We start from the raw sequence: 60948 nt of genomic DNA on the forward strand, positions 1-60948 counted from the left end.
TTGATGTTTTGTAGAGGAGTGAAATTCATTTTAAAGGAGCGAAATACTTAAAAACGGTAAAGATTGTAGTTGTGATCCACGTCATGAAAAAACTAACCATAAAAAAAAAGAGTGGCGCGAAAACATGCCTAAATCGAAAGTTCTGGAATGATTTGAACAGAAAGTGTTAAACTGGACAGAGCTGCTGTAGACGCAGTTCTGTTGTTTGTTTGTTAGGGTAAGAATTTCAAGCAGGGCCAAAGATACAGGATGTTTTTATTTTTATTTTTTCTTTAGGGTGTGCAAATACTCCTTGATATTTTTAAAGGAGTGAAATTAATTTTAGGAGAGTGAAATACAGTAGACCTTCGTTTTACGCGGGGGTTACGTTCCACGGAAATGGCGAAACCGCGTAAATTGAGACCTAATACTAGTGTTAAAATAGGGGTTTGGTTCCGTAGATAACAAAATACTTCATCCTAGTGATGACTACTTGTATAATAAGTTTAATGTGTACTTATATCGACTTTTATGCACAACATGCATAAAGAAAACATAAATTAATTTCGTGTCCTGTTTATAAAGAGGAGCTGGCTATGATAGTCTTTTGGCAGTCATTAAGAATTTTTCTCTATAATTCTTTGCAGAGCATTAACGCATCCATGATCACTTGCGTCATTTCCATGATAGATCTTCCTTCACTAACAAATCAGAAAGATCATGTCTGTTGTCTTGGAAATGCTCAAAATTTTCAGTGTGAACGTTTTTAGTTGTGCGTCACCGATGTCGGTATCCTCGTTGGTTTTGACCTCCTTTGTCACTTCTAAAAGCTCTTCTTTCAGTGAGTTCTGAAATGTGTGAGTTTAATAACTTTACTTCTGGAAAGAGCTCTGGAACCAATCGCATAAAATGTCTCCAGTGGCCCGAGCTCGATTATTAGCAAGCAAAATGCAGTTGATTACTGAGTCTTTAGGAGTTTGGATTTTGAAAGAGGGGAAAATTTTATCTGTTTGTATTGCCACATCCGTGTAAAACTGAAACTCATCCGCGTAAAATAAAATAAAGGTGTCAAATCTTAAACGCGTATAATCGAAACCGCGTAAAATAAACTCGCGTAAAACGAAGGTCTACTGTATACGAAAACGAGAACTGTATACGAAAAGATTATAGCAGTGATCAATTCCATAAAAAAAAATAAAGCAGGGAAAGAAGAGATATGTACTTTTTTGATTGCTAGCATTTAGAATGTTCAATATTTTGTATTTAAAAAAAAACTAGTATGTTGTGGCCATTACGAAACTTTCTTCTATATCTTTCTTATAATTCTGATCCCTCCCCATGCTTAACGAGGAAGCAATATTCCCAACAAAAACAAAAGCAAAGCAAAGAGCGAAAATTGAAAGTTATTTTAAAAGCCTTGCTTGAATTAATTACAAATATTTTATTTGTTAACAAACATAAGATGGCAACAGTTAAAAATTTTAAATCATTAAGATAATATTTCCGATCATTTCCATACAATTAAAATCACGAGAAATACGCAGACGACAATCTATTACGATTTATCTTTCTTATTGTTGCATTAATAAAAATATTTTTATTCGCAAAAAAAAAAAAAAAAAAAAAAAAATCAACACCTCTTGGAGCGATCGGCGTCAAAATTGAACCAAAGCCTGTTTACATGTGGATTCACATATATTCCAAATTTCAACCAGAACGTAGCATTACTTCTTGAGATAGGGCACACACAATGGAAAAAAAGAACGGGCGATTGCGCTACCCCCTTTTTAGCTGTTGACACCAAAATAAAATCAGCTCTTATACCCACTAACGGCTACTTGCCGATAAATTTTTCTTTCATTCCGTTCATTATTTCTTGAGATACAGCAATCACAATTGACGACAAAAAAACGTTCTATAGCTCAACCCCCCTTTAAGTTATTGACACCAAAATTGAATCAGCACCTGTTCCTGTTAATGGCAACATATGGACCAAATTTTGTTTGATTCCGCCAGTTACTTCCTGAGGAATAGCAAGCACGCGTAACTCAAAAAACGTCCCATTGCTCCACCCCCCTTGGAGGAATTCGCGCCAAAAACCAATGGGCACAAGTTCACATAGGAGCACATATGTGTACCAAATTTCGTTCGATTTCATGCGGTAGTTTTTGCTGTAGAGCGGCCACAAAAAACTGGTCACACACAGACGTGACACACACACATACACACACACACACATACACACATACACACACACATACACACACACACATACACACATACACACACACATACACACACACAGACAGACAGACATTTTCCAAAAATAGTCGAAATGGACTCAGCACACATCAAAACGTTCGAATCCGTCGAAATTCGAAATTCGAAAATTTGCACGAATCCAATACTTTCTTCTATATATTAGATATAGAAGAAAGTAAAAAGAGCAAAACATTTAAAGATAATATACATTTAGAATTCCGTTTCCCCCCTCCTTCCCCATTTTTCTGGATGCTAAATTTTCATTCAAAATACAATGCGTGAAAATACACTTTTTATGGCGCATTTCCGATTTTAAATGTGTGAAATACTTTTAGAGACGCAGAAAATATCTCTGTATGGAGCTGTGAAATTGATTTTCGCAGTTCTATACAAAGTAAAATAGTTAATTTCATTTATTTATTCACTCATTTATTAAATCACTTACGTAATAATTCATTAATTCATTTACATTCCTTCATTCATCAATTCATTTACATTCCTTCATTCATCAATTCACTTATTCATTCATTCATTCCCTTATTTTCTTATCCATTCGCTATTTTATGTACTTATTTATTTTTCTCCTTTATTTATTTATTCGTTTACTGGTTCATTATTTATTCATTCATTCGACGAAAATGATCGTTTGTAATCAAACAAAAACTATTTCATTTGAAAAATATTTTTTTCCCTTTATCATCATCACATATGCAAGAAAAAACTGAAAATCTCCCTCCCCCTTCTTTTTTTTTTTTTTTTTTTGGAGGTACAACTTCACTGCCGAATATGAAAAATAATATCTCACCGTAAGTTACACTTTAAAATACATTGTTATTTCCTAATGTACTGCAATTTTCAAAACAAATTTCCACTTTGTTCATTTTGAAAAAAGTAAGTTATTTTAACTTTTTCCCATATTCCCCTACATTCCTAATGTATCATGAAACATTAATCTCATGAAATGTTCAAAATTTCGCTGAGCTAAGACATGAAAATTAGACGGAGACAGAAAAATTAAAAAAAAAAATTATATTAATTTGAATTTTTGGCATCTTGAATTCAAATTATGTTTTTCGCAATCACGAGCGCGTGTATGCGCGTGTGTGTTTGTGTAGGCGCATGTGTGTGGGTGCGTGTGTGTGTAAGTGTATGTATGCATGTGTGTGAATGAGTGTTGTGTACGCGCGTGTGCGTGTAGGCGTTCGTGTGTGTGTATGTAGGCATGTGTGTTTGTGTCTGTGTGCAGGCAGGAGTGTGTGTATGTGTGTGTGTAGAAGTGTGTGAAGTCGTGTGTTTGTATGTGTGTGAGCGTGCGTGTGTGTAGGACATGGACGCCTCCGACCAGGAGAAGCGGATAGCTCAGGACCGGGGGACAGCCGCGCCTGGAGGACGGCGGGCGGTGGTGCTTCAGAGGCCCCAGGTTCAAACTGAAAAAGGAACCGTAACATCAAGGACGGTCAAGTGAGAACAATAAGCAATCGTGATTGCTCAAAAAAAAAAAAAAAAAAATTACGAGCACTTTTCAAAACTGATATTTTCCACTTTGTTCTTTTAAAGAACAGATATATTATTATTAGAGCACAAAACATAGGTTTTTTGCTAAATTACAATATCGAAGTTTTGAAATGCATTCACAATGGGGTGGTTTCCTTCAGTCAAAAGTACTACTTTTAGTCATTGAAATGGATAGAATGAGCAAAAAAAAAAAAAAAAGCATGAACCCAGAAAATACTTTCATTTTCCCAACAGCTTTTTTTTAATTAATTTTTTTAAATGTCCGATTTTTTAAACAAAGCGTGGTCTTTGTGACGCCTCAAATGATGCACTTTGCCGCATCTTTCTACTACGTTTCCACGTTATGATAATCAAGCAGCGAATTAAAATTACGCTCTACGCTTGCTATCAACCATATTGTTGCCAATACACGTGAGTAAAGATGCGAATTAAATATTTTGCACTGGGAATGGCAACACTGAATGGCATTTCATCATTTGTGATGTCATCGGCAAGAAATGTAAACAATGAAAGCGCTCCGATTTAAGTATTTTTTTAAAAATATTAAACTAAATAAGTTATTTAAAAAATGGTCAAATCCTATGTTTTTAAGCATGCTCTTTCAGAAAAAAATACTTTTGAAATTTTGGAAATGACCCCATTCATTCATTAAGTGATGCGAAAACTGTCTACTCGCATTGATTTTCGGGAGAAAATGCAAATGCAACCTACGTTTTGTTTCCTTACAAGGTTACTCTTCCTGCCGTGAAGCGTAGCATTAGAGATGTCTCGCGCAATGGGTTTGATGAAAAATGCATCCTTATCAAACAGGAAACACTGGAACAAAACATTGACAATAATTTTCAGGGATGCCCACAGAGGGGGATTATGACGCAAGCTGCACCATCAACTTTTATTTTGGGAGTGGGGGGGGGATTTTTAAATGCTTTTATTTATTTATTTAAATTTATTTACGGATTTATTTTTTATTTAAACTATTTATTTTATTTATTCTGTTTAGATTTTATTTCATTTATTTATTTAGTGTGCGTGCGTGTGTCATTGGCGTAACACAGGACTTCTTTACTAATAATAAAGCTCAAAGTCTCTCTGTCAGGATGTCTGGATGTCTAGATGTCTAAATGTCTGGATCTCTGTGACGCGCATAGCGCCTAGACCGTTGGGCCAATTTTCATGAGGTTCGGCACAAAATTAGTTTGTAGCATGGGGGTGTGCACCTCGAAGCGATTTTTCGGAAATTCGATTTTGTTCTTTTTTTTATTTCAATTTTGAGAACACTTTCCGGAGTGAAATTATCATAAGATGGACGAATAAATTATGAAATTATCATGACGTGGAATGGGAGAGCGAATGAACATAGCCAATTGGCGAGAAATTCGTCATCCATTATTTGTAAATATACAGGCGAACCAAATGACCTTTTAATTTTCTTCTACTGGCAAAGCCGTGCGGGTACCGTTAGAATGCAATAAATATGGAATGAACGAACTGTGATACAGATGCACTTGCTGTGGCTAATGGGTGCATTCTAATTTCTAATAAAATAATAACGCTAATAATAATTAGAAATGACTAAATAAATTAATTAATAAAAAATATTTTAAAGAAATATACAAAATAAAGTAAGAGAGTTGAAAAATAAAAAAGGGAAAAGGGTTGAGAAATTTTTTTTCAGGGGGGGGGGGTGCCCCTGACAATTTTATTTTTTTTGCTTTTTTTAATGCTACTAAACTTTGATCTCATACATGCAGTACGAAAAGCATATGAGTGCTACGCAGGCCTGAACTGCCTCCTCAACTGGATACTGGAGAACGGAGGGTCTTCTTCGGAATTTTTTTTTTTTTTTTTTTTTGAAAATTACTTGCTCAGAAAATGCGTTTTGCTTTATTGAAGTAAAACTTTTTATGCGAGGGCTTTGAACTTCTGATCTGCAAGCTTTTTGTGTGACGGAAGCGATGTAGTTGTTTTTTAATTGTTGACAGAAACAATGAAAAGTAATAGAAATTATAAAATTAAACCCTTCTGCTTTTTAGCCTACTTTACCAGTAAAAGTCAGAGGAGAAGAAAAAAGCATGAAAGAAGGCTTAATGCATCTTGAAAATATTACAAAAAAAAAAAAAATGAATAAATAAATAAATAAAATAAATAAAAAAAAATAATAATAATTAAATAAATATCGAAAAATTAAAAATTGGAAAGTAGGGTATTGAGATGGGGGAAAATGTCTGTCTGTCTGTCTGTCCCCCCAATAATAACTTTTGAGTGAATAGTCCGATTGGAACAAAAAAAATTTCTTGTTCGTAAGATCTCGGCGAGGACACCTCATTCCTATATTTCATCTTTTGATTTGAACTATTTTTTGTTCAATTTTGAACAGTTCAACAAACTTAACATTAGCGCCTACGGGGAAATTCAAGGCAATTCCGAACTGTGAGACGAATTTGCTTCCAACAAACTTCGCAGGAAAAAAGCTTTTGATGGAAAACTTGTATACAAAATATCTTTTTGATTTGAACAATTTTCCGTTCAATTTTGAACAGTTTACGGGGGAACTGAAAGTTAATGTAGATTCCGTACTTGAAGGCGGATTCACTTTAAACAAATTTTGTTCGAAATAGCTCTTGACGACAAACTCCAGACTCCGACTCCGAGAATTTAGGGGCATCTGATTCCGCCTCCGACTCCTGTTCCCGACTATTAGTCGGACTCCGACTTCCCGACTTCGACTCTGACTTCGTAGCTTTGGCAAAAATTTATACACGGAGGAAAAATGACTGACTCCGATTCTTGGATATTCGACTCCGACTCCTTTACCACAAAATGAGATTGACTACAACTCCGACTCCACAGCCATGGTTTTAACTGTGAAATAATTATTGTTAAAATGACTTGTTTTTATTTTCACTCAAAAGTTTTAATTTAGGTATTCAGTTTTCGGCGGATAAACTCGAAGTCATTTATGTTTCTACATAAAGATATGCGCAGATGATTTTTTTTTTTTTGACAATGAAAATTATTTTTTTAAGTTGACATTTTATTGTTTTTATTTACAATTTTTTTAAGTGCATTAATTCATTTAACCGTACCGTAATTTGATATGAAGTCTGACTTCTATAGTGCACACATGCCATAGAAACCCGTGTATAGGTTAGGCAACCATTCACAGCATAAGAACACATTCACACAAAGGAAGGACATGGACAGAAGAGAGAAAGTACATCCATGCCCGAGCCGGGATTCGAACCCGGAACCTCCCTGTCGCAGTCAGACTTCCCTCTTTTTTAAGACTAAATTGCTAAAAATTACTAGGATAACTGCACCAGTAACAAACAAGGGCCCGATAACAGTCGTAATTTTGGATTTAAATAATTTTAGGCAGATAAAACTGATGTTGCTACGACCCACGGTGCAACCATCTAGTGTTATCAGAGTGAATTTTATGAGCCATTTGGTATTTAAAAAGCAGAGGTGGAAGGTTATGAATAGCTACCACGAGGTTTGCCGGTGTTTCATGTTCATTAGAATTTAATAAGTTTTAAGGTCTAAAAATAAAGAACTTTCGCACATTTTGAAGAGGAAAGGAGAATTTTGTCCATTACTCATCCTTTCCTCATCCTATCTGTTATTGAATATCATCAGAATTCTCTGTGTCTATTAGTGGGGGTCAAGGGTGCCCATATAGGGGGACAAGTAGGGGCTCGACCCCCCCCCCCCCCAGAAATGAGAATTTCCTTGCTTTTAGTATTTTTTCATTGTAAAAATGTAAAAACATTTCTTCTCTAGTTATTAATGAATAAGTTATTAAAAATTTCAAATTTTAATGTCTCTAATCTGTCCTGAAATCGTTTTCCATCGGGAAAAAATTCAACCAAACCATAGGGAAAGTATCTGAGCCCCCCCCCCCCCCCCCCCACGTAACAATTTTGCATAAAGGCGCCCTTGCGGGGTCCTTTTTCGAAATTGAGCAAATAAAAATAGAATTAACTAATTCAGAGGATCCAGAAGCAGCCAAACGTTAGATGAGATGTAGTTGCATGAGAGAAAAATAGTTTTAAAAATCTAAATACATTAAAAGGTTCAAAAAATTGATTTATTCCAACTCTAGTTTTTTGAGTTGTGTCACTGTCGTTGCCGGGGTCAGGTCCTGATTACTGAATAGGCTTACTAGGCCTTTGCCGAGGGCCCGCAAATGGCCATTTTTTTAAAACCAATAGCTAAAACTGTTTTCACCAATATCTAAAATTGTAAGGAATGACGAAACAGGGGCCCCGAAAAAGCAAATGGCCTAGAGCCCCCTGATATCTTAATCGGGACCTGGCCGGGGTGCGGTTTGATAGCCACTAATTTAGAAAACCACTCTTAAAACAACTTTCCGGAACTGCTACTTGTCTCAACACATATTTATTCATTAAGGCCCCGTCAGAAAATACGTTGCGGTTTTCAGGTGGCAACTTAGCAGTCGATCTTTAAAGCGGCACTTGCATTGAGCGCGGGGGTTGTTGCATCTATGTGCACTTGATATGCCCCGTCCTGCTGCAAATGAAATTAACGATTTCATCAGGTCCGCTAATCCAGCGGACCGCTTTAATTGCCGGAAGCAGGTTGCACCCGCGGGGCGTCCACCGCTAAAAACATGGTCTCCTGAAGCCGAGAATCGTCTGTCGTGCCTCCTCAGCTGGTCGAAATTCCACAGACCGTGAAAACAAGTTCATTAAAAACGCAACGGCGCACGCCCAAAGACAACAGGTGAAACACACGAGGCTCCCTCACTTTTTCACTGGAGCCCACGCCATCATAGTAAAAACCTGCAAGCCAATTTTTTTCGCCATTTTTAGAAGAAGCACGTTTTAGGACTGAAAGTAAATTTATTTTACAGAGCTGTTTAACTCCCTCTACCTGTTATCATTTCTCAATGGGAAAACCTGTAACGTATGTTCAAATACACGGAATTTTATAGGCCTTGATAGTCTGATCGCTAGCGCGGGTCCAGAGGGGGATCATGGACGTCATCATGGGGGGGGGGGGCAAACTGCCCCTCCCTAGAAGACAACCTCTGACTCCATGCTCTTTCCAAATGTCATCAAAGACAATTTAAATTTTAGGACTTCAATTTCGAAAAAGATCCAAAGAGAGAGATACATAAGTGCTTTTTCTACTTTCATCTGACCAAAAATGCTACAAAATGTTTTTTAGGGGGAGAGGAGTTCTATAATTTCAAGCGATTTCCGAGGTCCATACGAGTGCGGGAGGGGGGGGGGGACTAAAAACCACTATTTTGTTGTGCCTGTGCTTGCCCTTCCCTAATTGGAATCCCGGCTACGCCCATGGACGTCATGACCCCTCTCTGACATTTGGTTCTGCTATCATAATTTTAAAGTTATTTAATTTGCAAATATAAAACTTTTATAAACTCTCCAAATTTGATCTGGAGATCTCAATAAGCAGGGGCCGGATTAACGAAGTTCTACTATGTGTGGTAAAAAATTTAATAAAATGTTGTATAAAGTGAAGAAAGAAAGAAATTAACGCTATTTTTTTTAGTGTCTCTAAAATTATGGTGCCCAGGTCTCGGACCCCAGTAACCAGGGACAGACTGGCTCGCCGGCAGGTACGCCCTCCCTCCCGTATGGCTTCTAACCTGTGTGCCCTTGGGGTGGGGGGGGGGAAACGGGGCAGTCCTGCAATTCCAACCCGTATCTGTCGTTTGAAACAATTTTTGTGCTACATTCTGTCACTTCAGAAAATGGGTCACTGCAGCGTCTCACAGTTGTTGTGGGTACCAAGGGTGCCCCGTTGGGAGGTCACGAGATCTTCCAAAAATTTTCCTTATTCGGCAAATTTAAGGACATTCCTGCGATGTTTCAATTCTAAAATTCCCGCACGTTCATTTTCATTAGATGTGCTGTTACCCGTATTTTATCACTCAGCAAAACTTGAGGTTCCATTCAGAAAATTAAGGATTTCCACCTTCCCAAAAATTTTAGAGCGGTGCACCCCTGTTGAGGACTTCCGCACAGGCTTCCTAAAAACGGGATTCTCCTGATCAGGTCCTGATTCCCGCACAGGCCTACTAGGCCTTGGTCTGAGACCCCTATTCCTAAGGGGCCCCAAATTACTGAAAGAATTTTGCATAGCATTACAGCTACACAAAAAACACATATACTATTTTTAAAATAATAGTGAAAAAATGATGTCTTTTTAATTGGTAAAAAAAACTTTCCTTAAGGAGAATTTTTATTCATTCTGCCATTAGTGAATTTACATGTCACAAAAAAGAGTGACCCCAAAGGAGAATTATAAATGCACATGATAAATGATTTACATAGTTCCGTGACACACAAAGGGGCTCCCAAAGATTCATTCCGACGGGGGTGATGGGCCCCCAAACCTGTAAATCAACCACTGCATTCTGCTACGGAGCCTCCAGGGGACCTGGAAGTTATTGTGATTCTAGGGTCTCACTTTTAGTTAGTCGGGCCCTGCTCCTGATCGAATCGTGACAGGGCCGGATTTGGGCCCCGGGGCAACGAAGGTGTAGAGGCCCCTAATCAGGGTTCGAAAAGATCATCATATTTTCGAAAATATCGATACTTTGATATGTATCCGAATATTTTGATATATACGTATATATCCGATATTTTCGATCCGTGAAAGTTAGGATATTTTGTAAAAATTTATTGTGGGGGCCCCTTTGTTGTGGAGGCCCCGGGGCAGTAGCCCCGCCTGCCGTCCCCTAAATCCGGCCCTGAATCGGGATCATAGTCACCTTATGCATCCCGTGCATTCATGCCCTGGGTAATGTGATTTTCATTTCAACTCACTGTGCTCGGTTTTAATCAATGTTAATAAAACTTTATTTTTCTGTGAAAAAACGGGAACCAGATTCGCTAAAAGTACAGCTTAAAAAAACAATCGAAGATAGACCGTTCCTATGCGAACCATCTGGCTCCTCCAGCAAACTCGCATACCCGGAAGTACGCAGTTATTCCTTTTTATATTATTCACTTATTTAGCATGCGGGCAGATGTGTAAAAGGGTTCTGTTTCATTTTTTCCCGCCAGAATTATTTAGTCTCGTGGCGACCTTGTTGCTCGTTTGTTTTCTTGTCATCCTGTTTTGCAGCTCATTTACTTTTTTGTTTCTTCTCTTTCCAAATGTTGCAGCCAGGCGCATAATTAAACGCTGTTGCTGTAAATAGTTTGATGAAAATTTTGCGAAAAGCAGGTGCAGACGTTCTCAGTTGGTTTGGGATAAGGGACTGTCTGTTTGGTTTTGCAGACGAGGAAAATTGCACCACCTTGGGTCATCTGGTGGTTTCAAGATCAAGGCTGAGAGTTTTGTGGTTATGCATTATAATGCAGTGTGGTGTGTGGAGCCATTCGTAGGTCTTTTGATTTTGCTTAGTAGGAGCGGTTGAACATCCTTTTTTAAAAATTACCAATGAACAGATAGGTCCCCAAACTTTTTTTTTTTTGGGGGGGGGATTTTGCGATTTGCCGAATGGAACTCCGAATAATGCCGAATGATAACACACGATCATCATACTAAAAGTACGGCTTCAAATTTGTCGAATCGTCAGACGAAAATTACCAAATAAGAAATTTTGTGAGGTACATGGGTGCCCACAGGGGGGGGGGGATTATGGCGCAAGTTGCGCCATCAAAATGGGGGCGAGGGGATTTTTAATTTTTTAAAATTTCATTTTATTTGTTGATTTAATTTTAATGAAAATTGTTAAGTTAATTTTATTCTGTTTATATATTATTTCATTTATTTATTTAATTTGTGTGAGTATGTCGTTAACGCAGGGGCGGATACAGGATTTCATTTTAGGGGGAGGGGTCATGCTCAAGAATGTAGTCTTACGTACGACAATTTTTTTGAACTTTGTTGTCTTTAGGTGTCAACAAAAAGCACAAAATCGGCCATTAGTTGGTTGAAAACTTAACTAATTTTAACTATTACTATTTGAATAGTTATATCATGATTAATTAAACTTAATTAATAATAATTTAATACGTTAAAATGACCTGGTTAAGTTGTATTGCAACCTGTTTTAGATCAGTATTCGCACCAGCTAACACAATAAATAAATACTACGAATATCTGATGAAAATTAAATGTTTTATGAATATGATGAATTTATATGTTGGTCAAAATTAAATATTAGCATAACATTCGACACAGGACACACATCCATGTTTGATTATAAATTTGTATGATACACGACACATCCATCTTGTATGCAGAAAATACTATTAAAACTTCCAATAATATAATAGTAAAAAATTCGCGAAAATCTTCTTTAAATTGAAATATTTTACGAATATAACACTGATGAATCCTCAACAAATGAAGACGTTGCAGTCTCTAAGTCAGATACAAGGGGGGGGGGGAACTCCGGATATGTTTCCATCGGTTTTGGGTTCTTCAGTTTTTTCAACTAATCAAAAAAGACAACAATGTCACCCGAACGCTTCATTGTTTTTGTTACAGGTAGTTCTTTTTCTTAAAAAAACCTGGCTTTTTTCAATTGTTTTCGTCTAAAACGATGGGACGGGAACCCTCGTATAACTAGGTTTTGAGCTAACGCGATACCAAATTTTACATTTTTTGCCCGACCCTAAGTCCAAAACACTGACTTAAACAAACTATTAACAGCTCATTCAAAAATAAACTCAGTACAGACGAAAACGAAACTACCTGAAAATCACAGCAGAAAGTAATCGGACAGCAGACACTTCTTTGTTTTCATTTCACAGGCGCCTAAAGGCAGCACCGTGAAAAAGAGACTCTCTCAAGCAAAGATATTTCACTGTCTACATATACATAGAAAAGTGACACGTAATACCCTCCAAAAAAGGGAGTTCAAAAATTATTTATTACTCTTTCTTGTGGTTTCGACCAGATTTTCTTTTCTTTCTTTTTCAAGCAGTCATTTTCGTTACTCAAATTCAATAACCTTATAACAGATAACAAAGTATTGTCGCAGATTAGGGGGGGGGTCACGTCTCCCATGACCCCCCTCTCTTTGTACCCATCCCTTCATGCAATGCCATAAAGAAATTGAATTCAAAAAAAAAAATTACTTTTTCTTAAGGTTTCGACATTTTTTAAATTTTTCCTAGCAAACGTTCAAATATTTCCACTGGTTTGGGAGGGGGGGGGGTCATGACCCCATGACCCCTTCCCCTTGTATCCGCCACTGCATTGACATAGAACAGAACTTTTCTAATATTACAATAATGACAGTAATTAAAAATTAATTTTATAAATAAAAAAATAGTTTTGGAAAAAGATAAAACAAAAAAAGAGCTAAAAAATAAAAGAGAGAAAGTGGGTTGAGAAACATGGGGGGGGGAGGAGGGATTTGCGCCATTAAACTTGGGGGGGGGATCGGGCACCCCTGATGAGGTTAGGCACCTTTCCAATAAATCTTTCAAGTTTGGAAAAATATGTGAAATCGACAAAGCCGCTATGTCATCTCAAACCAGTGGCGGATCCAGACTATGGATTTGGGAGGGGAACTTTTTTGGCAGTTATGTTTATGTTTTATATAAAACTACTCATTAAAAAAAACACCATAAAAATTTAGTTTTACAACTTATCCTCTGCTTAAATGAAAGATTATCATATAAGCTTTGTGCTACAATATGATTAAGGTGAAAAATCCAACGTAAATAAAGCACAAAATTTGAAGTCTCTCGCAACTTCTGGTTGTGATGGTGAGCTTTTTGCACTGATGAAGATGCTCCATTGTAGCCTTGAAATAGCTATATGCTGTATTTTCTTCAAAATTTGTGCTTTATTTACGTTGGTTTTTTTCACCTTAATTATCCTCTGCTTATGGAGATAACATTTCCGGGCTTATTGGCCGTGGACTAATTGGAGTAGAAATTCCAGACGTTTCTGCTTGCTTTGCTGCAGCCATCATCAGTGATTTGAGTTTGGTGAGACTGATTCCTGGCTTCGGTGGCTCCGGTATTTAAGCAAACTAATGCTAGGCTGCTGGTCCTGATTGGGAGGTGTTCTCAAGCCGCTGGTGGAATAAGGTTCCTGATTGGATGAGATTCAAGCCGCTGGGTGATCCTGATGGTACCTGATCGGATGGGATTCACAAGCCGTGGTGGCTACCGGTTTTTGATTGGATGGGAACACAGTATGTTTTAGACTGTTGTGGCGAGCGGATCTCAGGGACGTAACTAGAGGAGGGCAGACGGGGCTTGTGCCCCGGGCGCCAGATTTTAGGGGCGCTAAACTGACAAAGTAAATGCTCAAATTTTTGTATTAAAAAAAAGAAAAAGAAAAATTATTAGAAGCCCCCCCCAAAAAAAAAACTCAGTGCGGGTGCAGGCAGAAAGCTTGCATGGTTTAATGTGGATAAAGAGTGGTAAAGATAGACCGAAAGAGAGCGAGGAGGGCGCAGTAAACAGCATGAAAGTATTTTCTTAGAGTGACTAGTACTTGTTATATCTTATTTAAAGAACCTGCCTCTCGGAGGAGGAATATAGGAACAAAGCTATGGGAAGTACAAAACAGCGGAAATACTCATACGTCATTTTTCTACACTTAAACGTCATAAAGCTGCTAACATGATGTCTTCCTTTCATTTACAATGACGAGAGCTTGTCTCCCCCACTGGCCTAAGGGAAAATCGTTACACTGTTCTATTGGCCTAGCTTAGTTTACAATTTTTCTCATTCTTGGTGAAAAATCTCGCACTATAATAATGGAGATTCGATTTAAAGTGCGAGAGGCTGCCCAATTTTTCTTTAGAAAATACTGCGGTATTTAGAGATAAATTCAGCTAAAATGAGAAATTTTAGACTTAGTTTCGAAATTTTTTTGCCATCCACACAATATTTTAAATATGCTTAAATCATCTACTTCAATTAATGAGTTAGAAATCAACTATTTTTTTCACCTCTCAAATTTTGCTTTGGTACTTTTGATGCATATTTATATTTACAGTAGAAACTCATTTATCTGACTCCCATTTATCCAGACCTCCGGCTTATCCGGATCAAATTTGTAGAGTTAAAAAATATATTCTCTAAAAGGATAATTCTAAATTATTTGAATTAAGAACGAAACCATAAATGTGCCAAATATTCGCTTATTTTGATTTAATACACAACTGCTATATATAAGTCGTGCAATAAATTATAGTCATCTTATAAACAACGTGACGTATTTGGAGTGTCAGTCTGATACCACTGCAGCTGAACTATTAATGACCAAGTATTTGCGAGTAGAAATCCTATGTAATTTTGCTGCAAAAGATCGTTTTTCGCTGCTAATAAAAGATAAGTCTTCTTATTTGCGAATTAATTACTGCTTATTATCCGTACTATCTGGATTTCTGTTTATTCAAATTTCCTTCGGTCCAAGTTAGTCCAGATAAATAAGGTTGTACTGTAAATGGAAATAACCTGGAAAGAAACTCACTGAAATCATGCAATGTTAATATATTTAAGATTTGTGTTTTTAAAAAAGGGTAGTAGAAAGCGTTTTGATATCAAACACATTAGGTTTTCTAAAAAATGTTTTTCAGATGTATACTAAATACCAGAGGTGGGGAACGTGCGTCCTTTATATAAATTAGTTGTTTTAATAATTAATATTAAACTATACAGATTGCGACAATTTAAAATGTGTTGAATATAAAATTTTCAAGATAATGTTTAAATAAGACAATCTGTTCGAATCGAGCTATTGTAAGTTGTCGGATCAAAGTCTATATACTAAGTATTAGCAATATTCAATTAATTTTACGTGAGAAACAAAAACAAATAGCCCACTAAATTTTTCATCGGAGTTGAAATTATTTCACACGTTATTGCGACATATTGTTGAATACTGTTATTTTTCTTACAAATTTCTTCATAGTAGTATAATATAAATACTTAAAAATAAATAATTGAGAACATTTCTGTTTTATTGTTTTCATATGAAGTGGTAATTTTAAATTCGCATTTCGATACATTAAAAAAAAAAAAAAAGCAACGTCAAAGAAATTGTGAAAAAGATGCCTGTAGCAGGCCTGCATCTAGGAGACCTCAGAGCACCTACAGCCTTAAAATTTTGTACAAAATTACTTCGAGCCCCAAGGATTTTAACCTGGGGTTGTTAACTTGAAATTTCTAATTCGTTTTTTTTTTTTTTTTTTTTGGAATTATTTTTTTAAGCTAAAATTTCACATAAATTGCCTTTAAAGGGATGAAAAATTTCTCACATCCCTTAATATTTCATGTTGTTCCAAAAGGATTTTTTCTGCATCAAATAAAGCTTGTAACACTTTTATCAATAAATTAGAACAGCAGGTATAAGGGTTTCTCTTTAAGCAAAATGTTATGAGACCTAATGCTCAGTCCGGAGCTAAAGAGCAAAAAAATGTATTACTACAGACCACGAACTTAAAAGCAGTTTTTCAAACGTACAAAACTGCCGTTTGGCAATGCTCAGGAGCCCCTTTAGCACCAGCACCTATAGTTGCCAGTTGGTTCAAGCGCAAGTTTGGTTCAAGTTTGTTTGAAACGAGGGAAAATGCTCTTCCAGGCAATTTTTTTTTTCTTCAAATATCATCTCATTTATGCATATTTCCATCAAATTATTTTTATATTTTCGGGTTGGAGTGGGATTGTGTTCAAAAAATTAGCTCTTCACTTAAACTCTATTTTCTATGGGAAGGAAAGGAGAATTTTCACTTTGTTCGAAACGTAACTCGTAACGTGTTTTTCAATCTGATTCTTTCTGACAGACGATTTAAATCTTCGCGAATCAAATAAGGTCGAAGCAATCTTCGGGGGTTGGTATGCGTCAGCCAGCAGGGGGCAGAGCCACCTGATAAAAATATAATGCAACAAGTTGTTAATTACTCCCTTGTGGAAATACAAAATAGTTTTCCTTGAAAAACTTCGTATGTAAAATAATAAATAAAATATTTAATTATTTTTACCCACTATCGAAATTTTAAAAAATGCAATCCAGTGATAAAACTGCATACAAACTTATAACTACGTAAAAGTCTCATTTATAGGCTTATTAACACATGCGGCCTCCTTATCACTGCCTAATTTAAATTTATATTTTTAAAATAACATTTTTTTTATTTTTATTTTTTATGGGGGGTGGGGGCGCCGAAACGAGGTCTTGCCCCTGCTCGAAAATGACCTAGTTATGTCCCTGGCGGATCTAAGGGTAGGGTGCCATGTTTTTGGAAAAAAGTTTGCTTAAATACCGGAGCCACCGAAGCCAGGAATCAGTCTCACCAAACTCAAACCACTGATGATGGCTGCAGCAAAGCAAGCCGAAGCGTCTGGAATTTCTACTCCAATTAGACCACGGCCAATAAGCCCGGAAATGTTATCTCCCCATATTGACGCCGGCCGTGAAAGCCTTAAACAGTATTTATCCTCTGCTTGTTCACGCTTTCTATCAAAAATTTTTATGTATTACAAATTCTGCTACTATAATTCTCAGATAATAATTTAAAAAAGCGTTTTGTTCATTGCTGTATTTTGAAGTGCTTAAAGAAAATAATATTTGCATTGCAGCAGTCGTTCAACAAGAAAATAATTTTAGAAAAGGCACTCTTAAAATTTTCGCCATCTGACAGGGAGGTCCGGGGGTTCTCCCCCGGAAATTTTTTGAAAATGTAGTTCTAAGAACTCAGGTTTTAACGGCCTCTGATGTTACGGAGAGGAAATTTTTAAAAATTGAAGTTTTGAAAACACTATTATAGGCGATATTTGTTGACGGTAGAGAAAGAGATGGAACTTTTGGACTTTTTTGGGCAGCCCCCGATCTAAAAATAGATCTAAATCGATCACCCCTCTGCCCAATTTTTTTGAAATTGAAGTTCCAAAAATGCAGTTACAGACAAACTTTGATGATGTTATGAGCAGTGGGGTTCTAGGGCTCTCCCAAAAAATATTTAAAAACTGAAGTCCTAGAAAACGAAGTTTTAAAGTAATATTCAATAATGGAGGATTTAAACGCACTCCCCCTTAAATTTTAGAAATTGTAATTTTTTCATTTTCAGATTCCCTGTGGGAGCAATCGGGCCCTCGTCCGGAAATTTTTCGTAATTGACGTCTTAAAAACGTGAGTAGACCATATTATTTCGTTAGCGTCAGGTTTTTGGCAATTTTTCGAAATCGAAGTCCTAAATTCGAAATTTGAGACGCTCTTTAAAGATTTTGGTGGGAGAAGTGGACTTCCGAAGCGTAGCATTAAAAGAAATAAGAGGTGTGTTATGTAACTTTCTGATCAATTTTCCGCCACGATTGAAAATTTTTATTTCAAGGTGCTTTTTAAAAGAAATTTAGATTTTTTTGTGACATTCTTATTTTTCCCTTATTAATATATCTTCGATTTCCATGGTACGTTCTACTCTTCCTTTAATTATAAGAAATGTTTTTGAACATGGAAACCCCTCCCATGAAAAACATGGGAGGGGACACGGGCAATGTGCCTCCCCTCCCTGGTTGCGCCACTGAATTACAGAAGTTTAAAACATAATGATCAACTATACACCAAATATATACAAAACCCAGTTTAAACAGGTTTGTGATCAAAAAGAATTATTTTAAAAGATTACTGGAAAACTAATAGTACTACGAAAAGCAAATAAAACAATTAGGGAGATTAGAAATGGCCCTAAAGTGGATAAAGTGAATTAAGACTAGGAAGCTGTATTGTGCCATATCGATGAGCCTTTAAAATTAAGTACGATGAAAAATCTTTACTCAGACCCTGAACTCGAATTTACTTCTTGTAGCCTTATAACTTAGCATAACATAATCATGACAGATCCACTTAGTTTTTGCATTTTTCTATAACTCCTAACCTCCTATCTTAACATTCCTGCAGTACCAGATCTTCAATTTTTCAGAATCGGAGCAAAACCTAAAACCTGTCACCCTTACCCATCTTCCTTTAAGTATTAGACCGAGGTCCAACAAAAAACAACAGAAATATGGTAAAGTTGCCTCACCTTCAGAAGTTGCTACGTGGTAAACTAGGGGGGGGGGGCAAGGGTTAGCTATGTACAAAAGGTAAGCCATCAGCACCGGCTTGCTGCCGCCTGAATATTCCTGAATTCATATAGGTATGATTAATTCCCTCCAAGCTATGTTAACAAACAGAAAAATTAATCCTTAAAGTGTCTACATCTGGTGGTTTTACTCTACTCTGTTTTCTAAGCAGTTTCAGGTTTACTTGGGATTTTGAGTTTTGAAGATGGACATTCCCCCAGCTCCCCTCTTTGAATCCGCTTTCCCTATCTCTCCTCGCTTTTCCCTGCTTCTTTCTTCAAGTTCTATCAAGCAGAAGAATTTTCCTGCACTCTGTTCTAAAAAATTTTAGGGACACATGAAATTTTTGGGAGAGGGGGACATTATCCCAGTTCCCCTCCGTGGATCTATCTGCCTCTGGTATTGTCTGATCGCTTCTCCTGGAGCCTTTCTTCAAGCTGAAGTTCTATAAAACAGAATTTTCCTGCTCTCTGTTCTAAAAATTTTTAGGTACTCATGAGACCATGAGACAATGTTCCCCTCCCTCTAAAATCGGGGAGGGGAACATTCCTCCAGTTCCCCTACGTCCCCTTTTGCTGTTGCCTAATTGCTTTTCCTGGTGCCTTAGTTCGCTTCTTGAAAAACGGAAAAAATTGCCTGTACTCTGTTTTCTGAACAGTTTTAGACACATTTGCAATTTTGTTTTCTGTGAACGGGGGAGGGGGGGACATTCACGTGGTTCTTCTCTTTAGAACCGCTTTTTAATTCTCTCCTCGCTTTTCCTGAAACCTTTCTTCAAGTTCAAGTTTAAAAAAACGGAAGAATTTTCCTGTATTCTATTCTGAAAAATTTTAGATACACTTGGGGTTTTAGAGGGGGAACGTTCCCCCAGTTCCCCTCCCGTGGATCCGCGCCTGTCTCAAACTGTCATGAAACTTTGAGAAATCTTATGTGATGCCTTCTTCACACGGGGCAACTTAACTAAATCAACTTTCGAAGGGTTATTAGGAAGTGTAATCAAGTAGAAAAGTGAAGGAATCTCCAGGCATCATTCACACGACAGCCAACTCATCTGGCACACCAGGCATATATGCCGCTACCGTACTCATCCCGATTAGTTGCCTCAACTTTTTAGTTGATTCAAACTCATCGGACGTTGCCAAGCGTTTACTCTTCATACGAGAAAACTTGTTGAGAGTCAACTCGGTTCAGTTTTAACAGCATTGTGGAGTAACTGCTCGAATTAATTCAACTTATTAGAAGAAATATTGATTCAACTGAGTTGCCTCGTGTGAATGAAGAATGAAAAACGCCAGTCAACTGGTTGACCGGCAACTTTTTCGAAACAGTTGATTCTACAACCGCTTCAGAAGGCCTTATTCTTTGAGATCTTCTCAGTTTCAATGCAGACTCAATATTTAACTGCGGTTTAAACTTAATGAGCTACGCCAACAACAATTAATTATTATAGTATAAAAAACATTTATTGTTTTGCAAAATACGATCAAATTAAATGAGATCGTTTCCAAAATTTTAAATGTATTTTTTTCTGAAAGAGCATGCTTAAAAATATAGGATGTGACCATTTTTAAATAATTCGCTCAAGTTTATTATTTTTAAAAAAAATACTTAAATCGGTGCTCTTTCATCGTTTAACACTTCTGCCGATGACATCACAAATGATGAAATGCCATTCAGTGTTGCCATTCACGGTCCAAAATATATAATTCGCATCTTTACTCACGTATATTGGCAACGATATGGTTGATAGCAAGCATAGAGCGCAATTTTAATTCGCTTCTTAATTATTATAACGTGGAAACGCGGTACAAAGATGCGCCAAATTGCATCATTTGTGACGTCATAAAGACCACGCCTTGTTTTCGAAATCGGACATTTTAAAAAATTAATTAAAAAACAACTGTTGGGAAAATGAAAATATTATCTGCGTCCATGTTTTTTTTTAACTCATCCTATCAATTTCAGTGACTAAAAGTAGTACTTTTGACTAAAAGGAACAACCCCATTACAACTTTTACTACTTGACCGATATTTAGGATTCTTTCAAGTTCTTTGCTTTATTAAGAACTCCATTCCTTTTAGTAGTGCTTATACACTATTTTTTTTCTTTTATTTAAGCTTGATTGTTTAAAATGCGTCACTTGACACAACTCTTATTTTCGAGGTAGACCGTACAACGCCGGGCAACGCAGACAGTAAATACTTAAACTGAAAGGATTTTTTCACAAAACAAAGAATGAAGAAGAATTAGTTTTTATTTGTGTACGAATTAAATAGTAATGTCAATCTTATAAACTATCACGAACTTCTAATACTTACTTATGTGGTTTAAAACTATTTGGAATGTTTTTAAATTTCTCTAATGGTATGAAAAAAGCATAATTCTTATTTATTTATTATTATTATTAATTATTTTTTAATACTCATTGAGTTTTGGTTTTTAGTGTCAGCACACAATATTTTTAGTTGAATATTGTAAAGTACTTTTTTCCGTAAGAATGGTTTTATAATGAAAACCACTCAGGAGCGTTACGTGTGTGACATCTTTCAAAAAGCCTCGTTAAAAATTTTCTGCCGAATGTTTAAAGATGAAAGTCTGGTTACAGGTATTATGTATCAAGTTAATTTATGATATGAGATATTTTTCTTTTAGTCCCTCAATTTGACCTTGGAGGAAAACTTCTGTTCCTTTTGCGTTACGTGTGTGACCTATAAAAAGTGACCTGCATATTTTGGGGGGTTAAAAACTTATCAAAAGTCTTCATTAAAAAAAAAATTGAGACATAATTATAGTACAGCATATGTGTTCATGATATTTTAGTTTTTCCTTAAAAAATGCATGAATAATTTTAAAAAATGGCTCTTACATTCATTTAACTAACAATGCGGGTTTTTTTTTTTTTTTTTTCACTTCGTCAAAATGCTATCAAATAAGGCAAAAATCTGATATAAAAATATTTTAAACTCAAAATTGATGCTAAAATTGAAAAGTGTAGATTTTTTTGTCAAAAAATAAGGTTTTTTTATATATTACGTGGAAAGAAAATTTTGATGAATCAGGACCACTTTTCGTAGAATTGCCCTAATAATTAATCTGCAGCCGGCAGCGGATTCATAGGTAACGATCGATTATCTTTTGCCGATTTAGCAGAAATCCATAAAATCGACCAATTTGCTTATCTGCGCATCCCTGCTCTATATAATTAAAAAAGTAACGTCAAAGAAATAGTGAAAATGTATGAGACACCATCGCACTTATTTTTTAATTTTGGTAAAAAATTAATTCTGCTCCTTATGGTTTACACAACGGAGTCTTTTTTCTTTTTTAATTTTGAATTAGTTTTTTGCTATTGATTTTTCAAGCTAAATTGAAGAAGAAGGATTTAACACAGCCCTTAATATTCCATGTTATCTATGAAAGACCTTTTTTTTCTGCAAAAGGTGATTTTTTTTTAATGCTCTGGATTAATTACAACATGAGATATAAGGGTCTCTAATTTTGATAACATCTTGGCTCTTTATCTCAACAAGCGTAGTAGAGATAAAGAGTAAAATTACTGGAAAACACGTACTATTTAAAAATTTGAAAACACTATTCAAAAGTCTAAACGGCTATTTCGCAATGCTTAAGAGTTCCATTACATGTATAAGGAGTAATATTTGGTTTTGAATAGTTTGAGTCCCTGGGGGAAGGGTACTCTTTGAATCTTTTCTGAAACAGTTTTTTTATGCGTATTTTATTCAAGGTGGTGTTTTTTTTTTGGGGGGGGGGGGGATAGGAGTGATATTTTCAAATTTTTCTAATTGTGATGAGCTCTTTAATAAGATCCCATCTTCTACGGGAGAGGCAGTGGGATTTTCATTTTGTTCTTATCAAGGGGGTGAATATATATCCTCCCCTTCAAGAGCAAGGGCTCTGAATGTCGCAAAGATCACCCAAAAGCAAAGGCGACATTCAAATAAATCTCCGAAACATTTCAATGGTGCAGTCTGCACCATGACCCCCCCCCCTCCCCTCCCAGGTGGCCACCCCCGTTTTAATCGTAACGCGTATTTTAATCTGATTCGTCATTCCTATCCTAGGAAACCATTTAAATCTTCACGGACTAAAATGCGAAGCAAACTTTCGGGGACGCGGGACAGTGAACGTCAGCGCGCAGGGGCAGGGCGCCTCTAGTAACAGAAAAAATTAGAAATTTTAAAACAGAGATTTCAAAAAGAAAAAGAACTTTTGGCTTCAGAAATTTTGTAAAAAAAGGTGAAGCCGTACCGTGACATACCGAATACCTGGAGCGCAAAATAACACTACTACTGCCAAACAGTAGTGCTGACATCTGTTGATCGTCTAAGCAACTAAATTATAACACCCAGAATAAAGAAACATACTACGTCGTAGTATAAAATCCTAACCTAATGCGATGTACTTATTTCTTTCTGAAAAGTTCTCAATTAGATTTTTCAAAAATAAGTAAATAAATAAAATGCTTTTTAGCCTACTTTCCCAGTAAAAGTCAAAGAATGAAGAAAAAAGCATGAAAAAAGGCTAAATGCATCTTAAAAATATCACAAAAAACAAAAAAAAAGTTAAAAAAAAAAAGAATAAATAAATAAATATCGAAAAATTAAGAATTGGAAAGTAGGGTTTTGACGTGGGGGAAAATGTCGGTCTGTCTGTCCCTCCCCCCAATAACTTTTGAGTGAATAGTCCGATTCGAACAAATTTTTTTTTGTTCGGGAGATCTCGGCGAAGACACCTCATTCATATAAATCATTTTTTGATTGATTTGAACTATTTTTTGTTCAAATTTTTTGTTCAAAGACGATTTTTTTTTTGACAATGAAAATTATTTTTTTAAGTTGACATTTTATTGTTTTTATTAATTTTGGTAAGTGCATTAATTCGTTAAAAAATATTTTTGTCAACAGGGGAAAAAGAAACGATTTTTTTTTTGAGCAATCACATTGCTTATTGTTCTCACTTGACTGTTTTGAATGCCTACGATTTTATTTTCCCCACGCCTCCCTCTGCAGCACCACCGTCGACCGGCCTCACGATGCTGCTCCTCTAGTGGAAACCGTCACCAGGTTGCGTCCATATCCTACATACACACGCATACACACATACACACACACTCATGCATGCACACAGATGCAAACACACATGCCTACATACACACACACTCGTGATTGCGAAAAACATAATTAGAATTCCAGATGTCAAAATTCAAATTAATTTTTATTATTATTATTTTGATTTGATGTATTTATTTTAATGAGCTTATTAATTTTAATTTTCATTTTTTTTGTTTTGAAAGCGGTTAAAGAATTTTTTTTAATGCAAAAAGTGTATTAACTGCTTTGTTTAAAAGGTGCTGCTATTTTATTTGTTCGTTTATTTATTTATTTATTTCTTACGCATCTAATTTTTTAGATGAGTGAGGCCTATTTTATTCCTAGAAATCAGCTTAAAATATTAAAAAATTATGTTTGAAACAATTTGCGAGTTTCGCTATGTTTGAGAATATTGAACAGGTACTAGAAAGTAGTATGGGTATACGGGAAAGCAGGCTCGTTTAGTTCTAGACGGAACTTCTTGTATTTTCTTAAATAATAGTTTTTGCAATCAAGTATTGCAGTCAGGTTTTGAAACATTGTTTTTAAAAATGGCTTTGATAAATTTTTATTACAATAAAATACCAACAGCGAATCGTTCATCATAGTGCAAAGAAATCGAATTCAGCGTAATAATTTCACATTAAATACTCAAATAAAATACATACTTGAAAATCGAAATGATCCACTTAACACTTTTTTCGAACTTCTAGTGAAAATTGAAAATTCCCGAGATGAATTCAGGAGGCCATCATTGTGGGCGGTAAAGGGGTTTCAATTGCCCCCCCCCCACCCCCTGGCATTAAAAAATCTTTTGAGCTCATTCGTGTCGTGGTTTTTGCTGTTTCCCTATGAAATTTGCGCTGAGAGTACACTCTTTTCCACTCCCTTCGCCCCCCCCCCTAGGAAAAATTCGAAATAACGGGCCTGTAAATAAACAGTAAGAAGGCACAAAATCAGTGAATTTTTATCTATTTTCTCCCACGCTCCCCTCTAAAACAGGCCAATAAGCACATAACTATCGTAAGACTGGAAAAACGCGAATCTATCGACACCGATTCGATGGTCAGTTCACTGGTATTCGGGAGAAGTAACTCGGTTATAAAGGAATACATAGATACATACATAGATACATACACAGATACATCGGTTCATGCGCTCAGTTTTTAATTATATCAGATTAATTAGTTAACAGGTTTTTCTAGGTGTACGAGCTCGTTCAATCCATGGGTCCGAAAGCCCTGTGTTTAGTTGCTTGCTGTTGCCGTGTGTGAAGAGCTGCTGGAGATTTTCCCTCCTCTTCAGAATTATTAATAAACTGTAGAAGTGATGTTGCCATCTATCAAAGTCAAAGTCGGTCTCCTTCCCATCTGGGGGGCTTCACCTTTTGAGGAACTTCTCCTTTTAGGCTTGAATCCATACGCGCTTTGAGAATAGGATTTGTCTCCTAGTAAGTGTCATCAACAAAGGCTATTCCACGGAAGAGAGGCCATTTTGTCCCGCGCGTGACAGTTAATATATATTTCATTATCAAACATAATAGTTTTTAACCATATTGAACAAATTTCTTTCTTTTTTTTTTTTTTGCTTAAGAGATCACGCATATAATCTACCTTTTTAGGCAGGGAAATTCAGTACATTGCTTATTAAAATTATTTTCCATGAAATTTATTAGCTGTCACGTGGACAACAAAATCTTCATTTTGCTTTGTTTAAGTACAAAAAAAAAAAAAAAAAAAACTTTTATTTTCTGTTCTTATAATTGAGGAATTGAAACCTGATGAAATGCATTGCAGTATTACATTTAATTTAAATGCATTACAGGGTAATATCATAGGTTGCGTTCGACGAACCTCACCGGTCAACCGGTAAGTAACCAGTTACAAACTGCAGCGTTCTATGATTAACCGGTTACCTCACCGGTTACCCTTCTAAGCAGTTGATTGGTTGATTGGAGCACGTGATCATTAGTTTGTCACGTGATTAACTAACCGGTCGATCTCAGTCGTGCTCGTCGAACGCGACCATAGTAAGTTTTATCAGGTTTCAGTTGATTAGTTACGAGAATCAAAAATTTCGCTTCCCACCGGTGCCTTGTGCGTAATTTCCTTCCTTTATCCTGTAAATACTTCCTATGCTGTCTTATCTATTTATAATTAAAAATATGCATAATTTTGTTATCATATTATGCATATTTTAATTCTAAATTACAAGCAAGCTGCTTTTCATAGGTTTAGAGAAACTGGTCACAGTGCAGATAGGCTCCAATATTGTAAGGCAAGGCGTAAATTTAAGTATTTGGTACGGATTCAGAAAAGAGAGTTGGAGCAAAGATTGGCAGATAACATAAACCGGAATCCCAAGAGCTTTTTTGCATACGCTAATTCGGGGAAAGTTCGAAATAGTCATATTGGGCCACTGGTTGATGAGCACGGAATTTTAATTCAGGACGATAGTGATATTGCTAATGTTCTTAATAACTTTTTTTCGAGTGTTTTTAACGATAACTTATCTCAACAGTTGACACCAACAAGACACAAGCTATAGTACAGCTTGAGGACTTTGTATTTTCCAGGGATGACATTTTACTTCATTTGAAAAAAATTAAAGAGACTAAGGCTCCGGGACCTGATAATATTTATCCAAAAATTTTATTTGAATGTGCGGAGGAATTAGCAGATGTAATCGTAAATATTTTCAATGCTTCTTATAACTCGGGGACAGTGCCAGAGGACTGGAAGCTGGCTAACATTACACCGCTCTTCAAGAAAGGGTCTAAAGGGAGTGCGGGAAATTATAGACCTGTGAGTCTAACTTCGGTGGTTTGCAAAATTTTTGAAACACTGATGAAAATTAAGATAGTAAATTTTCTAGAGACTAATAATCTATTGACTAGTTCTCAGTATGGCTTCAGGAAAGGTAAATCTTGTGCAACTAATTTATTACATTTCTATGACAAAGTTACCATGGCTTTGGACAATAAGAAGCCTGTAGATGTTGTTTACATTGATTTTCAAAAAGCTTTCGATAAGGTACCGCATGTTTCTCTACTTAGCAAATTAGCTGATATAGGAATAGGAGGGAAAACTTACATTAGGGTAAAAAACTGGCTGACCGGAGGAAACAAAGGGTAGTTGTAAGGGGAAATTATTCTAATTGGAGTGAGGTTTTAAGCGGGGTTCCTCAAGGATCAGTGTTAGGGCCTGTTTTGCTCATTGTTTTTATGAACGATATTCACAAAAATATTTCTGGAACATGAATTGTTTTGCTGATGATGTCAAAGTTATGGAGACTGTAGAAAATGAAGAACAAGCAAAACAGCTGCAAGAGGATCTAGATCATATTACGGAGTGGGCTGATAAATGGGGTATGGCTGTTAATGTTGGGAAATGTCAAGTGCTACATTTAGGGCATGGAAATAAGTGTACAAGTTATTATTTGCAAGGTTCAGTCATTAGTCAGGCAGACAAAGTTACTGATCTGTAGGTCTTAATAAGTCAGGATTTAAAGTTTAGCCAACAGTGCAGCATTGCTAGTAACAAGGCCAATAAGATGCTTGGGTTTATCAATAAATCTATTTCAAACAAATCTAAAGAAGTTCTTCTGCCCTTATATAGAAGTTTGGTAAGACCTCATTTGGAGTATGCTGTTCAGTTTTGGTCTCCTTATCTTAAGAAAGACATTAATGTATTGGAAAGTGTTCAAAGGTGAGCTACTAGGTTAATAAATGGACTTTCTCACTTAGACTATGATTCCAGGCTTAGAAGGCTAAAAATGTACAGTCTTGAGCAAAGAAGAGACCGTGGGGACATGATTCAGTTGTTTAAATTTATTAAAATGAAAGATGTTACGGGGCTGAAGTTTAGCACTGAAAACAGGACAAGGGGTCTTTGTTTTAAGCTATTTAAATCTCAGGCTAACATGGATGTTAGGAAAAATTATTATTTTAGCAGGATAGTGGAACCTTGGAACAGTTTACCGAAAGAGGTGGTAATGAGCAAGGGAGTAGATAGTTTTAAGAGGGCCATTGATCTTCACTGGGAATTGTAAATTGACTAGGACCAGTCTAGCTGGGCCCAGAGCCTGTTGCTGGTCGTCACTTTTGTATTTGTATTTGTATTTTCATATATAAAAAAGGAGACAAAGCGCTGAACACGAAGTCCTCAGTGAAGGAATACTCCCGCAAGAAAGCGAACGGAGGACGGATTTTTTTTTACCCTCCGGTTTTATCGCAGTAGGGAAACAACTCATCTTATTTTGGGTGCTTGTTGTTGTAATTTTGAAAAAGTGCAATTGTTTACTAAAATGTATTTGAATACATTTAATTTATTGCATTTAATTTTTTGAAATCAAGCATATTGAGCCGAAAGAGTTGTCTATTAAAAGGTAACAATTTATTTTTGATTATTTTGCTTACTTATTTGTGCTAATGATTTTAAAGATTCCCTTATAAAATGCTGTCTCTGTCAAATCGATTGCTTCCTTTCTCCTTTGTATTAAATCTAATTTGTTCTGACTCTGCTTTTTGTGCAAGACGTCACAAAAAGAAAATGTTGCTGCCTGAATTAAAAAATATTTCTTACAAATTCAGTTTTTAGACCTAGTATTATGTTCAAATGTTCTCCAACCTTTTTGTAGCGCTATGTACATAACTCGTAATTAAACTTTTTAGGGGGAAATCATTTTCATATTACGGGAGACCAAAAATAATTTGATCATACATGTTTGCAAGTGTTTTTCACATGAAGTTTTCAAAATCATTTTAACGATTAAGAAACTGGAATTATCTATAATCCAAAGAGGTACGAGGCAGGTTCCTTTTTTCGGTGTAGTGAAGGAGAACAGAAAACATTTTCAAACACACTATTGGGGAACAGAAAATGATTTTATCACACAATTTATATTATTTTAAAATTTGTTAACAATTATTTTTTTGGTTCTATTTCTGAAAGTTCTTGAACTTCATACTTCATTGAGAGGTATCATGTCATTGTCATTCTTTATTCCTTTGAATTTCATGCTGAAAAACTGAAATTGTATTTATAGTCACTAGATGTTAAATTTCTGATGTGGACAACTATTTTCGTGTGTTTTCAGAAAGTGTACTATTTAATATCTTATAAAAACATAATTCTCTTTATTTCCCATTTTTGATGACACAACAAAATAAATTATGCCAAATAGCCTACACATACAGAACATTGTAAGCTATACCCAGAAAATTTTGCCTTTTTAATTTTCTGCCGCCAGGCAGAAATCTTTCTTTTAAATCTCATCCGTAGGTATATGGCTTAGATTTTTTTACTAGACTGTGGCTTACATCAAACCTATAGCCATATAGAGTAAAAATTTACTCATTGTAATCTAGTGCTCATTAAGAGAAAGTTAGTAAAAAGATTCATAAATAGAGTCGACTCTCGATAACTCAAAGTTTAAGTGTTGAATATTCCTTTATCTCAAAGTTTTCATCGGGTCCCAAACTCTTGAGATGGTTGTTTAAACTTCCCGTAGCTTAAACTACCAATAACTCAAACATTTTAGCTGGTCTCCTGGGACTTTGGGTTATTGAGAGTTGACTGTATTTATTTTTTTTGCATAGAATCAAAGAAGTTGGTTAATTTTTTTTAAACTATTGTGTCTTTTTCTTGTGATAGTTGTTTGCAGGGGATAATCATAGCCCGAATTTCCACCCCTGGCTTTGAAAAAAGTTTTAAGTTTTTTCTACATATAAAAAGCCATTGAATATGTCGAAAGTTTGAAATTCTTCATATTTGTCATTATTGTTGTCACTTTCCATATTTTATTGATCTAACCATTTGCTTGAATTTGAACTACAATGTCCTCAGAAGTGATAGCATTGGCATCAACAAATATCTAATTTTCAAATGCTTCTCTATTTCACAATTTAAAAAAATTGATTGTCATCTCACTTGTTTTAAGACTTTGTTACTAAGTTCCATCAGGTATCGGTTCATAATTAATAACATTCAATCACTGCATTGAGAATTAACTACTCTAAAATTACTTAAAAATCAGCCAATAATGTACTCTTTTGAATACTTGCAGCACTGGTGTGTAGGGGGGCATTCTGGTGTTCTGGATGAACATTATAGAAGTCTGACAAGCCTTACTATCTATGTTACAAAACAATTTGAAATGTATTCAGCTGAATCAGATCGAAACTGCTGTAAAGAAACTGTTTTCTTTGAAAAATGTTACTAAGCAATTTGGAATGCATTCATCTTAATCAGGTCAAAATTGCTGTAAGGAAACTTTTTTTTTTGAAAAATGTTGCTAAGCAATTTGGAATGCATCTAGCTGAATCAGATCAAATCTGCTGTAAAGAAACTTTTTTTTGAAAAATGTTACTAAGCAATTTGGAATGCATCCAGCTTAATCAGGTTAAAACTGCTGTAAAGAAACTGCTTTCTTTGCAAAACTGTTCAATCCGGAATGTTTCTTGTCTCTCGTGTAAAATGAAAAAAAGTGGACTGAAATGGTTTGATACTAAATGCCTCGTTATATGTATAAGATAGTTATTAGAAAATTAACAAAAAACTTTTCAGAAGCGATTATAATGGGGTCGTTTCCAAAATTTAAGTATTTTTTCCTGAAAGAGCATGTTTAAAAACATAGGATCTGCCATTTTTAAAATTTATTTAAGTTCAATATTTAAAAAAAATTACTTAAATCGGTGCGCTTTCAATGTTTACACTTCTGTTGTGTGACATCACAAATGATGAAATGGCATTCAATGTTGCCATTCACAGAACAAAATATTTAATTTGCATCTTTACTCACGTGTATAGGCAACAATATGGTTGGTAACAAGCGTAGAGTGCAATTTTAATTCACTGCTTGATTATCATAACAAGGAAACGTAGTAGAAAGATGTGCCAAATTGCATCATTTGTGACGCCATAAAGACCACGCCTTGTCTGAAAAATCGGACATTTAAAAAAATTAATTAAAAAAGAAACTGTTGGGAAAATGAAAGTATTTTCTGGGTCCATGTAATTTTTTTTGTTCATTCTATCCATTTCAATGACTAAAAGTAGTACTTTTGACTGAAGGAAATCACCCCATTATATGAAAGCAGAAATTGGGGTAACTTCTACTTCTTATTCAATGGAACACTGTCAAATAAATCTGTAAAATAAGTTCAAAAAATTTTTTTTTCTTTGTTTTTTGAAATTTATTTGGCTTAATAACTTACTTTTATTTTTGCATTTTGTAGCGTTGCTGATCTCTTTTGAACATGGCTCTGCCTGCAAATTATAGACAAGCTCAAATTATTGCTGCACCATCTCCGAGTGCTCCACGTATGTATACATTTTTTTTTACTGCATGAATGTTTTGATACTTTTAAGAATTTATAACCTCATTCAATTCTTGCTAACTGTTTTTGAGATAGAATTATGTTCAAAAATCTTTTCAGCTCAAGTTAGTTTCCTGGTTTTTGTTAAATTTCAGAATTTTTTTAAAGAAGTGAAAGGTGTCTTCTGCCTAGAGTAATTTTTGTTGAGAATGTTATTCCATAGCATGATATTTTAAAAACTTTCAGAAATTTAAAACCATTCTTTTTATGCTAAGTGTCTCAAGATAGGATTCATTAAAGTTCAAAACTATCTTCTGCTAGAGTTAGTTTCCTGGGTTTTATGAAATTGCAGAAGATTTTTGAAAAAATGAAAAATGTCTTCTAGCTAGAATAATTGCTATTGAGAATGTTCTTTAGAAATAGCTCAGTGTTTGAAAACATTGGTGGTCCACTTGTCCGTGATCAGTGAAAACTGCTTTGAACCACCATGAAATAGAATCCAGTAGTCTGTGGAACTAGTGGTCAATCATTGTTATTTGCATTTTTATTTATTAGTTTTATGTATTTACAGTAATTTTGTCTGATTAAATTAAAATTTTTCTTATATGAATTTTAATTTTAAGCCAATTAGCTACATTATGAAGATTTTGTGAAAAATAAAATCTAATTAAGTGGTTAAGTAGACCAATCAATCTGTTTGTAGTCTAGTATATCTCCTTGCTTACTGGTTCACAGGACCAGCACTAGCATAGCCAGAAATATTTCTAGAGTTTTTTTTTTGATCAAAATTACCTTCTGCGGTTTTTTTTTGATCAAAATTACCTTATAGAGGGGTTTTTTGATCAAAAATATCTTCTGAAAGAGGTTTTTGATCAAAACAGCCCTCTCATATGCATAAATTACTGTATTTGAATTTAAATTTATGTTAAAACAATTATCTCTGGAGAAGGGAGGGTTTCAACCCCCCCCCCTCCGCTTTGCTGCACCACTGAGAGCCAGTGAGTTTTTCTTAAGATCTCAAACGCCGTCGCTTAATGTAACTAAAATTTCATTTTTTAAAAATCCTGCTCATAAGCATATGATGCTAACGTAAATAATATCATCTATCACTATATATTTCATTTATTTTCCTGTTTTTTCTCACAATGTATATCAACTACTTATTCCAATTGCAGAAAGACCACGTTCTCAGGGGTCAAACTCAAACTCTTCATCATCATCAAATCAAACAGTAAGAAATATTCTTTGACATTTTCATTGAAGAACATTATTTTTGTAATGTATATTGTGAAATTTGCTTACTGTGTCAAAACAATACAATCGGCTCTCTGTTTAACGACTTTCAAGGGACCACAAAAAATCGTTCTTAAGTAGAAAACGTCTTTAAATAGAATGCTTTTAACACTACAGTTTACCATCTGGGACCGTGAAAAGCCATTGTTAAATAGAGAAAGTGGTTAAACAGAGAGCCAACTGTACTTTGATTTATAATGAATGTTTGTAGAAACAGTTTTATATGCATTGTCAAAAGTTTAAAATATAGGGATGAAAACTTCTAAAAATCAGAATGAATTTTTCCAAAGTTTTTATTTTCTAATGTAATTATTTTTTATCAACTAGCATATTTTCTATCATTAAAAAAAAAAAAAAAAGTTTAATCTGATGGAGTATTAAATCCGATACATTACAAAAACATTCTAGACAACTTTAAAACTGACAAACATTTAGTTTAATTAAATTGTTCTCCCTGTTGCTTGTGTAATGTATGCATATGTATCCTTTCATTTTTCTTTTTTATTAAATTATATTATTACAAAAACTTTTTTTGCAGTTACTGCGCTCATAGTAGTAGAAAACCAATATCAGCTGTGCCAGATGGTGTCAATTTTCAACATCTGTCATTCATGATACAAAATGGCTAAATTTGTGATTTCTGTACTTTTGAGTGTGATTTCTACTCAAAAATTGCAATTTTAATTTCCAAAAATGTTCTTTAACCAGAATTAAATGACATTTCATTTCACAGTTTGTCATTGAAGGTAGAGCTTAATTTCTACCAAAAGAAGTGCAAGAGCCTTATAGTCCCCTCAACTTATTTTTACCCCCAACAAATAGCCCAAATTTTTTATACAATGTTAAAATGTGCATAAAATTGAACAGAAGTGCGGGAACTTAGCTGCCGTGAGCTCTATGCAAATTAAGCCCTAATTGAAGATTGCAAAAAAAAAAAAAATCACTTTTTGTATTTTACTGCTATCAAATGATGCAGCATTATAGCAATCACCATTCAAATGTCAATTAGTTTTGACTTTCTTCCAATCAGGGCACATGCATAGCACATGTGAATTTACACCAGCGGTTTTAATTTAGGTAATTTTTAAAGAAATATTAAAAGGCATGTGCATAAACATAAAGGAATAAATAATAATTTTCTCAAACTATAGAGTCTTTTAAATAAATTATTTAGAGGCTCTGTATTCAATTTGTTTCTTATGTTTTTGAGTTATAACCATGTAACTGCGATTAAAATTTTCCTTTTATTTCAGCCATCATCTAGTTCCAGCAGTCCATTTGTGCAGTCTTCTCATGGACATCCATCTTTTACTCCTGTAAAGCTTGGATCACGAGGATCAAGTGGTGTATGTATAATACATTTATATATGTATATATTTAGACAAGGTGGTAACACAACCTAAAAAACCTAAAAATCAAGAAATTCTCAGAAAATTTTAATTTCTGGAAAAAAAATCAGGGTATTTTTTTTTTTTTAATTTCTCAAAAAATCGGGGAAAATTATAATTTGCTGCAACTTTCATTGCAGCCACTCTACCACACTCAATAAAAAAGATTGTGTGCCAGACTTCTTCCAACATTTGATCTTAGAAATCATAAATAACATTCCACCAAATGATATCAAAATCTTTTCTAATGGTTGCAAAATTGATAGACAGGTGGGTAAGGGAAGTCTACATTGAAACCAGATATTCTATCAAGCAACAAATCATAGATTTCTGGTCTGTTTTTCATAGCAAAAACTATTAGCAATTGATGTGGGACTAAAAAAAATCAACTATGAAGACCCTCCTGGGTTACTTACAGACAGCCGCAGTTCCAGTCAACATCTCAGGAACTGAGTCTGCATGGCGAACAAAACCAGTTTATCCATCTTACAAAAAATAAAGTTCATTTCCATCCAGCACAATTCTTAATTCTCAAAAAAAAGGGGGGGGGGGTTTGATTTTACCTGTGGCGTGAAATTTCGTTCTGATTAATCGAGTTAGCTAGACTTCTATGTACAATTTGTATATCAGGAAGCAGTGGTGTTCTGTACCGGATGATTCCTTTTTTTCCGGGAAGGCCGGGTGACATTTTGTCGTATATAGTTTGAAGTTTGCTATTTTTCTTGTGCTAAGTATTTATTCTCATTATAATAAATAATATAAGCATAAAAATGTCTTATTAACCCTGCACTTGGATGGGGTTGCTTGCTACCCCCCTCCATTGCTCAACTCAAAGATCCTTAGAGGCTCTTTGTGTTTGATCTGTTCAACCAAGTATAAATGTACAATATGCTTGGTTGTTGGGTTATCACCAAAGCACCTCTGAACTCGATCCAATTAAGTAATATTGTCCTGAAGATAAGTTGCTCAATACTGGCCTGCTCTAACCAAGGCCTTACCTAACATGGGTGCAGTGGAGAGTTATTTGTAATTGATCCTTTTATAAATCTTGGCATACTGTTGAACTTTCACTGTTGTTCCAAAAAGTGCTGATTTTTGTTAATAAATTACAACAAAAAAGTTTCTAGTTAGCTTGAATTAGCTTGAACCACATCAGTTTTAATATTTTTTAAATGGGAAAAAAATGTTTAAAGAATATATTTTCTTGTTTTCATAGTTCAAACTAAAATGTATACTAATTTAATATGTATTTTATTTATAATATTTTCCAATTTGTATTTCTGTTATATTAGCTTCCTTTATATTTTCAGGCCGATAGCCGTGTGCCCAAGCCTCCGAAACCTCCGGATAAGCCTTTAATGCCATACATGAGATACAGCAGAAAGGTATTTTTTTAAAAAATATATTTGGAATTCATTACTTTGAGAACAAAAATGTTTTTTGTGTATGCATAGCTAAATTTTAATAAAAACTGACCTTGAACTCAGTAGCTGAAGCTGAGTTCAAGGGCAGTGATGGTGTAAATGTTGCCAGGAAAAATGGAAACAATGAAAATCTTAAGTTTGAAGAACCAAATAAAGCCTGACCATAAACAGTTGACCCTTCGCTCTGCAATGTTTCAGAAGTGTCCATTTCTTGAAGGGGCAATACGAAGAGGAAAGTTGAAGAACGAAATTGGCAAGTGCGTTATTGGCTTTAGAGCTTGAAAATATCACTTTGAAATTTAAGAAATTAGCCAAAGAGGTAAAACATTTCAATTTTGTGCGGTCAATGCAATGTCTCATAGACAGGTTACATCCTACATAAGTGGGCAGGTCTTGGTTTAACCTCTTTCAGCAGCCATTGGTGAGAGAAAACAATGCTTCCTATAATTAATTTGAATTGAAAACTGGCTAGAGTAGAGTTGCAATAAAAAATGCATATCTTGTCAGTTTCACTTTTTCGCCAACTCAAGGCAGTTATTTCTTTTAAAACTTCAAAACCAAAAAATTCCTGAGGGCGGTCAAGCCCTGACCCTTCCTGCAACGTGATTTGAGATAGTATAAAATGCATAATTAGGACATCAGCTTTGAACGTTTAAAATCCCCATCTCATCCAATTCTCCAAAAATAGCTTAAAGTTGGGTTTTTGAAACTTAAATTAACACTTCAATTTCGGAAAATTTCCTTGATCAGTTCCGACCCCCTAATGTCACCAACGAAAGTGTAAAACTGATTTTGAAAAAAAAAAAAAAAAAATCTGGAGGGAGTTTCAAGTATCTTTTCTATAAGCAATACTAAAATTTGCTTAAATTTCCAAATTTTGACTTAACTTTCGGAATTTTTTCGGTGGGGCTCTGAATTCCTTCTTTTTTTTTGCAAGACAAATAAGGAAAAAAAAGGTTTCTTTTCTTCTTTATTAAAATCTGATTAAAATACTTTTGACTCTTTAATGTATTATGATTAAAGTGAAAAACCAATGTAAATAAAGCACAAATTCTGAAGAAAATACAGCAAACAGCTTATAGCTATTTCAAGGCTGCAATGGAACCTTTTCGTCAAAATAGTCAACGTCGTACAAAAAGCTCCCCAACACAACCAGAAAGTTGTGAGAGAACTGACTTAATGTATTAACCATTTCCCATCAAAAGGGTGGCAAATTGAGGAACCGCCCCGGTCGGCAGAAAGTGTAGCTATGGCACTGTACTGAGAGAAAAACCTCTGCCTTGCCATTATAAAGTAATGAAATATGAATTTTTGTGAATTAGAGTTCATTTATTCCAAAATGTTTGACCACAATTAGTCTCCACCTGCAAAAAGAAATAAATTAATTATCTTAATGTGACAGTTATATATATGAATGTGACATAAGCAACTACATTAAAAGTCCCAATTTTACTAAATTTTTTTTTCTTTGTTTCGCAACAGTCCCATTTTTTCATATTTGGGTATTGTAAACGAAATTTGATTGTTATTTGATGCAATTTTTTCTATAGTTCATTTCAATCTAAGTTGGCACTGAAGGGAAGGCTAGGCGAGCCGAATTGCAGCCGTTGTCAAGGAAACGAGGTTACTCTGCGTAGGGTGCGTGCCAGTCAGCGGCGCGACTTGCCGAATTTGGTGAGGGAAAAAAAATAATTTAAAATACCAAGAACAAAACAACTATCCTTGAAGTTTTCAAAGAAATTAGATTTGTCTCAAATATATTTCATCATATTTTTATCACAAATGCAAGGCTGTGAGTGGGATTTCATTTTACAGTGGCGGAGAGCTATCGGTCACAAAGTAATTAACAAATAATTCTGAATGATTAAAAAATTAGCAGAAAAACAAATGAAAAGTCATAATTAAAAGAAGGTAATATGCTCTGACAGACACATACTCTGTCACTGGTGATTTCTTCGTTCGCTGATAAAAAGCATGTGCCCACTCGTGAAAATACTGACCATCCAGTATATATATCATCTATTTCAAAAGAAAAGATAAGACGACTGAAGTTAAAATAGGTAAGGAGAACATTAGTACAATAGCTGTGGACATTTGCCATGGTAATAATGGGTACCAAAGGCATTGAAAAGAACCGCATTCTTTCAGAAGTATAAGAAATGAAAAACTATGAGGCATGTTCTCCAAAGCGCATCTTCATTTTTCTACTGGAGATTAAAGTACATCAACAAGCCTTTAGCGAAAAAAGAAATGTAAATTTTCAATCCTTGCCTGCAATTTTATTAGTTTGTTAAGAAGTGGATCTTTTACCCTGCCTCTGGCATGGAAATGGTATTCATATGTGCCTCCTGTTATCCATACCTTACGTATATATAAATCTATAGCTTCTTTACAACTTGTGCTTTCAGAAAAAATGTCTAAATTAAACTGAAATTGCCATTTAAAAAATAAAACTTAGCTTTCGGGACAAAATTGATTGCATATTTGAAATAATCGGCATCCTTTGTTACCCCCCACATTCTTTACTTCTGTTTTGAATAACTTCTCTTTAATTTTTCACATGCACTCGACTTGCTCTCTGGAGTTGAGAAAAGCATCCTAAGTTCGTTTAAATCTTTGCAACAAAAAAGGAACTCTTAATATTTATAGATTATTTTCCATAATCCCGCTGATTAAAAAATCCAACTGTGCCAATGCCAACCATTTCTACGGAATTTGGAAAAGGTGCCATTCTGTCTTTTTATACATATGTATATAAATCAAAGAAGTTCCTATGTGCAGAAAAGTAAAAGAAAATGTAACAATGTTAAATCGTTCAAAAGAGAACTACAGACACCTATTTTCAGGTTTCAAGAAGACCCTTTGTCATCGAAAAAAAAAAGATTGTGCTCACTTTTCTGCATAAAAACTGGGTGTTTCTTGAAACCCCAAAACACGTGTCTGCAATTCTCGGAATATTTGTGTAACTCATGGTTGTTTTATTATCTAAAATAATATACTTCAACCCTGTATAGGCGTTTTCATTTGATACACCCTAGTAATAACGGTAAAAATCAAAGACTAAATAACCAGTTTGGGGGGGGGGGGGGAAGATTGCCCTTTTAAAAAAATTCTATTCAAATAAAAAACTTTACAAACAATTACCTATTACTGCATTCCGGAGCTTATAGAAGATATTCATTTTGAATTTTTCAAAAAGAAAAAAAAAAGGTCGATTTTTAAGCTCAACTTATTTATGAAAAAAGTTAAAAATAATAAACGAGAATGCATCGAGGTTTGTGCAAATAGAAAAGTTATAGCTCTCAATTTTACGTGACTGAAAGTATATGATTAACCCCGAAACTCAATTTATTAAAAATTATTTTACTTACCTTAGCGTAGTTAATGTAGCCAGCCTACTTTATAGGTATACTTTGGGAGTGAGTAAATTTACTTCCTATAAAAAATTAATTTAAGACAGGGGGTTCTAAACCTGGAGGGGGTGGGGCGAATTTATTTCGTATTTCGAGGGAGATGTGTATGTTTCAAATTTAAAATGAAAAAGTAAAACTTTTTCATCCAGCAGTTCATCATTGCAATAGTATTGTAATAGTTCATCATTTGTAATAGTGTATCTGTACATACGTGTGATCATTATTTTTTATTTTTCTTCCTCCATAAACTTGTCAAACGATCCAAAAAAAAAGTCTTTTGCCGTAGCAAGGATTTGTACACAACAAGTATTCGTTACATTCAAACAAAATTCGGGTTTCTTTCATTTTTGCACAATAATTTTCTTGAAGTTTGGGCTCATTATGTAAGAAACGATAGGTATTTAAAACTACCAAGTAAATAAATCTCAAATTCAAAGAAAAAAAATCCCAGTGTATTTGTCATTGCAGCAAGTAAATAATTGAAAACTAATATTTTCATTTCATTTTTTATTTCTTACTCACGAAAACTGTTTTTAAAAATGTATTCAATTGCTTGGAAATAACGATGGAAAGCATAAATGAGAAAACAGACCAGGCGGAAATTCTTTGACCACAATGTGGAGAGTTCATTCAGGAGTGATAATGACAATCAGATGTTTTTCCTTGGGCGATGCGAAGTGGGGAGAAACGAGTTCTGGGGGGTTTGCTTGTCCACAGGAAACCCGCCAAGGTTAACCTTGAAAACTGAAGTCTTCGCCAAGACAGAAGTCGAGTTACGGCGCTTTAATTTTCCTTTCATAATCAAACTCTTACAAATTAAGTATATTTAACATACAACAACTTCAACTATATGTCTCAACCACATACATTCTCTATTTTTTTTCACATCATTTGTGAATTTACACCCGTTTAAACCTCCAAATTTACTAGAACTACTTCTCATCGCGCACATCTCGTACCTTTCCCTTCAGTGCCAACTTAGATTGGAACATACTATAAAAGACAAATTTATCTACTAAATAATTCCATGGAATCTCACACTGTTTTTTTTTTTTTTTTTCAAATGCATCTATTAGAATCAAACTTCTATTTTTATTAAAGTGAAATTATATGCACTATTCATTTATGATAAGATTTTGTTTGAATTTGATTTATAGACTTGAATTTTGTCTGTTGTCCTAGTATTCAAATAAAATGTACATATACTGTGTTCGTTTTGTAGGTATGGGATCAAGTCAAAGCTCAAAATCAGGATTTAAAGCTATGGGAGATAGGAAAAATCATAGGGCAAATGTGGAGAGAGTTGCCTGATGAATCGAAGCAAGAGTATGTTGATGATTACGAGGCAGAAAAGGTAAACTGAGCTATTGTTCATAAAGTTGTTTGTTTGACATACTTACATCTAATATCTATTTATCTATCACTACTTTTTTTCCCATCCAACAACATTTTAGACTAAGACTTGCACAAGAATTAGCAAGTTCTTCCCATCTTAGGGAAGAACCATCTCAGATTATTAATGGTTTTATTCACCACCTGACTTAAATCTCTGTCCAACACCTAAACCATAGATAGAAGCTTTTTATTGGCTAAAGAAGTCTTCAATCCAAAGGCATAAAGTATTAAGAAATGGAGTGAAAGCGTTAAAAAAAAAGTAGTAGAAATGATTTTTTGTTTTCCAATATTCATGCAGTAGCGTATTAAATGTAACAAAGTTTTTTGCTGATGTGATTTATTTAATATCAAGACCATCATAGCTCATATAAAAATTGAAATGAGAAAATAAAATTAACATATTATGTGCATTATATGTTGAGTTCAATCCTTACCAAAATTCATGTGCATACCCCTCCCTTCCATTGAGCTACAAACTGTAAAAAATACTGATTTTAGAATTAAATTTTTACCATTAAAATTATTTGAAGGAAAAGAAAATACGACTTATTTTTTGTCCCTAACAGGTTTGCAAATTTTTGAAAGTAGGGTAGACCGGGGTACGTTTACTTCACGGGGTACGTTTTACTTTTGCCCTTTTTTCAAATTGAATTATAACTGGAGTCATAACAGATTATAACTGGAGTCTATAACAGTCACAACAGATAGATGCTGCTGCCTAGCACATATTCTCACAAGTTTTGAGCATCAGTCGAGCATCGGTTTAGCATGCAGAAATAATAATCTGTTTTCTACCAAGTTGAGTAAGTTTTGAGTTGAACGTTTTTAAGCTTATCGTGAATAAATAATTCTTAGTTAATTAAGAACAAATAAAAATTAACAGAATTTTATCCTTTTTTGAGAATTGTACTTCTATGAACGGAAATGTTATGAAATTTTTTTTTTCACGTTAAAAATAAATCCAAACTTGGAGATGGGGCAAGTTTATGCATTGACGTCGGAGCACCTTTACGCACGTTCTTACGGTGTTTTACTTCTAAATGTGCCCTGACGTTTTTTTTCTGTTCCCAACTGTCTCAAACCTTTTTATTATTTTCAGGATGTTTCGTTTTGAAAATAACCATTACTTTTTTATTGAAATACAAACTCATATCTTATAGGTTACAACCATGTAGTGTTGTCTTCATGCCCATTCAGCTTGTACTTTATATACTATTCAGTCCATAATAAATTTGCTTTATTTTAACGATGGTAAGGCATTATGTTTAAAACACTAACAGAACCACATTAGGTGTTAAAATAAGAAAACAACGATAAAATTAAAAAATTTAAAAAACCCCGACTGAGTCGCAACTGTAGAATCAAGAGGGAAAACAGAAAATCCTTTTAAAAGCCTTATATTATTAAAAATCAATGTCAAGTGTTTTATTTGCTATTAAATAGAAACTGGCAACAGATAAAATTTTTAAAGCATTGCTTTTAATTTCCTTGTTGGCTAACAAGAAATTCGGCTATCAATCGCATGAATAAAGGCTTAACAGTTATTAAAATCTGCTTTAAAAAAAGGTTACAATTCAAATTCTATGAAACATGGAAGTTCCAAGCACTTTCTATCACACGCAAAAAAAATTCTCTTTATTTTGGTATTAAATTTTACAATTTTTAACTATGCTTTCACTGCAAAAATAGCAAAAAACCTTTTAGAGGTTTTTAATTAATATTATCGGTAATTAGTGTCATCCAAAGATGCAACCTAGCTAAGAACACTCGATCAACTGTCCTTTCGACCAAATTTTTTTTTTGTCAAAATCGGACCATCCGTTTAGGCGCTAGAGTGCCACAGACAGACACACAGACACATCAAACTTATAACCCCCTTCCTTTGTGTGTCGGGGATTAATAAATATGCGTAAACGTGTGTCCGGTGCAAGTTTACGCAACCGACTCGGACTCAAAAATAATTTTTTTTAATGGTTAAAGACACAAACTGAGCAAAAACTAATATACCAATTTTGACTCCATTAACTGCTTCATAAAATCGCCATGTCTAAAATTCCCTAAGTTAAAACATAAAAATTAGAAAATTCATTGAAAAAAATCAGTGTAAACATGCCCCCCGGTCTCTCCTACTCAGAAAGTTTTTAAGTAATCATAAATCCTTTCTAATCTGATTCAAAAATCTGCACAGATTATGTATCTTTTCATTTTTATTTTGATCTTTATCAATTTAGAAAATATGCAGGATTAAAAATATCCTTGAATTTTGGTAAAAACATAAATTTTGTTTTTAGATACAGTTTATCTGAAAAAGAATTCTTAAGAAACACTTTTTCAAAAGTTGATTTTTATTTCTTTGGGCATTTATTTCCAGATATAAATGTAAAATTAATAAATAGAAGTAAAAGTAAGCAATACTAAAAACAATTATCATTTCATATTTAATGACATTTTGTAAAGTACCCAAATTCACATGAAAAATGTTATCAACAATTTCATCAATACATTATTGTTTTATCTTTAAAAAACTGAGGGCATTTTTGTTAACACAATTGTTTTCTTGTTTAGATTGAATACAATGAAGCTCTTAAATCTTATCATAATTCTCCAGCATACCAAGCGTGGGTTGCAGCTAAAGTGAGAGGTAGTTAATTATTTCATTTTTGTGAGACCTACCATAAATTTTAAAGCTTAAGTTAAAATTTAAAAGACTTTGTAAGGGAATTGTAGTAATTAATTGTTCTGTTTTAATTTTTCCTTAAGCCCAACAAGCTGCTGAAGAAAGGGAAGCTCTTGAACGTAGTCCAGCTGCAGTAAGTTCTTGCAAATGAGATTTTTATTATAAATTCTGTTGAAATTAACTTTAAAACACAATGTTTTAGACTTAATAATTTTTATGTATAAATGAAAAAATGTGTCTGTATCATATCCAACAAAGAAAAGTTTAAAGTTGTATATTTTATAAACTGAAAATGTCAAATTTTTGACGCAATGATTTCTTGTTGTTGTACCTGCTAAGAGAGAACTTTTAATGCATACAAGTTCTTTTTCTCTCATCTGTTTCCTGGCAATATTTAACATGTTGATTTAAAAAGCAATTTAAGCCCTTATGTGCTGCTTCATGATTGTTTTAAATTTGAGCATAAGTGAAAATTTACATGACTAGTCAGAGTGATTAAAAGTAGTTTTATGTGACCCCTCTGTCAAGTATTAAAGTATTTGTATCAAATTGCAGTAAACTACTGGTTATACCGAAAAACCTTTTAAAAAATTATTTTCAGTTTGATACATTCAAAATATTTAAATCCAGAGCTTTCAAAGGACACCAAATTTATGTTTCTAGGCAGATTAAAAGTAACTCATTTTAAACATTACTGGGGCAGCAATGTGTTAAAATGTACGTACAATTTTACTTTCAAACATGATTTTCTCAAAAGGTCAATTTTAAAGACTCGCATTCCTTTTTCTTGAAAACTACTTTACATATTACTTTGAAATCTTTTCTCTACATTTTGTTTATGCATTTATAATTGTATTAAAGTGAAATTTTTGCTTTGGAACTCGCACTACATAAAGAAATAATACAATTACATTAAAACTTGCATGGAAATATTTTTACATTTTTCAAATTTGTTCCTTCAAAAAAAAGAACAGAGAGGAGTGGAATTAAACAATAAAGAAATAAAATTAATATACGACAAAAAATGAATGAATAAGTAAGGGGAATTAAGTAATAAGTAAGTGAATTAATTAATGAATACATAAGTGGTTTAATAAATGAATGAAGGAGTAAATGAACTATTTCACTTTGCCCAGCATGCACTTGACACATTGGATTAAACATTTAAAATCAAAACATGCTTAATATTAACTAAATAAGTTCTGCACTGGACATAAGTAGATCTTAATTAATACTTAAGATGTTAATTAGAAAACTTTATCATCTTTTAATTAAAAAAATATTTTTGATTAACCACAAAACAATACAATAAGTGTATTAAATTTTGAAAATGACTGATATTATTTATCTTTGATCTATATAGCTACTGATTTTTTGACAGATATCAACTATATTTAAGAAACTAGTTCAAATATTGTTAGAAAGGTGGCGCTGGTGACTGAAAAATATTTTACCATTTCACTTTGCCCCATATTTCCCTACTAAGTGTACTGTTTACAAACACAAGGAACAGTTTCCAGAGTATAATTTTGGCGTTAAAAGAAATAATATTTTAATTTTCTTTAGAATTGGTTTTGCTGGCACTACCACTGTATGCCCCGAAAATGTATTCAGTAGGATTTTTAATGTGTGTTTATAAGTTCATAACCAACTGTAATATTTTCAGTCTCTTATTGCACCTCAAAAGATGGATGGAAAAATGTGCATTCAGCCTGCTGAAGATGATGATGGTATGTGATTTAAATTTCTATAGGGATCTTTACTTATTTTCAGTTGATGAAATATATCAATGAGTTTGCGATTGCAACAAAACTGTTAGTTTACAGGGCTCTGGCCAGAGGATATTTGGGTCCGTTAACGGACCCTTCACAAAAATCTGATCAACCAAAACGGACCTTTCACAAAATCCCGATCTATCAAAACGGACCTTTCACAAAATCCGGATCAACCAAAACGGACCCTTCACAAAATTCTGATAAACAAGAACGGATCTTTCACAAATTGTTTATTGAAAGAGCAAATCTGAAAGCAAAATAACGCATATTAAACCGATAATTTTTGGAACCTTTTTTAAAGTCAAATTAGAGGGATTAGCTTATACATAATCTGCTAATATTGTAAAGAAAAAAATCGGCACTCTTGTGATGCTCCTGCAAGTGATAAATTGCAACTGCAAAATAAATATGATGCTTGTTTTTTGTTTCTTGGAAAGAAATTAACAGCTGAAAATAAGTTTGGTTTTAAATAACTTTGTTTGTTTTATCACAGCTAATTAGCAGCAGTGTTGTTGTAAACTTTTCTGAAAAGGCATTGGTAAGCACTTTTCTCCCCCCTGATGATTTAATAAACAATAATAATATATATCAGCGAAATGAACTTAGAACTGCAATAAGGGTGGGGGAAAAAATATGAACGCTTTAGATAAGGTTACCAACTTCAAAACTATCCCCATTAGCTTCTGGTGTTAAACTTGATTAGAAAATATTCTCATCATTTTACCAGCTTGTCAATATTTGCGTTTTTATGGTGCTGTGCAATGTTTAACTGTTATTTTGGGAGATGATTATATGGGTTTGATTTTTTGATGCTAACAAGGACGATTAACTTTAAACTGTCTTACTTGCTGTTTTTTTATTTAGATGTCTACATTTTGAGAATACAATCTTTTAACATCCAATATAAGAATCATGTTTTGTTCTTTTTTCAAGCTAACATCGCTTTATTAGGATGCAAATAAATGAAAAGTCTCTATTTTTGTTAGAACACGCATTTCATGTTTTTAAAGCAAAATTCTATTTTCTTTTATGAGTCAAAAATTAAAATGCTGAATCGATGGTTTAATTTTATTTTTGTTTCAACTGTGTCCACAGATATTAATGATATGTTTATCATAGAACTCTAAAATGCAATTAAAAAATATTTTATCAAATATTTCTTTTGCAAGCCGTTTTTATACCTTTGATGCCTTCACTTTGAGAATTGCGATCTCTTTGCATCCGCTATGGAAATCCGATTTTTTGAATTTTTGATGTTTAGTACGTTTTGTTAAGAAGTAAACAAATAAAATATCTTTTTATTTTTGTTAAAATCACGGAATTTATAAGTTTTAAACGGAATTCAGTGCTTTTTAAGAGTTTCGGATCAAAAAGTTAAATGCTGAACCCTCGTCTGAATTTTATTTATTTATTTATTTTTTTGTTACAATTATTTTAAATGCTGTACAGAAATATTTCTAGTATAGTTTAACATAATGTAGAATGGTGGATAAATATTGCTACTTGAGGGAGCGATGCCCCCCCCCCTTCACCAAATACTAAAAAAAACACCCCAGAATGATATTCTCAACATAAAAGAGGAAAACACTCTACTTTAAGTTTAAATGATGCAGTTTGTACCCGCTCTAAATTCTAAAATTTTGATTTAACAAAAAAAAAAAAAATTTTTTTTTTTTTTTTTGCAAAATTATTTGAGTTTTTACAAAAATCATTCATTTTTCACAAAATTATTTTATTTTCCACAAGAAACGGACCCTGTGAAAAATCCTAGACAGACCCCTGGTTTATAACATCCATAAAGTGCTAAAATATGCAATAAAAATAATTTTTCTATTGCCAAGCATTCGGACTCCTTAATTCTCCCTAACTCTCATGATATGCTTAAATTTTTTTGAGCATTAAAATTAACAACTTTAATGTCTTAACTCTCTGATAGAATTGGATGAATTCTCTGTGAAGCATTTATCCTCTGCAAGATATTTGCGAAATCATCGTCTCATCAATGAAATCTTCAGTGATACTGTTGTTCCAGATGTGCGATCTGTCGTCACAACCGCAAGGATGAGTGTTTTGAAAAGACAAGTTCAATCCCTTACTATGCATCAAGTAAGTTGGTATTGGAGAGGAGTTTTGATGAGAAGAAAGGCTTACATAAATACAGCCGTTGTTCATTTTAACGACCCCAAGGGTTCAAAGAAAATCGGTCGCTATAATGAAGGGTCACCATAACGTTAATGTACAAAATATTATGTTTGGTCATATTTAATAACAGTGGGACAACTTTTAAAACTGTGCAACATTTTTAAGAAGAATCAATGTCCTGTAATGTTTGTCGCTGTAACAGAAGCGTCGCAGTGATGGGGGGTTGTTTTGAAGAGCGTCGACGTTACATTAAATAAGTAAAAAATATGCTTTTATTATTATTACATTCACCAAATAAAGTTGCTTTTATTGTTGTCCTAAATATTTGAGTTTTTATGAAACCATAATAATTTAGTGCTAGTGTGATGTGGATTTAAAACAAGCGCAAATATTACTTTTAAAAAAGTTTGTAAAATAAGTTAACAAACAGTACTTGCATATTATAGCCTTGAACTCATTGTTAAAAAGAGCATAACGAAATGAAGATCAGGTGGAAAGATTTTTCACAATGCATCTCTGGGTTCAAAATTGGTTGTTGTTAGTCACATTTTGCTAACAAAAATTTTATTTTGATGACTGAGATTTTACATCTATTTGTCATTTCTGACACTTAACTTTTAATGAAAGTAAGCCAAGTGTACTGTATTTTATTTCTTTGAGTCCTAATGAAAATAAGGATCTATCCACAATACATTGCCAATTTGCAAAACATTTTAAATAGAAATTGGTTTTTAGTAACTGTTTACCACCTTATCCATCGTTCTATCAGAAAAGCTGGGAGGTTTTAAGATATTTTGTAACAAATGTATAACTGTCATAAACTTTAGCTGTTGATTGCTCTGCTTAAGCATTATGATTTAAAAATTACTTCTTGGAAGAACATTTTGGTAACCAAAATAAAAAAAGCTGGGTGCTGATGTTGCCCAACTTTCATGTTTTAACTTCAAATCCTGATATGCCTTTTTTCCTGAAAAAGAATGACATTACTTGCTTTGTTCCCGATCTTCTCAGCAGGTTTCCTGCATTTTAGTACATGGTTTGTACATATTTTGAAAACTATGAAAAGTACTTTGAAAAAATATTAACAGGTGCATAATTATAAGCACAACATTTTAGCAGCATACTTTTATAGCACATCTTTTCTGATGCATTTTTAACTGGTACTTAAAAGAGCTATTGTGCTCCTCTTGTGCTTCGCCAAAAATGTGAGACACACAATAAGTGCAATGGCACTGCTGCTTGTTGCTATAGTGAAGCACGTCGTAAAAAATTTATGGAATGCAAAAATGAAAATTTTCGCTTTATGTAAAAAAGGAGCTCATGAAATTTGTGCAGAAAAACTCTCTTGTAATAAGTGAGCATAAAAATATTTTTGTTGATAAAATTTACCGTTTCTGTAACAGAGTTAATTGAAAGCAATTCTCTTATTTTTCAAAAATGAAATAAAATAAAGATAGTTATGCAAATTATTCCGCATTTTTGCATAAGGAAAAGAAAATTCTTCAGCACTCAAACGATTAATGTACACAGTGTATTTTTATCAAACAACTAGATTTTACAGGAGGAAAATAGATTATTTTGTTAATTTGAGACATTTTCTCTAAAAAATATTTTTAAAAATCATTGACTTGACATTAAATTGACTGATTTAGCATTACAAATTACTGTTGCGATAGGATAAGTCATTTTTTAAAATTTTATTACCCCTTTTGGACAAAGTTTCCATGAGAAAAATGAATTTTACATGTAGAGACAAATACAGAAGGAAATTAAGTGCTGAACATAACGTAAGACTTAAACTGTCAGACAAGACATTTGAGCCAAACTTTGATAGTCTTTCTTTGTTCCACAATTATTCCATTAAGACATTTTTCAAAGTGGGCAGACATTCAAAGAATTATTACTGGGTTTGTTCTGTTGAATTTGTAACAATGTTTTAACTATCATTTTAGCTTGTAACAATGTTAGTACTTCAAAATTTCGTCATTATCATTTTTCTTTCTCAAAAAATTAAAATAAAAAGCTCCCAAAATTTAGTGTCTGTGTGTGTGGGGGGGTTGGGGGGTTGGGTGGAGGAGGTTCTTGTCACTTAATACTTAGTGCACAAAGAGTTCACTAAACTGGTACAGATTTTGGAAGGGGTTCACAAGGCAAAAAAAGGTTGGGAACCGCTGCCACAGGTTATACTTCATATACGCCGTATATAGCGTATACCCTCAACCTTCAAAAATTTTCATATTATGACATATAATGTATATGATGGCATACACATATTGTGCATAATGGATTACTGGGAGTATACCTTCAGAAAAATTGATGGGGACATCACTGGTTAAGATTGTATAATGCAGTGTAATTAAATGTACAGCAACACATTCTAAGAATGCAAAAATAATTTATAAAAATAAAATCAACTGATTCTGTAAAAAATGATTTTGTTTAGAAAACAAAATAACTTGATTCAAATTGAGCTGATTCAAATCTATGAACCCTGATGTTAACTTTTATCTGTTTACCTTATTTCTAGCTCAGTGCATTTAAGCAATTAATGTAAAAGTGTTATGTCACTCTATTCTACTTTGTTTTATTATTAATTTGTTCTGTTATAATTTATGCTTTAAGTTAAGCCTCTTTTTCTACTTTTTTCATTAAAAAACTTTCTTGTTAGAAAAAATTAGAAGCAGAGCTGCAGCAAATTGAAGAAAAATTTGAAGCTAAGAAAAGAAAATTCTTGGAGGCAAGTGATACATTTCAAGAAGAACTGAAAAAGGTAGTATAATTGTTTGTTTGAATGTTCAGAAACTACTATGCAAAAATTAAAATTTTGCTGGATAGCTTTTGTATTGAGAATGAAATCAATATTTGTTGGTACAATTGATACTTAATACAGTAGGCGCCGCTTAATGTGATCAGGATTGATAATATCATTCGCTTAATATTATCAGAATCACAAAATCCCAGGACATTTGCGTATCAACACATGTTAAAATAGTTAGATATTGTAATCATTGTCTTCGTTTATTGTTATCAATTTCTCATAAACTTTCAATTTTTTCTCCTTATTTGTTCCTCAATCAACAGAAATATAGAGGTAAACCCTGATAAGACTAATTTTATGTGTGGCATTTTGTCCTTTTCAATAGCAATACAATCTTTTTTGGAATGAAACAACAGAAAATTCGTTCTCAGTGAACATAGAATCCTCCTTAGATGTTTTTTGTTTGCACAAGCAGAAATTCAGTCGTTGGACATGTTGCAAGTGGTAATCCCCTCCCACTTTGAGATAATTAATGTAGCTTCCGGGAGAATAAGTTCCCTTCTTATCAGTCAAAGTTCACTCTAAACGATCAAACATTTTAGCCATAAAGAAAAATCACAATGATTTAACTGTCAAGTTAAAAATTGACAATTTAAAATTGTTAAGCTATGAGCTTTTATAAATGCTCAGCTTATTAACTTTTAGTGGAAGCTCAACCAGGACGTGTGATAGTTCTTGAAAAAAATGTCTTATGTCTTGTGCAATATCAAGAAGAGCCAAAGTTAAAAATAACTTGTTTATTATGGCTGTGATATGTACAATGACATGTTAAACGAAATATTGAGAATACGCTCTTTTACTAAGTAGCTCATTATACTTTAAATGACTTCAGGGCCGATCCTAGCAGGTGTGCAGAGTGTGCACCGCACAAGGGCGGCCGAAGCAAGGGGCGGCCGCAGGCCGCATCATATAGTTCTTTTAATCAAGCGAAATTCCTCAAGAATTTCTCACAAGATAACTTATTATAAATCAAATAAATATGCTAAATTTTAAATGTTCAATTATCAAAGTAAGTGCCAATTTCCCGACAGAATTGCATAGTTAAGGAAAAATAGATTGTTAGGGAAAATTTTTTCATTTCTCTGTCCATCAATATCTACTCTTTACATACATGCTTTATTTGGTTGCAAAATTTGTGACAGAACCGGTAATCAAGCATGGATACAGGGGGGGGGGGGAGATAAGGGAAATGGCCTCCTCCTGAAGCCTGAAAGGGTGTCTTCTAAAAGGAGCACTCAGGGCCCAGAGCGGCCACTAATGTTTACCCCCCAAGCTTTTATAGACCTAAACAATGAAGGCATATTTTATATATTATATTTTAAAAAAGCTATACTGATCAGATACTCTCGCAACCATTTCAGACAACAAATTATGTTTTCAACAATCGCAGATGCGTAGAGAGACAGTGGAAAATTGTGACTCCCCTGAGAGTCAAACATATATGAATGACGAACTAAAATTTTGTAGTTTTGACGAACTAATTTTCCCCCTTTACAGCATTTTTTTCGAATTAAAATCACGAATGATCTGCCCGGTTTCAGATCAGGGTTCTTGCCTCGGGTAGTAAATTTAAACGTAACTCCAAAACAAAGATCCAAAAGGATGCCATGACCTCTTTGACGAGACTAAAGAAGGCTTAAAATTGCGTTTTTATGACTTTAATTTCGGAAAATTTTGCTGTTTGAACCACCGATCTTAAAGGACCCAATTAAATCTCTGATTCACCCCTTCCACCTTAACTTAATCAAACATAGCCTAAAAATTTTGGCTTTAAAATCCAAAATGTGTTTTCAGAGGACAGACCCTTCTTAATGTCATCAAAATTTGCTTAATGACATTTTTCGTATTTCTTCTTCGAAATTTTTGCGATTGAGGGCCCCGAAATCCAACATTACTACCCTCAAACATTACTACCAAAGATAGTCTCAGTTAGCGTCTTTAGAGAGGCTCCTAATCCCACTCCCTCAGTTTGAAATTGACTTCAGTTCCAAAAACAGTTCGTGAGGGTCAGTGGCGGATCCAGGCGATTATTTAGGGAGAGGCCATTCGAAAATTTTGAGCAAACTCCCCAAGGTCGAGTTTAGCTCCATGCCGCCCCTAGGCAAATTTAAAATCTGCCGCCCCCTCCCTCCCTAAAAGAAACAAAATATCCTTGATTCAAAAAAACGTAAAAAAGTGTTCCCTAAATTCAAACTGTCAAACTTATGAAGAAATGAATGGCGTTTCATTTTCTGAGATGCCCCGATGAAATGATCACAGTGATCTCCCAAAAAAATTTTTATTCGGCAAATTTTGATAACGATTCGGCAAATACCATGATTGAAAAACATTTGACTTGCATAAGATGTGTGAAAGTAATCATTATTAAATTACAAGAAAAAATTTCTTCTGTGGAAAATGAAAGAATGCTAATATTTTACTTTCAAGAAGAACAATTTAATTCAAAAAATGCGTATTATAATAGCAAATTTGCCGCCCCTGAAAAGTTTGCCGCCCTAAGCAGCTGTCTATACTCTGCCTATTGGGAAATTGGGCCCTGATAACTCCCCAGAAATTTTATTAAAATGAAGTTTTAAAAACTCAATTTTCGGGGTATCGAGACATTAGTGAGGCGGTGGATTTAGGAATCTCCCTCGAAAATGTTTCAAAATTTAAATTTCCGAGTAATTTTTGAAAATTAGGAAACTAAAAACGCATTTTGCCTATTTTTGATGATGTACGGTGAAAAGTCAGGTTTCGAGCGCTGGCCCCAAAATACTTTTTGAAAAAAAAAGCTTAAAAACCTCGATGTATAATGACAGAATATTTTGAAGTTAGAAGAGAAGGGGTGCTCAGCTAGCTCTTTAACTGTCCATCCTAAAAAAGCACCTTTAGGTAATGTTTGCTTACATTAAAGGAAGTGTGAAGGTGGTTAGAATCTTTCCTTCCTGGAAATATTTTGCCTTTGAGGCTCTAAAAATCCGATTTTTAACTGTATTTATACATATTTTAGAAAGGGATGGAAGATTTGTGAGCTTCTCTAAAAAACCTCCTTTTAAAGCTATCTTCACGATATAAACTATAGGAAGGGAGGGGATCCTATCGTTTGTAATTGAAGTCCAAAAAAATTCATTTAAGTTGCTTTTAAGCAAGTTAAGTGATAAGGGCTGTTTAAGCTAGTTTCCGTTGACATATTTTCCAAATAAAAGACTTAAAATGCAATTTTTTGCTACATATCTAGGCATTTGTGAAAGGGCATGGGAAAAGGGGTTATCTTCCTAGTTTCGAAATTGAAGTCATAAAAAAGAAAATTTAGGCTCTCTTTGGTCTTGTGAACAATAGGTGTACTCTGAGAACCGCAGCATTTAGAGATCGTCCAAGCGTTTGTAGTTGGAATCAAGAAATGATGTAAAAAATGGAGAAAGATTTTGGAAATAAAAGTTTTGTTTTGAAGATAGGGATATAATTTATTTCCCAATTAAGGCCTATACTTCTTTTTCAGTAAAATACATGTGTTAAATTTTGTTATCTTTTCATATTTTTTTTTCCTTAAAAAAATTCCTACAATCACAAAGTTTTGGGAGGGGCCATGGCCCCCCTCTAGATCCGCCCCTGGTGAGGGTACACTGAACCCCCGCCCGCTCTTTGTCCCATCATAATCAAACAATGCGTAAAACACGATTTTCTGAAAAAACTCTGGAAGAGAACTGCCTGGCTTATGTAACTTTTGACGGCGCTAGGGCATATGCCTATCGATTGTCGAAGTGAGATGAACAAAAGTCTATGGTTGTGTTTTTCAGATATGAATATCCAAAATTATCCGAAAGATCCGCCGAAGCTTCTCAGTTTTGTTAACGTCACCAAAGATAGCATAAAATTATACGCTTTTAGAAATATCCACTTGGGAGCCCCAAAACCCTTCCTTCCCAAAAATAGCCTAAAATGGATTTTAGTTCCGAAAAATATTTCGGTTCGGAATATTTTCGCGTTTTCCCTATCGTTAAATATAGCCAAAAATGGGTTTTTTGAAGGAATAGTGCCGAGAAATTACCGGAGGAAAGCCGCCAGATCCCTTACCGTCACCAAAGACAGCCTAAATTTGAGTTTTAAACTTTAATTTCAAAAACTTTCAATAGGAGATTATTGAATCTTCCTCCCTCTAGCAACGTCAACAAAGATAACCCAAAACTGCTCGTTTAAAACTTCAGTTTCGGAAAATTTTTGGGAAGAGCGCCGATCTTTCCTAAGGTACGGTCACAAAAAATAGCTTCGAATTGATTTTAATTTTGAAAGAATTTTAGGAGAGAACTCCAACATTACTTTTCCCCTGAAGTCTCGAAAAAGTTCCTTAAATTGCGATATTTGACGTGAATTTCGAAAATTTCTCCATGCACCTTGAATATACCCGACTCTTTTCTCCTTGCAACCAAACACAACCAAAGATTACTAAAACTATTTTTTGTACGCCAATTTTAATAATTTTCTGGGAGCAATCCTCCCTCCTCCGTCCTTTCTCGGATGTCACCGAAGACAGACTATAAAATGCATTTTTACGAGTAATAAATTTTGGTATCTATTACTTTCTTCAAAGATATGAATTGTACCTAAGGAGTTTTTTACTATAAAACTTTTCTTCCTTTTTATAAGTTCATCATTCTTGTTTTTTTTACCACGCTTTTATTAGCTTCACCTGTATGTATGTATGTATGTATGTATCTTGTAACGGAATCTTGTAGCTCAAATTTCGCCCACTACCTGCGATCGGATTCTTTTGAAATTTGGCACGCGACATCAGACCCGATGACAATGCAATATTCTGTAATCAAATTAATTAATTAACTCTTTTAATTGTTAGTTTCCTCCAATTTTAATCACTATTTTGGCATAAATCCAACAATGTGAAAAAGCAAAAACTTTAAAAAATACATTAAAAAAATGCTCACAAAAATTATTTAAAAATATCTACAAAAACTTTTAATTTTTCTGCATCAGACAATGTTTCAAGGTAATTAGAACATGAAATATAATTGTTTTTAACTAATTTCATGCCAAAATTTAGGTGAGCCTTCAATTGGAAATTCATTGCTGATCAGACCATTGTTGAACAAAACTTTTATTCAAATGCATCTCAAATTTTCAAAGTAATATAAATATGATTTCCGCAAACATACATCGATGACTCACAGTAGCATCCCATCGGGGTGGCCTTGTCTTAACTTTAAGATATTACTTCGTACTCGTTTTATAAATAATTTCGTCGCCTGATAATTCTCCAACATAAGACTAAAAAACAAAAAATAAAATAATAGTTTAAAAATCTAAAAAAACACGCTTTCGTAGCAAAATGAACTAAAAAGTGAAAAATAATCTTTGGATGATAGTAGTTGACCAATCACTTAATTTTAATGTAATACAAAAAAGCGTGGGGAGCTTCTTATACTGAGCTTTTGAATTTCTTTCATTTGTTGTCCAAGCAAAAATGTAAATAGACAGCACCCCACGGTTTTTTGTATTGCATTAAAATTAAGTGATTGGTCAACTACTATCATCCAAAGATTATTTTTTACTTTTTAGTTCATTTTGCTACGAAAGCGTGTTTTTTTAGTTTTTTAAACTATTATTTTCTTTTTAAAATTAGATTTTGATGTAGAAATTTGTAGAAATATTTATATGAACGTCAAAGATTAGTCAAAATATGCAAATTACTCTTGAGGGGCGGCACACTAGATCTTTGCACACGGGCGGCCGACACCCTAGGATCGGCCCTGAATGACTTCTGAAGCAAACATTCTAAGCCAAAGTATGAAACATTATTTTAAACATATAGAGTTATGATATTCATGTCAAGAGCAAAAAGCCAAAGCTATCTGCAAAAACGGGCAGACTCAACTGAGCTGCCGAAAAAAAACCAAGTCTGACTTGAGTTGAAATTGCAAATGAAGAGAATCAGGCAAAGTGCCGAGAGCTTAAATGCTACTGGCAATTTGCAAATTCTGCTGCTGTGATCTTGTTGCAAGACGCAGAGAACAAATAAGAAAAAACTAATGCAAATTAAGGTTACAAATACTTTTCAAAAAATAATTTACCTTTATTCGTAACAATGGCCCGCTTCTTGCCACAACATTATATAATAAAAAGTAACAATTTAATTTCAAATATTTCAAATTCAGCATCTTGACTTGAAATTCTGTTACTGCTGCAAATATTTATAGTCCATAGAACAGCTGACTTTTTTTTACACAAAAACCAAACAAGTTGATGATACAAGCTGTGGACCCGGGATCTAGTGCCTCGTTCTGGCAAACTTCAAAGAATCCAGAGGACATCAATGTTAAATCGGGAACTACAGCACCAAAACTCCTACATGTATTGTTGAATTTAAACGCTCCAGAATTTCCAGATACATGAAAACAAATAACAATCAATAACACAATATGAGCATTCACACTCAGTGTAATTGAACTTGGATTTTTTTTTTTTTTAAATTCTCATGAAAGAGTTTAAATTAATTTTATTTAAAGGTTTGTAAAAATATCTGCAAAATTTTGTTTTGTATTCACATAATTTAAATCAAACACATTTTCTAGTATTAAATTTCTGAAAAAGTGAAGTCTTATGTCTATATGTTTTGTTCTACTGTTTTCTATTGGCGAATTTGAAAATATTAATTGCTTGATTGTCTCAAAGTAAATTAAACTGGTTTGATCTAAATAAATTCATACTTTACAAGTTCATTTATTATGCGAACAATCTAAACTAATTCTTTTGCAGCTTCAATAAGTGGCACATATTCCGATTCCATGGTGGATAGACTAACACATTTCTGTTTAAAAGTTTTCTTAATGATAGACATTTTACTTCAAATTGAAATTAGACATTTATATTTTCAATATGTGGATGTTCACTAACGCCAACTTGTGGTTTCTTCAAGGAAGACAGGGGGAAACTATAGAACAAAAAATATAGGTGTTAGTCAGCCTCTAGTGGCGGGCAATGGGTTAAAAAAAGTGGGAACAACTGATTTAGTCTAATGAGTGTCTTTTCACTCATCAGACTAAAACATCCCTTTTTTTGTTGTGAACCTCTGACATAGGATGAAAGAAGGAGCAGGATGTATTTCAACTCATTTCATTAGTTTCAAAACTTAGTTTGGATTTAATGATTATAGACATTGTAATGGTTACATTATTTATATTTGTTCCCATCAAACATGTACATACTTTTTGAAACTAAAATTTGAAAAAAATATTTCAGAGATGTACAAAAGCTGTTGATGACGATGCTTATCAAAAAATGGTGGATCGGGCTGTGGAACAAATAAAACGAGACATTTCATCTCGAGACAACCGCTCACGAGGTGATTCGGCTGCATCGACTCCTCAGCAAGAGCAATCTGAGAGCAATGAGGAGAGTACAGAAAAAACGGATCAGCCATTTGCATTTAATTCAGCGAAAAGTGATTCAGATGCCAGTGAGAGTGCTATACAACAGAAAGATAGCCAAAGCATGGATGCTGTGAATGAAGAAGAAGGGTCACCAAAAGAGCAGGTATTTTCCTGGATTGAATTGCATGTATTTTAAGGTTAAATTTGAATGATGAAATGCATCATGCAAGTAAAAATGAATATTTTATCTTGGTGGTTTTTTAAAACCGTGACGTAACATTAAAGGGGATTATAAATTAGATATGTCTGCAGCACATCTCATCTTTTTTAAGGATGAACCGTTTTTGATTTTTTTTGGTTCAAATTTGTATGACTTTTACTACCAAAGATATTAATTAAAGAAGTCAATAATAAAGCTTTTTATTTATTTATTTATTTTGCGATTTTGGCCGTAAAAACATACTTGCACAACTAAAATATTTGTACTAAATGAAAGAGCGAAATTTTCTTGGTCTGATGGAATTGGTTTGAACTTCTACATTATTAAGAACTGGAATTATGTAACATTTTTAGCTGTTTTCTAAATACAATCTTAGCCTTTATTCACATGATTAGTCACAATGTCCATCTAGGCCGACAAAGAAAGAAAGCTCAATGATTTAAAGTTTGTATCTGTTGCCAGTTTTTATTTGTTAACAAATAAAATACTTGTAATTCAGTTCAGTATATAAGAAAGACTTTAAAAGGACTTTCAATTTTCCCTTTTGATTCTGCTTTTGTGACTAGCAAATTTTACTAATTGTAATCATCTTTCTTTTTCGAGGCTTCCCATGTCATGTAGAAAAAAATTTAAATTTCATTCCAATTCTGACTGGCAAAGTTCATCTTGATATAATATTGGCAATCAGGGTCATGATTTTTTAATTTAGTATTAGTTCTTATTGTGCAAGGATTTGAAAAATTCTGATTTTGTTTTTATGTTCTCGTAGTGAATTTTTTTTCTAAAGAAAACTGTAATTCAATACTGAAACATTTATTAATACTGAAACATTTATCAATTGAAGCAGCTTTTGAAACTTTTGATAGTTTCAATAGAAATAATCTTTTCAGACTATGAATGATTTTGAATACCAAAAAAATAAACTAACTAGATTTGTGATGAAAGATACAAAATGTAAGAATTTTTTTTTTTTTGGACATTGTCAGAAAATCTTGACATAAGTGGAAGAGTTCTTTTGAGAAGAGCCTCTGTCCTATCTACTTTTTAATATTGTCCTTGGAAGAGTTATTTGTTATTCTCGCCCTGACCGTTCAAGCAAAACTGTTCAAGGATTTAAAAAACTTTAGAAAATGGATAATTTAGGAATGGGAAAAGTATTTTGGTGCTATGTGCCAAAAAATGCAATGAAAGTATATTTTGTGTAAGCACTATTCCGCATTGCGGTTGACATCACATCTTAAAGAGATTTCATCCATTCAGTCTGGGTGAACTTTGATGAATCTTTTCCAGTTGGGAGTCTCCTACCTGTGCAGTTTTCAACGATAGCACCTGCAGACTTTTCTCCGGAATCTCATCATTTGCACTGACTTTTAGTACCTGATAACATTACATTATGATAAAATAAAACCTGTATTTAGTGATCTTTACAAATCTAACAATTTTTATTTTAGAACATGGCTACTTTTAATCGATTGAATTTAAGTTCAACCCAAGAGAATACCAATATTCAGCAAAATTCAGCATCATTTTCTTCTAATGCAGTCGGACCACAATCGCATATTCCAGAATCTCATCAACAACCTATGCAGCCAAACTACTCGGATGGTAATTTTTAGTTTAACATTTTTATTCATTTCATCGTTTAATGACAAAATTAAAAAAAAAAAAAAATGAAATCAATTGGCACATGAAAAAGGCAGAAATGAGCAACAGATCAGTGAGTTCCTATTGCATTTTTAAAAATATTCTGTGTTGCATCAGCATTTCTGTTCCTCTATAGTCGATTTCAGTCATTCATTTTTGCTTGCACACGTTTTTTTTGACTATCTTTAGTTGCAAAAAAAAAAAAAAAACATGAAATCGATTGTTTTTAATGTAACTATTATTGATTCAATGCTATTGAAACTTTGAAGTTTGGATACCTTATTGTAATATTCATTTACTTTTATATATTCTAATAATACTTTTATATATTCTATTTTATCAACGTTTTCATTGATAAATCCAAAAGTTGTCTGATGCAAATATGCAATAAAAAATACATACATGTGTAGTAGCATGGTGCAACTTGTATTAGAAATAAGAATTTAAATTTAGGTGTCACAATGACACCTAGAATTAGTTTCTAGGCTTCATACTGAACAATCTAGGAGCCATTTTTATTAATTCAAATATATAGGAGAAAGGGGGGGGGGGGAGCACACATGTGAACATGGCATGTTTTACTAGGATAATGTCAAGCAAAAAATCTTGAAAAATTCTCAATTAATGGCAGTACCAGACTAACCTTTAGAGCAATGAGCCAGTTAATGTTTCTGTGGCGATAACTTCTTTGTTTTACCGTGTTATATGTAATTTTATGCTGGCTTTTTCACATGAAAACATTTTAAACTAACTAGTGAGCTAAAGTTAATTATTGCAAACAGTATTATGAACATTCAAGTAAATTTATGAAAAGGTTTATTAATTAGGTAAGGTAAATTAAATGAAGAATTCTTTATTTTTGAAAATTAGTTCTAAGGTTGGTGACGGAGCACTTGTAAACACAACATGTAGGGGTGACATTTATTAAAAAATTAATAATCTAAAAACATTTTTTAAAAACATTCAAAAAATTTCCAAGGCACAAAGGAAAGACAATTCAATCATAGGGACACTTTTGCTCTGAGAAATTGATAATATTTTTTGAGAGATTGATAAATGAAAAAATTAATCATTTGTGCCCCCTTTCCCCTACATATCAAAATATAAAAAAACTTCATCAAATAGAAATGCTGCATATTTTTTTTAATCTGTAAAATATACAGAATAAAATTATTTTTTTTATGAAGACAGTTTTTTTTAAAATTACTTTTACGAACTTATTCTTCATGTCAATCGCATGAAGGGTCTCAATCACAAAGAATCTGGAAAGAAAAGCTTTGATGCAATCTAAAACTTAGGTGCTAAGTTTGCATCTTGGTTTTCAGGAGTAGCGTTTGGAGTTGAACTCTTCAGGCAATTGGTATTAAGAAAAGTAAGTTTGCTGTGCTCTCCCGTGGTTAATATTAGAACAAAAAATCTGTTATTACTTTCCAAAGAAGATGACGTCATTTGAAAGTCTTTAAGCAAGAAAAAAAGGAAAATGAAAAATTTCATACTGTGGCACTATTTTTCCAAACAAGCGATATATCAAATCAACAATTTTTGTCTTGAAAATGTCACTTATAACTGCTTATTTCTAATACTGGGTGCAGCCTGTATGTTAAAGAAGTCCTAAACGGTAAGGGAAACCTTTACAATGAAAATGCAAAATTTTATTTCATATGTGTACTTTTGACATTTTTGATCTTTAAAACGTATCTTTTTGTGTTTAAATTATTATTTTTTTTTTAAATTGCAGGCATGAAACAAGATTCATTTTAATGGAAGGTGGAAAAACCTTGACACTGAAGATCACTTGCATTCAAAAAACTCCCTTGACTTGTTTTTAATTCTGATACTTTTCTTAAATGCAGTTCATGTTAATATGATGTGAAAAAATGTTGTATGAATGTCTTTCTTCTGTCGTACCCAATTTTTATTTAAAAATTTTCTTGATTCAAAAAATAAATGCTTTTGTGATCATGCTACTTTTCTAACATTGTCAGACTTCACACTAGAGGAAAAAATAAGGTGGGATTTCCACCCTAGACAAAATTTGAAGTGGGATTTTTTTTTTTTTTTTTGCATTGCAGTTTATTGCATTAACAGTCTAGATAAATAAATATTTATTTGAGCAAATTACATGGCATATTATGTTGCACAATATTTATTCAGTGAGTAAAATGCTGGCA

At 33.7% G+C, this 60948-nt stretch overlaps 1 protein-coding gene across 2 annotated transcripts; it reads left to right on the top strand.

Annotated features, from left to right (window-relative positions):
• Positions 1-28161: 28161 nt before the first annotated feature.
• On the top strand, positions 28162-60744 carry LOC129226081 (SWI/SNF-related matrix-associated actin-dependent regulator of chromatin subfamily E member 1-like). Of its 2 annotated transcripts, XM_054860669.1 has the most exons (14): positions 28162-28292; positions 31144-31228; positions 32400-32455; positions 33771-33863; positions 35216-35290; positions 39965-40096; positions 42703-42778; positions 42898-42947; positions 44481-44544; positions 46526-46695; positions 49400-49501; positions 56783-57076; positions 58585-58738; positions 60516-60744. In XM_054860669.1, exons 2-14 carry the CDS (start codon positions 31165-31167, stop codon positions 60536-60538), a joined length of 1353 nt encoding a protein of 450 aa, XP_054716644.1. In that variant the 5' UTR covers positions 28162-28292; positions 31144-31164; the 3' UTR covers positions 60539-60744. The 2 variants fall into 2 exon arrangements, with proteins under 2 accessions (XP_054716644.1, XP_054716646.1); XM_054860671.1 differs by lacking the exon at positions 58585-58738.
• The last annotated feature ends 204 nt before the right edge of the window (positions 60745-60948 follow it).

The sequence above is a fragment of the Uloborus diversus genome, chromosome 7 (genome assembly GCF_026930045.1).
Source record: "Uloborus diversus isolate 005 chromosome 7, Udiv.v.3.1, whole genome shotgun sequence".
NCBI classification, from domain to species: domain Eukaryota; kingdom Metazoa; phylum Arthropoda; class Arachnida; order Araneae; family Uloboridae; genus Uloborus; species Uloborus diversus.

Excerpts from the sequence above, each read along its gene's own strand:
- LOC129226081 (XM_054860669.1), top strand. The coding sequence starts at position 31,165 with ATGGCTCTGCCTGCAAATTATAGACAAGCTCAAATTATTGCTGCACCA. Across the intron at positions 44,545-46,525 it reads GCCTGCTGAAGATGATGATG|AATTGGATGAATTCTCTGTG; the intron begins GTATGTGATTTA and ends ACTCTCTGATAG. Across the intron at positions 46,696-49,399 it reads AATCCCTTACTATGCATCAA|AAAAAATTAGAAGCAGAGCT; the intron begins GTAAGTTGGTAT and ends CTTTCTTGTTAG.